Source organism: Anoplophora glabripennis, unplaced genomic scaffold, assembly GCF_000390285.2.
Source record: "Anoplophora glabripennis isolate ALB-LARVAE unplaced genomic scaffold, Agla_2.0 scaffold33, whole genome shotgun sequence".
Lineage (NCBI taxonomy): Eukaryota > Metazoa > Arthropoda > Insecta > Coleoptera > Cerambycidae > Anoplophora > Anoplophora glabripennis.
In genome coordinates this window covers 1-54,361 of record NW_019416463.1, presented here as the reverse complement: position 1 = coordinate 54,361, position 54,361 = coordinate 1, and the positions used below count along the sequence as shown (strand labels likewise).

The window sequence follows — 54,361 nt, the reverse complement described above, 5'->3', positions numbered from 1 at the left end:
TTGTACTTAAATTCTCAAGTTTTTACTAAATATATATATATATTCAGTTTAATCATTAAAACGTGAATTTCGTGGTATGCATTGATGAACACAAACTAATAAAACTTGATTACTATAATATAACTATTTATTAAAAGCAAACGAAAGTGGCATAATTCTTTAAACTCAAAATTCATGCAAAAATTATTTATTTTATTGATTTTTGATGACATATTCGTATTCCTCCCATTTTGCTATATCAAATTAACGAAAAAATCACTGTTAACATTACTCTTTTTCGTGATTGGTTCCAGAATTGAGGAAATAGAAAATTGAGTGTAAATAGAGTAAGCTTCAATTTTTTACGAATTCACTTGTTAATTCTTGAATATTTGAATGAAAGCTATGACCTTGCTATCCTTAAAAGATGGCAGTTTTTTAAAAATTGCTTTAAGACAGCACGTTTTCGGTTTTTTTTGTTTGGTTTTGTTTGTTTTTGGTTAATATCATACTAAATATTGAAACCGTTTCTCTAAATTTGAAATTACATATATTTCCTTCAATGAATTGCATTCTTTAGACTGCTTTGAATAAAGTTAAATGTATCTTTTTTCAAGTGCACTTTCTGTCACACCGTTATTAAAAATAATAATAATAAATAAAACATAAAACAATACAATCCTACAACCTTGACCGGTATTTCTAGTACATACACCTTGTTTTTGTTATTTTCTGGGAAGTAGTTTGGAAATCTTCCTAAATTACACGAATAATTACCATTGCTACGCTACTGGACGTATTTTATATAGAAACTTACCACCTCCCTCAGTTATTCCGGTTGCAAATTACTTCTGACAGTTGGAACACTTCTTTTCGCTTGGGATAAGGATATTTGAAAGTCATATACGACAACACTAACCATCTTGTCGGATCAAAATGTCATGTTCCCTTCGTCACTGTCGTAAAGCTTATTTTTTATCATAAGTATTGCTATACACATTCAGGTATCGTAATATAAAAGATAGAAAACAAGTATGTGTTAAAAAACATAAAGTTCTTTTCAATTATTTCTATTACCTTTATGCTACGCGTCCTAATTTTAACAAGTGTTTAATTTATGTAAAGTGTATTCATAGATTTAAGAGAATGACTAGCTGCATCAAGCTGCGATCGGTTTATAAAAGCACTGGATTATAATTAAAGAATTTATTTTTATTTAGGTAGGTATTGAGAGGAAGTTTTATATTGCCATGGGAATTTATACTTACATTAAATGAAGAGTGGAAATTAGAAAAGGTCGAAGTGTCAAAAATGAAATGTTAGAGATATGTAATCAAGAAAAACTGAATAAAAGTAAAAAATTGATTTAGCAAACGTTTATTATAGGCTATTGAATATATAAAGAAACAGGTTAAAAGGAACTATGACGTTCCAGCAATTTTATTGCATGAATCGTTACAAAGGGTCATTTTAGATGAAAAAACCGCGGAGTGCTATTAAATTAGAGGGTGGAAATTGGAAATAAGGGTGAAAATGTACCCCTTTCAGTTCTTTAATTGTAGCTCGAAAACGAAGCAAAATTTCCCTATAGTTCATAGGAAAAATTATTTAGAATTGAATTTCCCATGGAAATAGCTTATTTAAAAAATTTAAAAGGAACATTTTTTTGCAAAAAAAATCGTTAATAAACAATTTGAAAAAAGCAAAAAAAAATCGATTTTCTGATTTTTTTTTACTTTTTTGCCTTTAGTTTTTTTTGAGTAAAGATAGGTATAGGCTTGCTTGCTCCATAGAAAAAAAAGTAGATAAAATTTTCTTCAAAACAAGTATTTTTGGATGAAAATTGACTGATATACCTATGGCCGCTCAACCTTAGCCAATTTTTCGATTTCCGTCGCGTTTACCCTTATACGTTATAATTCTCATTTTTTGCAAAAAAGGAAGGAAATAAGACGTTCAAGGATTTCCTTCACATGACTTGTTCGAAGGGTCATTAAAAATGAAAAAACCGCGGAGTGCTATTAAATTAGAGAGTTGAAATTGAAGATAGTGGTGAAAATGCACTTTTGCAGTTATTTAAATATAGCACGAAAACGAAGCAAAATTTTGGTATAGTTCATAGGAAAAATTATTTAGAGAATTGAATTTCCCATGGAAATAGCTTATTTAAAAAATTTGAAAGGAAAATTTTATGCAAAAAATCGTTAATAAACAATTTTAAAGGAAGCAAAAAATAAGATTTTTTGCTTTTTTAAAATTTTTTAATAAAATAATTTAATAAAAACTTAAGTACAATAAAGTTTATTAATAATGTATATACAGTGTGTCCACGGATGGAGTTGACAAGAGGAGAAACGCTTTTGTTTTGACTTTATCGAAAAATATCACTGTTTATAAAAAATTTTGTCCCTCGAAAAAATTAGACTGTCATGCAAACATCTTAGATTAGATATACAGGGTGTTTTTGAGGTGGGAAGTATACATATAGAGGGATCGGGTCGGCAAGTAATTTTAGGTGGGGTCCGGATACTTTTGAAAATTTTTAACGAAGTCCACTAAAAAAACACATTCCTTACTAATTTTTTATTTTAATTTGCACTCACAAATTTAATCTATCTACTAACCATTAAGAACTCAAATCAATCTCACAATTGTAGTAGAAATGATCAGGGTGGCACTCAAACGTATTATTATCCATAGAAAACTGTTAAAAAAATTTAATTGCGTAATTTATACTTTCAAAAAATATTTGAGAGTCCATTATTTTACCTTCCGCGGTCCGGATCTGGACCGCGGTCTGCCAGTTGCCGACCCTTGATATAGAGTAAAAGTCAGAATTGAAATTTTTATTTTAAAATTTGTATTAGGACATTATTTGAAGTTATAAACATATTTGTGTTATAAAAATGTTGTGTAAAATAATAAATAATGGTACTTCTCTCTTGAGTATTTTTTTGGGTTTTTTTAATTTATGAGCATCCTGTATATCTAATCTGTTTGTAAGACAGTCTCATTTTTTCGGGGGGTAGAATTTTTTATAAAGAGTAACATTTTTCGATAAAGTCAAAAACAAAAGAGTTTCTCCACTTGTCAACTAAATCCGTGGACACACTGTATACACTTTATTAATAAACTTTATTGTACTTAAATTCTCAAGTTTTTACTAAATTTTTCTATTAAAAAAGTAAAAAAAATCAAAAAATCTTATTTTTTGCTTTCTTTAAAATTGTTTATTAACGATTTTTTGCATAAAATTTTCCTTTTACATTTTTTAAATAAGCCATTTCGATGAGAACTCTACAAAATTTTTCCTATGAACTATACCGAAATATTGCTTCGTTTTCGTGCTATATTTAAAAAACTTCAAAAGTGCATTTTCAACTTTATCATCAATTTCAACCCTCTAATTTAATAGCACCCCGCGTTTTTTTCATTTTTAATGACCCTTCGAACAAGTCATGTGATGAAAAGCCTTGAACGTCTTATTTCCTTCCTTTTTTGCAAAAAATGAGAATTATAACGCATAAGGGTAAACGCGACGAAAATCGAAAAAGTTCGAGCGGCCATATATCAGTCAATTTTCATCCAAAAATACTTTACAACCTCTTGTTTTGAAGGAAATTTTATCTCCTTTTTTTTTCTATGAAGTAGCGCCTGTACCTATCTTTACTCAAAAAAAACTACAGACAAAAAAGTAAAAAAAAATCAGAAAATCGAATTTTTTGCTTTTCCTCCCTATAAGCTGTCTGAGAGTCACTTTTCGCTAAAATTGATGGTTTTCCCTGCAAAGTGAAAAAACTGTTTTTATTTGTTTAAATAGAAAAGTTAGCTAATAAAAGTTTTTGACTCACGAGACGACAGATGTCTTGTATTATGTTCCTTTAGACAATTTTACAATAATCTAGCGGATAGGACTTTTTTCGAGTAAAAATTTAATTTGCTTGGTCTATAAGTACATGATTGTGTTTATGGAAAATGGAAAATATGCTTTTCAACAAAAATTATTAGCAAAGTAACTTCCTATTACTAAAATTTCACTTTGATAAGACACATTGCATGGGTTTTTTGCTGCGCTTTCTTCAATCTGAAGTAACTGCTTATAGTAATGGTGTTACGGATTATGTATTCGTAGATAAAGAATCATGCTTCGAGGAGACTTCTTTTTATTTTCCGATACTTTACTTTCTAGTGCCAGGTTTCATTATATCAGTCTGTCTAAGGCTAAGGTCAGCTAAAGCTTTCCCTTTCTTTAAAACAGTAACTTTCGCTTCTTCATGAACAACGGAAAATGAATTTTTTATCTTAAAGGGAATATTTTTCAGGTAGGTAATATCTTGTTTTTATGTTTTGTAAGCATTTCCGCTTGATTTTTAGCGCTTTTCTTTCTTACTGAATGAACTTCTCCTTATTCCTTGATTTTCTTCCATTTTATTGCATATCTATAAATCAATAAGACACAACAAAAATATGCAGCAAACACGTGCAGACATCTGACACTCAAATAAAATGTTAATTTTTCTATACCGTTGCAGCATTTCCATATTATTTTTGATCAATAGTTTTCGTAAATTGTAGAATTCTCGCTATATCAAAACAGAACCGATTGCCAGACGTAATTTATCGCTGATCCCGCGATTGTTATCTGTTTTCAGTAAAAATAAACGTTTTATCAGTGAAGCGTTGTGCCCGCTCGGTGTTTGGAAGCCCGGCCCTCCATATCGCTTACCGTTGATGAAAAATGCTGTTTGATTTAATTAAACTTACCTAGTTTGTAAATGTTTATTGGTTTTTGCGGTACCGGATACAATAAATATTGCTAATTGGAAAAGAGAAAAACGGTTTTTATGGATAAAGCAGTAATAAAGGTTGGTTAAGCGGAAATCAAATAAAATATTTGTTATTTAAAAATACACAACGTGGACATTTGAAAATGAAACACCTGCGTATTTTATAAATAATAATATTTGGACAATTTTTATTTAGAATATACAATAAAAGGAACTGTATTTTCAATCAGGGACAAACATTTTTCAGATCAAATTCTATTATAATGTTTTTATATCACCCCAAACGGAATAAAAAGAATCTTTATTTTTTTTAAAATGTTGTGAATTAAGTAATATTGTAAATACACTTATTTTTATTCCAATATATTTTTTTGAAACAGTGGAAAAAGTACTAAATATTTACACAATGTTAAACAAATGATGATACATTTGCACGAATAAGGTAGTACTTCAAACTAACCTAATTAAGTTCAGGTATGATTCGTATAAATTTAAATTACTTAATTGGTTATTATTTATATAGAATAATAAACAACTTTTTATAATTTAACCTTTAAATTATTTTTTTTTAAGTTTGAAAGTAGTTTAAACTAAATAAACGAAAAGTAAATCTTACATATTTCAAAACTATTTAAATTAAACTTCATGAATGGAAATATTAAATGAAGTATTACTACCACAAATGCACTGAAATAAATAAGAACATGTTTATTTTAATATTAATATGCCTTCATCAGTTACCAGCAAACTTATTAAAGGAAAACGAAGGTATTTAACTTTAAAAACTAGTTAATTTGATTTTAAGAATTTTTTTACCTTGTGTGTTGTTGCAACAGAGCGCAGGTCCAATGCCCACAAACAACTGAAGCAAACTCACACAAGCTTGTCCATATCTACGAAATGTAACTAAACGAAGAACAATTCAAGTTATATAATTATTAAATATATAGAGGAGTGAAGTGTTTCTGTTATCGTTTATATTCCCATTACATTATAATAAGTAGATACTTATAATGGTATTACTGTAATAATGCAAATGTATGGACATATTTTGTTTGATGTCAGTGATGTTGGACGAGGCCGAAAAACTAGAAAATTAATAAATGGAAAATTAGTAAAGTGGCGGTCCTGACCAATGTATTTTTAAATAACGCATCTACAAGCGCATACAATTAAAATAAAATGGGAACAGGTTTGCGAAAACTTTGCAGTAAATTAAATTTTTTGAATGACCATCACAATAATTATTAATAGTTGGCAATATAGGTACTTCGTATAAATTAATAGTAAACATTTAAAATTTGATAGTAAACGTAATTAGTTAACTATTAAATTACTATGTTAAATAATAAAAGAAGATATTCTTGAAATAAACAAGAAAGGCTTGTAAGAAATTACTGTATAGTAGTATTTAAAATATGTATTACAATATCTAAATATATGACGTTTACATAAAAGCTGAGCTTTTCAAGATTTTATACTTATTATCTTTAAAACTATATAATTTGCTAGTCTGTATTCAAACCTAGAATTAGTTTATTAGGACAAACGGAAATTTAATTTAATGCAAGCTAATATTTCTCTCAGTGCAACAAAACTCAGTTTCTACGATTTTTTCATAAAATTCCTCAATTTTTCTCGGTTTTACCGCTAAAGCAATAGTCACGTGACATATACTTTTAAAAAATTGCTAAAGGTGCAGATTCTCCAACATTTTCCTATTATGTGACAATCAATTTATAGCTACATACCTAACTAAAATAAGATGTATGATTTTCTCATCTACTAACGATTTAAAATCCAATTTAAAAAGGTAAATTTAATGAAAGTATATGAATGTTTAGATACAATACATGATACTTTACCAAATCTAATCTAAACTGACTTGCATAACTTGTTTTTTCTAAAATTCCGTGTATTATATTGCATACTCCCAACAAAAATTCACAAATACTCAGAGCTTAAGAATAAACAATGGCGTTCCAATCTATGCAATGACATTTTATAAGTACCAACCACCAATCTAATCCCGATATGAAATATAAAACTTTTTGGACTTGTAACATCTTATTTTTTTACATTATATCCTCCACAAAGCAATATATCTTTTATCACATTCTTAACGCTTTTGGTCCTCCTTATGCTTCCCGAATATATATGACTGAAATAGTAGTACAAACATATTTTATATAGTGACATCTACCCATACATTGCGATAGTTTGTTAGAAGAACTTGGATTTCCAATCTTAAAAGTGAGTGATTTAAATACCCTTTTCTTGCTGATGTATTTCGATGGGTTAAATATCCCTTCTACGCTCTTATATTCCAGTGGGTTAAATGCCCCTATATTATTTATGTATTTAAGTGGGTTAAATGTCCCGATATTATTTATGTATTTGGGTGGTTTAAATGTCCCGATAATATTTCTGTATTTGAGTAGGTTAAACGTCCCAATATTGTTGAACCGAGTTAAATGCACCGATACCATGGCAGTGGGTTAAATGTCCCGATATTGTTGAAATGGGTTAAATGTCTCGATACTGTTGAAGTGGGTTAAATGTCCCGATATTGTTAAAGTGGGTTAACTGTCCAGACATTATTTATGTATTTGAGTGGTTTAAATGTCCCGATAATACCTATTTATGTATTTGAGTAAGTTAAATATCCCGATATTGTTGAACTGAGTTAAATGCCCCTATGGAAGTGGATTAAATGTCCCAATATTGTTGAAATGGGTTAAATGTCCCGATATTGTTGAAGTGTCCAGATATTATTTATGTATCTGAGTGGTTTAAATGTCCCGATAATATTTATGTATTTCAGAAGGCTAAATGTTCCGATATTTTTGAACTGAGTTAAATGCCTCGATATTGTTGAAGTGGGTTAAATGTCCTGATATTGTTGAAGTGGGTTAAATGCCCCGATACTATGGAAGTGGGCTAAATGTCCCGATATTGTTGAAGTGGGTTAAATGTCCTGATACTGCTGAAGTGAGTTAAACGTCCAGATATTGTTGAAGTGGTATAACTGTCCCGATATTGTTGAGGTGGGCTAATGTCGCGATATTACTTTTAAATGCCCATGATGTATTCCGATAGTGTAAATGTCCCTTCTATGTATATAATATTTTAGTGAGTCTCAATACTATTACATTTTATTACAGTGGGTTAAAAGTCCCTTTGCTACTGATTTGCTTTCGTTAGGACCCTGGTTCCTGGCTCGTCCTAATGTTTATCACATGTTTTATTCTGCTCAGTAATGATTCGTCGTAGAGTAATTGTAATATTCTTTTATGTCTAAATAAAACTGTGGAAAAAATTCTACCATGTTTTTATTATTCTTACAAGCTTCCAAAAGGATGTCATCATGTGCCACTTTATTGATTTTGTGAGTATTTTATATTTATATAGAAGATTTTATTGAATTTCACTTACTGTTTTTTTAATATTATCGCGTACTAGGTGTTATATTTATGTTAAAATTAATTTGCTCTGCGCTACGTATGAAGGCAACCAAACATATTGCTGACAAAATTGAAGAACTTGTAAAAAATTCAAAGCACGGGGATTTTCGTAAGTGTCTCGGTGAAATTAAAGAAACAATATCCGCCGACTTACACGGAAAAATTGACACTTCAATAAAATCGCGCCTAAATTAAATTCAGGCGCCTAGAAAGTCGATACATCACAGGTATTTCCACTCCTGTGCGAACTTAAAGCTCTCTTCACTCCAATAACACCGAATTTTCTCATAAAGAAAAAAATGAAATTGGAAATGTTTCTGCCCCAACCGAGCAGAGGATATAATAATACACGAACGGTAATTTATTACAGAAAAAAATCTTTGAAGTAAATTAAATATGAAATATTTATTGTTATTGCCCTTATTTCTGGGTTCTGCGAAAGGAATTGACTCAGAGGAAAACCGACCTTTTCCTTTATACCCCCTTATTTATGGCGTGGTAGTTGTTATTTATTTCCATTCTATTATCTCTTAAAAACTCATACTTTAAAACTTATCTTCGTGTACTTCTGTTCGTTTTTATACCAAGCTAATTGACCCGTTTCTGAACGTCCATCCCAAAACTCCACATTTTCGACAAAAAAATGTTTCTTTTCTACCAGCTCACCGTTTCTAATTAGAATGTGACCAGGAAATGGATCTTTAAGAGCTATTTTTTTAATAAAAACGCTTAGAAGTATTCATTTTTCCAGCATTAAGAAATAGTCCCTATATAGAATAAGACAAAGTTGAAAATTAAAAAGTGTTTGATAGGGCATTGTAAAAGTATTGTTTATATTACACTGAGAAAAATTGTGGAAATTCATATAGGTTTTTTACATACATATTTGTAAGGGTATCTGTACACAAAATATGTAAATCAATCAACGTTCAAGTGTATATTTTCTTTTGCGCTGTATACTCACCTTTTACGTTGTACCTTTACATTTTAAAATGTGTTATTTCTAATCCTTTATGTGTTTTTACTTTAACTGATGTAAATATAGGAATAAAAGTGTGAATTTACATTATCTACATTGGCTCGATCAGTCAGAGTAATCATGTGATCACCCTGTGCGTTATTACGCGCACACGTAGAAAACTGTGCTAGTTATTAGGCATGTTTAGATTCATTTGTGGCCTAATTAAAGCACAGTGTTTTAACAACCTAAAAATAATGTTATAAATAAATTCTGAGGTAAGTAAATAATATGACTGTGTAAATTATATAAATCTCTCGGTATATATTCATTTAAAATTATTGGGGAGTATGAGGTACATCAATAATAACCATACTAAACTTTGCCTAACCTTTATAGGCAGACATTCGACTTATTATTTAAGACCTATTTAACTTAATGTTTTACTTACACTATATTTTGTTTTCAGTTTAGTGTTCTCAAGAATCGACCATTGCTCTAGAAATGGTTAAAAAATTTCACTCAAAATGCACCTGGACGCGAGAATTTAAATTAGAAGTCAATTTTATTGAAGAAAATGTATCTAATTTGTTTTAGATACGTAGGTACATATTGTTTATTAATCGTAGTTGAAAAAGTCTAAGATTAATTCAAGCTTTATACGATTATACTTACGGTGTAACCTTGGAAAATTATTTAGGTATGTAAAAAATTATATTTCTAAAAATATTACAAAACAATAATGCCTATATTTTTTTTTCTAAAAATTTTTATATAGTTTTCCTGTTCTTAGGGTTTTATCAATATACATAAATTGATAATGTAAATTTACATTTTACGAGAATTACGCAAAAAGTGCAAAATTACATGCTTGTAACTTTACTTGTACTTATACAGGGTGTATTTAAATGGAGGGGCACAAATGATACCAGAGATTCCTTGGGTGAAAATAAGTCGATTTAACCTAACATACCTATATCCCAAGTCGAATAATAAAAAAGATACAGGGTGTCAAAGTGAAAAATAAAAAATTGTTTTTCCTTAATAATTTCTATAATTTCAGTCAGAAATGTTTCAAATTTTCAACAGAGAGATTTTTTAATGATGAGAAAAATAATATAATAATGATTTTTGAGTGTCGAATACGAGGCGCCCTCTGCTGGCAACGTTATGCATTAAATACGTAGTAATTTTTTTGCCAACCCCCGTATATAGCTTTTAGTAACAAAATATGAAATATTGGACTTTTTTGAACAAAAAAGGTATACTTATTGAAAATGACTCAAGCCAACCGTTTAGGAGATATTTTTAACTTAATAAATTAGTGTTACGGATTTATACCTCCACGAATACCAAGGTATAAACAGACACTTTTGTTAGTAAATTCAGAACGCATTGCCTCACAGTAATTATTAGTTGTGTTCTGTATTTTAAAATTCGACCAAACGGGGGCGCAGAAATCAACTGAGACATTATTTTTCTTGTTTTAACTTTATTTTACTATTTTTGCGTACCTATTATTTTAGCGTGTGTGAATACACTTGTTGCATAATTTCTATTTAATTGTTTTTTCGGTGTCTTTATTAAAAAACACATTTTCTTGTGTATGTGAAATTATTTAAACTCTGAGTTAAAGAAATCTCATGAAATAACAGTTCAGCTGAAAAAATATTACAAAATACTTACCTATTTATTGTTAGTTTAATAATAATTATTAGAAAAAGAGCAAAACAACTAACACCAAGAGTCACTACTTAACAGTCAATACCTAGATAATTTAAGAGAAATATGTATTTGGCTGGCAATAAAAAATTTTTTAAATGATATTTTCGAAGTCATTTCCATTTTCCTGCAAGCATAGTCTAATTCTACGATTAAAATTACGGCGAACTCTTGAAAAAATATGTATGTCATTCTTTACTTCGCCAGCTGCTGCAAAAATTCTTTGACGAAGCGTCTCCACACTATCAATAGGGTTGGAATAAACAACATTTTTTAAGTGACCCCATAAAAAATAGTCCATGGGTGTGAGATCCGGTAATCGCGCAGGCAATTTGACTGGTGCATCGTTCCCTCGATCTATCGATCTCTCAAGAAAATTTAAATTTAAGCATTGTCTAACAGCTACTAACCATTGCCTAACAACTATGAGCAAGAGCTCCGTCACGTGCGTACCACATGTGTTCACGGATAGCTAGTAGCACATCTTCAAGCAATATTGAGAGTTGCTCATTTAAAAATCTCAAATATTCAGCTCCGCCGAGATGCCGAGGAAGAATAAACAGACCAATAAGATAATCTTCTAGGATTCCTGCCAATACATTTAAATTAAAATTATGTTGAAATTTGGATGTACAAACTTGGTGAGGATTTTTGTCAGACCATGAGTGAAAATGACGCTTAATCACCAAACAAAATACTGGATAAAATATTTCTGTTTTCCCTTGAAATGTTCATATACCATTGACAAAAATCTATCCTGTTAGGTAAATCCACAGCAGTCAATTCCTGCACAGGTAGATGGTAGGGGTATAAAAGATTATCATTTGCAATTTTCCAAGTCGTAGTATGTGAAACGTTATACTGTGTCGCCAATTTTCTGGTACTAGTTTCAGAATTCTGTTCTTGTAAATTGACAAGGACAACTTCTTCAAGTTCTACATCGTGAATAAGATGTCTTCTGCCAGTACCTTCAGGACGAGGTTGAATGTGTCCGTTTCCTGAAGTTTTTTTTTACCGACGCAAAAGTTTTTCTAGCAGGAACACGACGATTGAGACAACTGGCATGATAAAGTCGTACAGCAGCAGCACAGTTCTTGTAACATTTAAAAAATACTTGCAACATATCGACATACTCGTCATTAGTATACATAATTTGTTATTTTATTCAATTCCAAAACTATTTAATATCTAGGATGCAGGTAAATAGTGACTAAAATCAATTAACACTTTAAACTAATACTTCAAAATTGCAATTTACGAGTATTATCAACTGACATTTATCTACTCGATTTTTTAATTTATTTAAGCAACTCGAACCTTGGTATTCGTGGAGGTATAAATCCGTAACACTAATTTATGAAGTTAAAAATATCTCCTAAACGGTTGGCTTTAGCCATTTTCAATAAGTATACCTTTTTTGTTCAAAAAAGTCCAATATTTCATATTTTGTTACTAAAAGCTGTATACGGGGGTTGGCAAAAAAGTTACTACATATTCAATGCATAACGTTGCCTGCAGAGGGCGCCTCGTACTCGACACTCAAAAATCATTATTATATTATTTTTCCCATCATTAAAAAATCTCTCTGTTGAAAATTTGAAACATTTCTGACTAAAATTATAGAAATTATTAAGGAAAAACCATTTTTTATTTTTCACCTTGACACCCTGTATCTTTTTTATTATGCGACTTGGGATATAGGTATGTTAGGTTAAATCGACTTATTTTCACCCAAGGAATCTCTGGTAACATTTGTGCCCCTCCATTTAAATACACCTTGTATAACCAATGATCTAGTCTGTAATTTTACTTAAAATTTCTATGTGTAGAATTTAAAGAGTTAATATGCATTTTTCTCCATTATAGTTCCAGATTTAGAATAAATTTCATTATAGTCCTAGTACTATAATAGACTTCCAAAATATTACCAATATTCCATTTAGTGAGGGCAAATATCTGAAAGTTTGTAGGATATTTTCCAGTTTTCGAGGTTGAGAAAAACGATGATGATGGTTTCTTAGACTCAAACCCTTGCATACTACCTATGTATTGAATAATTCTAAATATTTCGAATTTTCACCCCCAAGAACGGCGGTGACAACATTTTTAAAATTATGGCGATGTTTCGCATGGTACTAGCTATGTCCTGTACAGATTTAGTTTCGCGCAACTCACTCGGTTTCAAAAATACAATACCTATGTACGTTTTCAGCCACGAAATTTGAATAATTCTAAATATTTCGAATTTTCACCCCCAAGAACGGCGGTGACAACATTTTTAAAATTATGGCGATGTTTCGCATGGTACTATTGTTAGATCGGACCTACGCCCCAGGGGTCGAAGCTACCCCTGCCCGCAATAGGAAAATATACAATAAATTAAAAAAAGAGGGCGGGGATCACGATGGTGCTAGCATTTTTCGTATTTAATATAAATACTCTAAAAATGCTAAAAATGCCACAGCTATCCTCGCAAGAAATTATATGATTTTAGGTGATTACACAAAAAATAGTAGATAACTTAAAAACTAGAAGAGATAGGTATAGGGAACCCTGATACCGTTCGAAAGAGAATAAAATTGAGTATCAGAATATAGAAAAACATACAGGGTGTTCCATTTAAAAAAACCGACTTATGAAGGTTTGAAGTTAACTAAACTTGGAATTAAATTTCTAACACCCTATATGCAATTAAGCCACTTTGAATGTATGGATGGGAAGCTTAGGGGTCTAGCTATCCCCCTTATAAATATTGTTGCTTCATCTTTTTTACTATAAAATACACATGCTTTGAAGCTAGTCACTGTTTCTCTCCATTTTTTGAAAAAAATTAAATATCTCGAAAACTGTTAATTTTGCAATAATATATAGGGTGTTCCATTTAAAATAAGCAAGTTGATGGCGACTTCCGGTGTAACCGGAAGTGGTACGTGGACGTTATTATTTTAGTTGAGAAGGGCATGCCCGAAAACCCGGTATCCCAAATTTTCAAAATTTAAATCGAAGTAGTCTCTGAAATAATTCTAATGGGCCGTCACCGTGAGACACCCTGTATTTGTAGCCGATTTGTGGCAAAATTTTGGGGTTTATGGAAAATAACCACAATCACGATGTCGTGGGCTACCACCGACTGGACTATGAAGTAGATACCAAAAGTACGGTTCATGCAATGCTTTTCGGAGATGCTATTTTTACCTGTTGCCCGTGTGTGTATTCGACCCCGGCTACGAGACATGTCGCCGCCGAGCTCAGCCTTTCCAGTCCGTGCGTCGTGAAGTCGTCGTCCACCATGGGCGTGTCGTCGTCCTCCTCATCCTCGATGCTGTTCGAGACGTCATTGTTTAATACCGAGACAGGCACTGCAACAAAAAGCACATTAAATAGTAATTAAGTTTTTTGCCTTTTCGTCGAATGCATTAGTGGAAAAAAACCTTTATTTCTTTATTTTCAATGAGACCTTAGCTCCTTAGCTTCGGCTACAGTATTTTGTACTCTAAGGAAATCGTCTAGTTTTTCAGACATTTTAAATGCAATAGATAGATATTATAAACGATAGTAAATAGCATCTTTTTAGGTTACTACAACCGTGCATGAATAATTAATTGTGGAGATTTCAAAAACATTTTGAAAATGGGATACATTTTTCGCACATATCCGTTGTCCTAAATGTAACAAATATTTCTATATAAAAATAGAACAAAATTTAATATACCATATATTTTTGTTTTTCCGTGTACGTAAAATGAAAATCGGTATTCTGATCTGAATCATGATTATTATTGTAAAAATCGAAAAAAATCGCCAAAAATGGGGTTAAAAAACATTACTTTTTAAGGAATTTTTTAGGGTCTTTAAATTAGGTATAGGACCTTCATATGACCTCAAAAAAACTTCATGTTATATAGAATCATCACACCAAATTTCATCAAAATTGATTTGAAAGATTTTGCTTAATAATTTTGCGATCCAAATTTTGAAAATTTTGCGAGCGAGAGGCTTTCAGTATTTTTTCTCCGTCTGTCCTTCTTTCGACAGTAGTAGTCTCGATCCCGAGGAATTGGGTTACGGAGGATTTCTCTAACCGCATTCCGTACTCGAGAAATATATACAATGTTGAGAACCTCTCGTTGGTCGGAATATTTCCATTTCTGTTTTTTTTATTAAAATCTTGGAATTCGAAAACTGGTGGTTAGAGAGAATGATGTTGTGGTTGCCTATAACTTACTTGAGACCTTCTCGATGGCACTTTTCACTTTAAGCTATCAACTGAGCGTCTTTGCACTGTTTTGTTTTTGAACATTGTTTTGTGCTCGACATTTTTTGTGTCCAATTTTAAATATGAAACATTTATTGGATATTATTTGTGTATAACATTAGTTTGGTTACACACAATAAACTATATACAATGTAACTATAATGAAAGCCAAGTGTCATGCACCGTGTACTGGCCAGCGACTTGATTGGTTAATGATCAACGGATATTCTGGGACCACGTTCAATAGTACCTTTTGATGATACCAGATTGTTTTTGTGGACTTTCAGTTGCTTTTGGTAGGGAAATACTCTGCCATTCCTGGAGCGACCTTGATCTGTTTCTTGAGGTAGGTCCGCTTTTGAGATCAGCTACCTCGCACCGTTGGTTGTAGTAGTGGTAGTGGTAGTGGTAGTGGTAGTGGTAGTCCTCTCCTCCAGACCACCCCTATTCCCATTTCATCCAAGTCCCATTTCACCGCTTGTAGCCATTTCGTCCGAGGTCTCCTCCCCGTTATACCTCCTGTCACTACTTCTCTCGTTGGTCTCTCTCCTTCCAGCCTTCCTTCGTGTCCCAGCCACCTCAATCTTTGTACTCTAGCCACGTTTGTTATTAATGGCCCCCCAGTTCCTCATTTGTTCCTCTCCGCCATACTTCTTCTTTCTTTCCTGCATATTTTTTTCTCAATTGTGTTTGGTAGTCGCAGAAAATTCAAAACCTCTGTGATTTTCTTAGCGATATGCAGTCATCTTTGGGCCTCCTCCTCCGTTAGACATTCCCCGAATACGGTATATTATTCAAGGATCCACAGTAACCCGGTTGTGGTAGTAACTACCATCACGCGAAGGGCAAGATAGAAAGGATGCGACAGTACATTACTTACATATATATGTGTAACATTAATCGTTATGTTGCAACTTCTACGCCTTTTCTTCGCAATATTTTCTAGTTTTTTCAACCAAGTACGCAAAAATGTAGTATATTACGATTATTAAAAAATGAGAATCGCCCGCTAATTGTTAGGAATTTACAGTAGACCGCTTAGCGTGGTCTAAAGCCCCGTGCCATTACCCATAAATCCCAGAACCATAAACCGAGAGATAAAGTTCCGCAGGAGTTTTCCAAGTGCATTCTGCGGGAGTTGGCCAGCCGCCAGGGCCTTCTTCAACCGCAGCGTACTTCTTAACCGGAGCCGTTTGTCATTTATTTCGAATGATGTTTTGCGAAGTCGGTAGGCGGCGACCGGAGATATACTTGACACACAAAATGTCGCGGCTAAACATACTCGATTGTTTCTGTGTCTAAGGGTCGTTGTTTTTGTTTGCGCGGAATATGAGGCACCGCGGGTGGCTGAGATATTGAACCGTTTTTAGTTTCAGCCATTTCCAAGTTGTCATGTTAGTGGGCTGACTCAAATTGCATTATTAAGTTTCCTACATTTCCCTAAGGAACATTCTCAATATTTTTATCTGCTCCCACTATAGTAAATAGACTATTAATACATTGATTTTAAGGAGGTAAGTGGATTTTACCGTAGAAGTGGAACTGCTATGGACAACGGGAGGTAAGTGAGGTAACTTATTTCTCTAGGGAAAAAAGCGATTTCGAGTTATAAATGGTTATAAATTTTATGAACAAATAAATAGAAATATTTGATGAACATTACATTTTATTAATTATTATAAATGAATATCTATAGTAATTGTACCGTTATTACATCTGGATAATTATTCCCCTCGCGTTTACTAATTGTCACATTTTTCTCAAAATGATTTAACCGCCCCATTTCAGTCACTGGAGGCTCAATATTATCTGACTGATTCATTAAAACAGCATGATGCGACGTACTACTATAACCTGGAGTTGAAGTGTCATGAAGAGAATCCTGTTAGCTATTTCATTTTTGTTATTTAAACCGTCAGCAACATAACATTCTTTAGCTGTGGCTGATTTCCACCCATCCCACCCACCATGTCTCCTGATTGCTAATACATCTACTCCTGTATTAGCCAGTGACGTTCCCGATGTTCTTCGGAATGAATGGCCTGTATATGTTCCAGGATGTTCTAGTTTCAAAAACTGTGCAATCTTATTAGGAATCATAGAAAGGGCATTCTTGCCGACTGGTTGGTTGTAACATCTACCTGCTTGAGAGCGCATAAAAAAGTGCGAAATTTCAGTTTTAATTTCCAATCTAATCTTGATATATTTCTTGAGAATTTCTAGGTGAGAAATAGAACTCAGATGAGAAGTAACTGTAAACGTACGTGACCTACCATTTTTAGAATCTGGAATTGTAACAACAATGTCATGTCAAAAATTTTAGAAATTGACGTTGTTCAAAGTAAGTTTGCATAACTCATCAGAACGGCATGCTCCTGCAATGACTTATTTTACATCTTGTTCACTAAATTCTTCATTGTCTTTGTTGATTTCAGTGTCCCCTACGTTATTTGAGAACACCCCATATCGTTTCATACCCGCCATATCATTTGGTAATAGAAGAATGCAATAAGTCCATAGGAATGAAACGGAGATGCGGATTCCACAATGAACACGACTCTGTTTATATGGGATGGGGCGGAATGCCCGGCATGGCATTTATCTCTACGTATATATCAAGCACTTACCTGCCCCAATGCCATTCAAGTACTTTTACAGAGGCATTCGCTTCATTCACAACAAATATTTCCATAATTATTACGAAAGTCCGTGTGTTGTGCTGTTGACACGCCACATAATCTACTGTAGTACGAGTGGGTGTCGAGAGGGTTGGAACTTTATCACTAGGTTAAATCAACGTGAAACGGGGGTAAATTGTCAAATTGATATGGTTTACATCTGCTGCTGCGATGTAGACGTAATTCTGAATGGTATATGGCAAAAAATCAGGACAATTAAGAGCGGTCTGTTGCAAACTTTTGCATGAGATCAACATTTGAATAGTTCATTACGAATTTTAAGATAAAATGACTAAGTATGGAGTGGAGTATTATTTATTTAAGGTACATTAGCGGTCCCTTCATACTATTAAATTCATATTGTTATCAAAATTCAATCAAGTTATATAAAATTATTACTATTTTATTATTATTTTAATAACACAGTCCCACAAAAAAATATCCTTATGTTTTCGAGATTGCCGAGTCCGAATTCGAGGTCCTTTTGACCTTGTCAGGTTAAGTTGATGGTCAATTCAAGGTCAAACCGAGGAAAATCCCATATGGTGAACGCAACCATGGTTATTATATGTTTTTGGGGTCACTGAGTCCGAATCCGAGGCCTGCTTGGCCCTGTTAAAAATGTTTTTCTAAAAAAATCTTGTCAAAAATGTTAAAATAGCTTGAAATAAAGTAAAAAATACAAATAAAGTAAAAAATACACGAGCTAATAATAGAATATATGTTTTTTGCAAAAAAATTAGTGAAACGATTGAAGCAATTATCGTTATGAGTCAATAGTAGAACCTACAGTTATCGATCCACAAGAGAGTTCATCTAAATATCCCGACACAGACTATACTATGTAATATTTTAATTTCTCTAAATTAGGATATGAAAAAATATGTATGTATCAAGGGAGTTATAATGTTATTTAAAGAGAACAGTAGATAATAAATATTTACTTACACTTACACAGATCACCAAATCCTACGTCACCGTAATCCTTAGAAAATGTTTCGAATATGTAATAAAAATGTACTTGTTTCATTATCAAAAAATAATTTCCACCTAGAATCCTATGTTTAACAGTTCATTTTAAACGAATTCTGATAAACTTTTTGCCATATCTTCAAAAACGAATCATGAATTTAATTGTTTACTCACAGCTGAAGAACAAAACTTAAAAGTTATACAAAATTAACACTTCAAATGATTGTTAAATCTGTAACAAGTTACGTCTCTAGTGCAGTTGTTAACAACACAAATACAGATTCCCGAGTTTTACTTTATTTGCTAATTATCGACATTATTAAAGTTCCCTGCTGCCTAGGAGCGAAAATCAAAACGGTACACTTTCAAAGTAATTTTAATAAAACATACATAATAATAAAACTTTCAAAGTGTTTGCTGAAAGATCGTTTGAAACGCTAGGGAAGAGAACGGGGTAAAAATAAACGATCTGAAAGAAATGCACATAAATTTATGAATAAATCCAGAATAGCTCCTCGTTTTTTTATTGGAATCTAGGAAAATGTACATAAAATAGTCGGAAGCTGTCTTATTCGATATGCGAGAGATTTGAATTACATTTTTATGGAAATTAAAACTTTTAATTAATTTCCTCAATTTAGGCAGAAAATAAGAACGATCATTAAAACGTAGTTTTATCGTTTTCAGTAAGTCTTTACTAATTGTATTTTGATAATTTGTAGCAGCTTTGTTTGTCGCATTAATGCTAATACTTACAAATGAGTTTGAGCATTTAAAATGTCCTTATAACATCCTTTTTTTAATTTATTATAAAGATATTAAGCTAATTCAATTCTAGTAAAATGTAGAAATAATAAGAACTTTGTATCATGGCTATTTTTCAAAAGTATATCTTTTGCATACTGAGATTTTTTATATAGAACAACATTGTTTCACGTCATTTGATAGGTTTCTTTAGGTAAAGATTTTTAGAATATTCTTGAATTAGCTTATTATCTTTATAACAAACTACAACTTTGTTTGTCTGAAATGAATGGGGCTAAAAGTTAAACAAAATATTTAGAAAATGATGACTTTATCATAGTATAATAATCGTGTTATTAGTTTACGGAGAGTATCATCAAAGTGCAGCCATAGCACACCAATTTGAAGCTAATTTCATCCTATATCGCGTAGGTGTGTCCATGTTCTTCCTAGGGCTTCAGAAATAGGACACCTACATAAAAATCATAGCAGACTTGCTGTAAGACCTAGGCACACAGAAAGTTACAAGTCGAAAAAAATATTTTATACTGTCGTTAAAGAAAATCCAACAATCAGTACCAGATATATTGCACACCAAATTGAGGAGCCTCATATTAAAGTGTGAGCTACTGTAATTGCAAATGAATTATACCAATATAACTCAGGGCCGTAGTCAAAAGGGGGCAGGGTGGGATCATGATTTTTGTCTGAAACCCTAGAAAAAATAAGTTTTATTTTTATTTATACAAATATGTGTTAAATAATTATTGCTGCCAATGCAAAGAAATATATTTTTTATGACTAGAAACTAAGTAGACTGAAATACTTGCTTTTAATGAGGAATATTTATGAATAAAATTAACTATACGGGGTGTTCTGAAAGTCCGTCAAGTAACTCCGGAAGGTGATTCTACGGATTAAAATAATAGCAGTATGTAATTAAAAAAATGTTCGAATTGTCAATTAATTGTTTGCAAGTTACAGCTTGTCAAAGTTCAATTTTTTTATTTTTCTATTTAAATAACTTATTTAATTCCAGTTCGATTAGTCTCTCATTTGGAACACCCACTAAGTAGGTAAAGCTCTACTGGACCAGTCAGAGAAATGTTTCATTATGCACCGCTAGAGCGCACTTTACCTTGAACTCAAAATTTGTTTTCATCATAACTTTTTTTCTCTTGCTATACATCACAGAAATTTAAACATTATTGAAAAGAGAGACAATGTCAGAAAAAATTATGTACTCTTTGTTCAAGCCGATAAATGTAACCGTTTACCAGGAAATCGTTATTAATGTGTTATTAAACATCAAATTTTTGAGAATTCTTTCTGTAATCAAGTTGTCATACTTCAAATAAATATCACTAGTAATTTTGGTGTTACGAATTGTAATAAAAGTTGTTTAAAGCAGGTATGAATTTGATTTCTCACCATAATATTTCGTTCGGCTCTGTTATAGAGTTGTGGAAAAATAAGCTGAGGATAATGAATTTACTAATAATATTTTATTTACTAACGAAGCTGGTTTTACAAGAGGTTTTACAGCATGGATGCAGAAAAAGTTATCAAAAATTTGATGTTTAGTAACACTTTAATAGCGAATAATAGCGATTTCCTACTAAACGGTTATATTTATCGTCTTGAATTAAGAGTACATAATTTTTTCTAATATTATTTCTCTTTTCAATAAAGTTTAAAGGGTCTAGCCGTACTGCCATGGCGAAACTGCCCCCAATAGAAACCTAGATTGTAACCGTTATATTGTAGAGGGCGCTAATAGTAGTTAATCGAATAGATATTAGCTCTATATCTTAGTTAATTTAGGAGCCAATTTGGGATGACTTTTTTCAGCGTATCTTAGTTAATTTCAAAGTTAAGAAAGTAAATCTAAATGGCAGTGTTATGGTACACTTTACAGTTTATTTTATAGCAGTTCCTATGGGCCAAGCCTAAATAAAAGTATTAAAAAAGGCAAATAAAAATTTTTGTAAATCGATTTCTATTAGATCTAATTGAAGAATTTGAAGAAAATATGTAATAATTGTCTATGTCTATGTCTATGTCTTTGTCTTTGTCTATGTCTTGTCGAAAGCCTACTTTTTATGAGCTGTCAAAACGGAATTTTTCCAAAGATTATTGAAATATAATGCAAATTAAAAGCGTCAACGTAAGGTGGTCTAGTCACCTTAAATTTTTTTGCACTTCTTGGATTTTAATGAAATTTAGCATGCTGTTAGGTAAGACATAGACAATTATTACATTTTTTTTTCAAAGTGGTAATTCAATTAGATCTGATAAAAATCGATTTACAAAATTTTTATTTGCCTTTTTTAATACTTTTATTTAGGCTTGGCCCATAGGAACTGCTATAAAATAAACTGTAAACTGTATTAACACTGCCATTTAGATTTAGTTTCTTAGGTTTGAAATTAATTAAAATATATCGCTTTGAAAAAAAGTCGTCTATTAACTAAGATATGGTGCAACTACTATTAGCACCCTCTATAATATAACAGAGTTTCCTGACGGACTTTCGCAACACCCTATATATTTTTTTACAAGGTTCGGCCCCATCTGCAAGGTGTTTATCAAACTCATTTACTCCTTTCTGAGAATTCGGTTTTCCTGAGGACTATTGGAGATAGTTGTCAGATACTACACTTACCTAAATACCTTATCTTAAAATAAATTTTATAATAGTAGCAATGATTTTTCACCAAATGAACAGATTTGTTAAAAATAACAAATAGAATTTAAATAAGATAGACGAAATGTATTTGTTTAGTAAAATTAGTTAAATCTGTAAGAAAAAATCATCTTCACTACATGAGGATTTGGTTAAGAGAAAAATGCAGCTATCAACCATATTTTCATGGAATTTTATAATTTACAGTCGGAAACTACTAAATATATTCGCTTGTCAAAAGCTGCAATTTTGACAATGTCACGCAAACGTAGTATTGTCAAAATTTCTGGTATCCGTAATTTGTTATCATATTTATCAAACGCTTCATCCTGCATATCGTCCTGAAAATATGGGAAGGAAGTAATACCGTACCTAATAATACTAGTTGGACAGTCCTTACTGGTTAGTATGTCCCACGTTCCAAATTGTGTAGGGTTATATACTGAATCGTTTTCAGGACAGTCCAATGTTGAAATAAATGATTTGATAAAATGAATTTTTTCAAATTGAAGTTTATTAACAAACCGGATAAAGAAAGGGAGATTTTAAAGGACCAATTACCAAGATCCCAAGGTATGCCAAATTCGAGTTATATTTGAATTAAATTCTTCAAGATGATGAAAGTACCGTACATAGCAAAAATCCTGTCCCGAAGTCAAATTAAAGCTTCCCTGCAGTACTGCCGGTAATTAAACGAGTGTTTTTTTTATGAATTTTAGAAAATCATAATATAATAGGAAACTCAAACATGCAGTCGAGGCATTCTTCATCATCTGGTGTTTTAATGGTTGGACCCAATTTTAGGGTTGGGAAGAAGATAGGCAGCGGCAATTTTGGGGAGCTAAGACTCGGCAAAAACTTGTACAATAACGAGCACGTGGCTATAAAGCTGGAACCGCTCAAGTCTAAGGCACCACAGTTGCATTTGGAGTATAGATTTTACAAAGTGCTTGGACAACAGGAAGGTAGTACCCATCCCATCCATTTTTAATTTAATACTGACAATAAAGTATCTGTGTAAGTAGGTGTTTGCAAAAAAAATATGTTCTCCACTGGATCCTAGGACTAAAATTGAGGGGGATAGTTCACACAAAAATTTATTGATAAACGTTTCGTTTCCAAAAGACTTGAAAATCTGATAGACCCGTCGTTGTAAAAGTGGGCGAGGCTTCAGAAAAAGTAGTGGAGGGGGTAAAATGTGGAGGATAGTGGTTTGGAACTCTCTAACATACTGTAGGTATTCAATATCCCTGTTTTACCATCAAATCTTAAAACACTGGAATCTCATTAAAAAATCATAAGTTATATGTACTTTTTAAAAACATCCTGTATAAAATTTATTTCCATTTATACAGGGTGATTCATTAACAATGGGAAAATCGAAAGCTGAAGATACTACACGTGGAATGGTGGCCATTGGCGCAAACATGCCTTTTCCGAAAGTTGATAGTTTCGGAAATACAGGGTGCTGAAAATTAAAATTTTAAATCGTTTTTTGCGCTTATTCAGAAAATATGTAGGTTAGGAACTTGAAAATTTGTGAAACTATGTTTTTTAGGCGACGAATAAGATGCGTGCTGTATTTCAGCATTGCTCATAGAGGGCGTCACATACGACCAATTTTACCGAAAATTTAGTTAATAACTTTTTGCCCTGTATGTCTAACATCAAACTTGATACAAAACCTGAAAGAGCAATCATTTTTCCATTAATTGTGTATTCTTGTTGCATTTCGCTATCTCGATCCGTTTTCGAGAAAAATCGATTTAACGAACACTATGTTTTGATAATACGATAAATTAAAAGCGAAACAAACCAAGTGTTTCTTCGTGTTATTACAACAATTAACAATAAAACAAATGAAATTCGTAATAACAATTTAAAGTCAGTGTTCGAAGAATCCACCGTTGACATTTACACACTTTACACAACGTTTTCTGAGAGATCTTCGAGTTTGAAACAACATATTGGGATTGCGTTTGACTTCGTTGGCAGCGATTTGTATTCTTTGCCACAACTCTTCACACGAACCAATAGATTCTTCCAAATAGAAAAATGAAGAGGATTGAAGTCCGGACTTCTGGGTGGCCAAGTAAAAATGCTTCCACGGCTTGAAGAAGTTCCACTTTATTTAAGAAGAGACATGTGGTTCATGCACGACGGAGCTCCACCGCATTTTTCTTGGCCAGTGCGTGCATATTTAGATGCAGTTTTTCCAAATCGCTGGATTGGCCATGTAAGCATTTTTGCTTGGCCATCCAGAAGTCCGGACTTCAATCCTCTTGATTTTTCTATTTGGTCTCGAATGAAAGATATAGTTTACAAAGAATCTATTGGCTCGTGTGAAGAGTTGTGGCAAAGAATACAAATCGCTGCCAACGAAGTCAGACGCAATCCCAATATGTTGTTTCAAACTCGAAGATCTCTCAGAAAACGTGTAAAGTGTATCAGTGTCAACGGTGGATTCTTCGAACAATTACTTTAAATCATAATTACGTATTTTATTTGTTTTATTGTTAATTGTTGTAATAACACGAAGAAACACTTGGTTTGTTTCGCTTTTAATTTCTCATATTATCAAAACATAGTGTTCGTTAAATCGATTTTTCTCGGAAACGGATCGAGATACCGAAATGAAACAAGAGTACACAATTAATGGAAAAATGATAGCTCTTTCAGGTTTGGAATCAAGTTTCATGTTAAATATACAGGGTAAAAAGTTATTAACTAAATTTTCGGTAAAATTGGTCATAAGTGACGCCCTCTATGAGCAATGCTGAAATTACAACACGCATCTTATTCGTCGCTTAAAAAAATATAGTTTCACAAATTTTCAAGTTCCTAACCTACATATTTTCAGAATAATCGCAAAAAAACGATTTAAAATTTTAACTTTCAACACCCTGTATTTCCGAAACTATCAACTTTCGAATAAGGCATGTTTGCGTCAATGGTCACCATTTCACGTGTAGTATCTTCAGCTTTCGACTATCCCATTGTTATTGAATCACCCTGTATCTATTTTTTTTTAACTCACCACTCCATATTTTGGAAATGAAGCATGTATTGACAAACTTTTATAAATACTACCCCTACTAATGTTCATCATCGAATATAATGATTAAATTTGACCCTTCCTTTTGCAAACACCCTGTGTACAAACATGGTGTCCCTAAATTGTCTCTTGATATTTTCATGCCGAATTGTACTGTAAAATAAGACTACCCTTTTATATCAACTTTTTTCAGAAAATTGACAGAAAAAAGGAATGGTTGTTTATTGCGATATCTGGAAAGTTTTTCGAGATATCTTATTCATATTTTAAACGTCGAAGAACTGGACGTTAAATTAAAATAAATAATTTTTTCATGTAACCAAACTGTAAAAACTACTGACAAATACATATTGATCTCTAGTTAGATATTACTAGAGCTCGGGACTCGGTCGTATGATCATAGCCGTCGTGTCGGCGTTTCTCTATAGCGCACCGTACGAAACCGATAATAACAGCAGTTATTGGCTTCACGTTTGCTTTGTGTATACCTTTTTTTAATATTCTAATAATGTCGAACGCGCTAATAAAGTACGCAAATGTATTTATTTTTATTTATACCTACCTGTTTATTTATTTGTTTACGACGAACACGCCTATGACTAGCCGAAGAAAACCCCGAGCTTTAGATATTACAGTAGAATTTCAAAAAAATATTCAAAATAGAATTACATTGCGATAAGATAAATGAAGTGCTTGTTTTATAGATTTAAAATATTCAATATATCAATATGTTTTTGTAATTGATGTAATTTAATTTTACAAATACACCCCCGTATGAATTTATCAAAAACGGTTAAATTTATCAAAATTAAAAAAGAATACCATATTCCTCGATAACCCATAGATATACAGGGTGCTCTACAACTCCAAACACAAATAATAATTATTGTTATAGCAACGATCATATTTATTTATTTTCTAAAATGTTTGTAACTTCTAAACAAAAGCGAATTGGACCTATGTTCATATAAGAAAAAATGTTTGAAATTAACCCAGACGCCATCTGTCAAAGTTTGTCATAGAGCTTGTAGAACACTCTGTATATGTGTAAAAACTATGTAAAAATAAAATAGTCCGGAATGAAAAACTGTTCTTAAGCTGAGATGCTTTAAGTTTAAGTTTGAAATATGATTAAGATATTTATAAAAACTTTTAAGATATCGCTAAAAACATAATATCTACCATATTCTTTTATAGGGATAAATCACTTTTATTGTCCATTTTCAAAAGAAAATACCTCTATTTTTATTTCCTTTCTGAAAATATATAATTTAAAACAACTCTTTCGGACATGTCGTACTCAACTATCAAGTAACGCGAACAACAAATAAAGTTAAATGAACAACGAGGTGACATAATATAACGCGATAGCTGTCAGTACTATCACTGTGGCAAACAAACCACTGCTGCACTAGTGTGTACACTATTTATACACTAGTGTACTAGTATATAAAGTTACATATTTCACGTACTGAGTGTTATTATTATTTCATACACGATGATAAAAATAATAAACTTTAATAATTTATAAATGTTATTTAGGTTTTTCTTGTATTTTTCCAGATTTAAATTACTTTCCAGATTGAAACACACAGTACAGGATTTACATAGTGTAGTAGTTATTTTTACATAGTGTAGCACTAGATAACAGCTTCGGCTGCCCATTGAAGTAGATGTATGCAGTGTTTTTGCTTCCCGTTGCAGGAAGGTGCTGTTGTTTCAGCCACTCCAAAAACAAAGATTTGCATTTGAAGCTGCCCAGTTTAATGGCTGGCAGTTATCTCGGACACGACGGCTATTTGTCCATCGGTATACCCAAACTTGAGGGCGACTTTGTTCCTCTTTCTGAGCTTTGCATAGACAAGTAGGGTAGCTAAATTAACGTATATAGTACAGCAAAAACAGTAAGTAAATTAAATATACCGCGCAACAGTCGCCTCAAAGAATTTTTAGGTACTAATCGGGAAATTAAACAAAAGAGAAAAATAATTGAAAACCGCAATTCCATGAATGAAAAGTTCTTTTTCCAATTTCGATTTACTTCAAAATTCACGCAAAATTTTGCTCTATTTATTCCAGTTACTGAAGCATTTTGACTACCAATTTTTTCGGATGGAATGGATTGACGAGAAATTTGAATTGTAGCTAGGGAATAGCCCAAGAAACAAAAGTTATATAATGCCGATGTGTGCTTTTACCCTTCTGGAGGATGTTTTTTTTAATTAAAAATAACTTCACGATTCGATAGAGGGGCGAATTCTAACCCTTTGAGGACCGAATTATGGATATAAATTAAAAATACAAACTGCTTTGGAAATTTTATTTTAAAATAGTACAAAAAGCTGACAAAAGCCAAGAAACATAAATTTTTGCATTCAAAATTTTCAAAAAATGGTGGTCTACCGTGAGAACCACTGAGCCTTTTTCTATTTCCTTTTCAAAATCAAGATTCGTGATGCAACTTGAAGCAATTTCGTTCTTTCTGTAGACATAGTGGTACATTACAAGACTGGCAAATAATATTTGTGCGGTGCACATTTTTTTTTGTGCTGCAGTAGTGACACCTTTTAGTTGCGAAATCCGGCATGTGAGCATTTTGGTCATATCGTTTTTCTGGTAAAACCGAGATTTTATAGTTGTTTGGAGGCTTGCTACATGCAGGTTTGCCCCTTTTTGGAGTTTTTGCTTTAGCACCAATCAGTCCAGTGGCCACAGAGGTTCTAAATTGCTTCAATGTTACACAGGCCCCTTCAGATTTTGACTTGAAAATAATATAGGAATTTACAACACATAAGTCCAAAAAATAAAAAAATATTCTGTGCCACCATTTCTTACTTTTACGATCTATTTCATAAAGTGATTTGAGCATGTCCGCTTTATCAACCCCTCCCATGTATCGGTTGTAATTTTTTTATAATTTGTGGACATGGAATTTCCACTATTTCAATTCTATTATCAACCTTCTGTTTTCTTCTTACTAATTCTACTATAGATGGATCACGAAAATTAGACCCCATCAATACGCTACGATTATCCTTCCACTTCATACAAACTACTCCATTCTTCAGTATACTGTAATCAATATCTCCTTTATGCATATCCTTGTCCGCTGCTAGTTTTGGAATATATTTCCTGTTCTGGCGCATGGTTCCACATCCATAAATATGTTCTTCTTGAAGATGGATCAATAGAGGTATGGAATTAAAAAAGTTGTCAAAATATATTTTGTGGTTTTTATTCACAAGGTCTCTCGTCAAATCCATCACCACACGTTCTCCCAGATACTTTTCTGTAAGATCACCTTTTTTCCCCGTGTAAATTTGGAACTGGTCAATAAATCCTGTAGTACTATCTGCAATTACCCAAACTTTGTACCCCCTTTTTACTGGTTTCTTAGGCATATACTGCTTGATACTCACGCGACCCTTAAATTTAATCATAGATTCATCTATTGACTGATGTTCTCCTGGAGCCCAAGACTGTTTGAAAGTTTCAGATAAAGTTTCCAACATAGGCTGGATTTTATACAACTTATTGCAGCCTGGTTCACCTTTTTTGGGCTGCACTGAATTATCGTTAACATGAAGGTTTCCTAGAATCCAGCTAAAACGAACTCGCGGCATCACTGAACTTATATAGTTATCTCTAATCTCAGGTAAAGAAGACCAGTAGTCTTTGTAACTGGGAAGCAGCTTCAATCCCATCATAATATTTATACCAATAAAAGCCTTAATTTCTTCTTTAGTGGTCGGTAAGTATGTTTTGTTGGATTGCGTGGCATAGAGGTCTGTTTGAAATACTAAGTGTTCAAACAAATTGTCTGTAAATAGCTGTGTAAATATTTCTAGCGGTGTTTCACACTCAGAAATAGGTCCATATTCCTCTGCAAAATGTGGAACAGCAGCAGGGGCAAAATTACGCCGCCAAATGATTTTCTCTCTTACATCTGGTATAAAACTTATCAAAGGAATATTTTCTTCATCCAGAATTCCTTCATCAAAAACTTCAATATTATTATTAGAAGAACTACTTTCATTGCTTTCAAAGGATGACTCTTCTTTATCATGTACTACCTCATTCTGTTCTGGAATTTCCTCATTAGGGTTAGTTAGTGTTAGGACACTTTGTTCTTCGTCAACATCAGATACATAGTCGCTGGCGTTTGATTCGACATCAGAAGGAATTTCCGCAACTAGAGTATTGAATTCGTCACTACTGAGATTCTCAAGACTATCAAAATCCTATTTGCTCCTTGTAATAAATTATCGCAATTTGTCTGTAAATAAAAGCTGTGCAAAAAAACTGGTTTTGCTTCTTATAAAAAACATATTTTGTCATGAAAAACATGGACAAACATTCATTTGAACTTGTAAGGAATAGTGGTCCCTGCAAGAACCCCCAAATAATGACGTAAAATTGAGGTTATTTTTCTACAAGAATGCTGAATATGACATGTTTACTCAACTATTATTACTATTACCAATCATTTAAAACACTTACCTCCCATATTAACCCTGATATTTCCGAATTATCTATTAGTAAACACATTAGCAACAAGCACGCACTGTGTCATGTACTTCACTACCACACTCTGCACACTGATCATGTTCCTCCTGTGAACTATTTTTTTTACAACAGATGGCGTGTCGGTATACATAGTCTGGTGGTCACTTAGAGCTACCAGTGAGTCATAAAAATCCATGAAAAGGTGGTATCGATATAGAACCACCGGTCCACAAAGGGCTAAGCAAAAAATGTTCTATAAGAATTTTTTGTACAGTCAATACTTTTTGAGTCATTTGCGCCTAAACATGTTCGTTTTTAGCCCAAAAAATGCATATTTTTGAGCCATATTTCGCGAATATCTCAAAAACTACAAGTTTTATCAAAAAAAATGGTCATAAGCAAAAATGAAGGTAATTAAATAGTAAAGAGATTGCTTTTTTTTATTTTTGTAGATGGTATAGAACCCGAGTTATGACTCCCAGAAATTGAAGTCAATTTCGAAGATAGCTATAATCGAAACGTTCAACGTCCTGTAGCGGGAAAATTAAAGGTTTTTCGGGGAAAACTTATATTACACCTATTAAAGTTCTTGGAAAGGACTTTCAATTGAGTAGCGTTAGAAGTCGTTAGCATGAAAACTAATGAAGTTACAATCAAAATAAAATTTTGGCTTGATTTTTGAGAAAAAACAAATCGGTATTAAAATTAATGACTTGACGGAAAAAAAATAAACGTATTCCTTCGGCAATTTACTTTATTTATGTATTAACAGTAGATTCTGGGAAACGATTTTAGAAGCCTAAATAAAAAAAAAATTCATTTACTTTTGAATAAAATTTTTATTTCAAAATATTTCTAACAAGGTTATAAAAAAATGATAGAAACTGTAAGTTTTTTCTAACTGAACAATTTGCCTTTTTTAAATTTTTGTAGGACATTTGACTGAGTTATGACTGTTAGAAGCTCAAAACTAAGCTCCAAGACTGCCTATCCTAAGCCCTTTTAGCTTACAAATCTAAAAAACGAAGGGCTCAAAAAACTGCAAATCACAGAACTTAAAGTGCTTTAGATTCCCTACAAAATGGTTTTTTGAGTAAATTTATAACTTTAAAATTACAAAAGTTCTGGTAAAAAAATGAATCGCATTTTTCGGTAAAATTTTCGGTGCGGGTAAATTATCATCATCATTATTTATTTTGGAGCACTTGTGAACTGATTTGAGGAAGTATTTTAATAATATACATACACACGTATCCATTTACAATATATATAAGTTTTTTTTTATTTGATATTAATTTAATAAAAAAATATTAAGAATAAATTCAATAAAATTAAAAAAAAATAATTATAATATCATCATACTCACATATAATTTTTAGGAAATTTTTCTATAAGGGGTAGGGTTTTTTATGAGTGATAGGTCTTCCATAAGGGTTTTTTGGGTGGCTGAAAAGTTGCAATATATCATAGATCATTATTTGAAAACTAATAAAAAGTTTATAATTCAACATATGAATACCATTAAAACATCTCAAGCTTTCAATAATATTTTATTTTATTATAAGGGGTGGTTTTTAAGGGTTGCAACTTTGTAATGAGCTTTCTAATGAATAACAAAAGCAATATAATACATTGTGAATGCACCAAAAGAATATTGTAAACTAATTAAAACTTTTTTTATATTTTTTTGGCCATAGAAAGTTAGTTTTTAAGGATTTTTAAGGGTTGAAAAGTAATTATATTTCAAAAATTATATTAAAAAACATAAAAGAACTTTTATCCAACAAATTTGACATGAATTGAATCTTTAAAATACGTAAATCTGTGATTTTCGCATTTTTTTTCGTACCCCTAAATAGAAAAAAGCACATATCTATACAATATAACTTTTGAAGTGGGGGGTCAGATGAGCTTGTATGCAAATTTTCAGGAAAATACATGCTATCCGGAAAAATTGGGAGCTTTTACTTTATTTTCGTCTTCAGTGATTGGACTAATTTGTCCGGTACAGTGTTGTCAACGAAAAAAAAGACAAGGCAGCGTGACAGCTGACAGTTCAGGGTCATTAAAAATGGAGCGCTACACGAAAGAACAACCCGTTTTCATTGTTGAGCAATACTTTAAAATTATTGTCATATTTTTATATTACTAAATGCATTTTCCGTTGTATAGCATTTACTTGGCTATTTACGAGTATATATTGCCACATTTTTATTCCAAATCATTTCCTTTAATATGAAAGCAGAACACAGATTTTTCAACTGCCCATCTCACTGTAAAATTGAAATTGGTAATAAAGTAGGTAATTGCGAAATGACCTTTATCTACTCTTTACACTGTTTATATTTTATTATATACGGTTGACAATTTTTAAAATATCAAAAGATAAATTTTCTGCGACTATTAAAGTATGTCATCCTAGAAGTAAAGTATGATTTTATAAACTTTATTTACTAGTTCTTAAATTTATTTTTCAATATACGGTGATTCGTAAATGAATTAGAACCGTAAAAATTGAGCTAGCTGCTAGATGACATTAAACTTAATATGTTCCCAGTCTCTGAAAATGTACTAAGTAGAAAAAAATGTTGCTTTACATTTCCTAAACCGTCTCTACACACAAACTCTTCCCCTACTTTACGTGCCTTGGATAACTTAGATTTCACTCCAAATTCATTTATTTATTTCTAATAGAAATAGCTAAAACGTAAAAGTTCATAATTTTCCTCTCCATTGCCACCCGCATACTTGAGGAATGTCCGAATTACTTCTATTCGTCGGAGAAAGATCCAACCTTCGCAACGACACCAAAATCACTTCGATCGGACCACCCCTGCGCGCAGAGGTCGCGGTGGAACTTTTATTACACTTTATAGTTTGCATAAATAACTAAACTAAGCATAACCAAACAAAGTAAAAAAAAGTAAAAAGGAACATTTTCCTGACGTTTTATCATCGGTAATTTATTTTCCAGGGATTGCCAAAGTGTACCACCTGGGCACCTGCGGAGGAAGGTACAACGCCATGGTGATGGAGTTGCTAGGACCTAGTCTAGAGGATTTATTTTGTCTGTGCAGTCGTCGTTTTCGTCTGAAAACCGTGCTGATGATAGCTGACCAGCTGATCACCAGAATAGAATACGTTCACAGCAAGAGACTCATCTTCAGAGATATAAAACCTGAAAACTTCCTCATCGGACGGTCTAGGACCAAAAAGGACAAGATCATCTACATAGTCGATTTCGGTTTGGCCAAGGAATATATAGATCCAGACACTGGAAAACATATTCCATACAAGTAAATCGTTTTTTTATATTTTTTTTCTATCTTGTAGTAATGAAGAGGCATGCCTGTATTCAAAGTATTTTAAATGGGACGCTCGGTATATTTATTTAAAATAAGGGATAATATGATAAGAACACTGAATAATAATGACAAACAAAAACAACATATTATAGTATACGAATACGAGATAGAAAATATTTCATTACTGTCGAGGTATTATAACAAAACCTCGAGTTCCCATCGAGAATAGTGTACTATTTTATTTTCCACCACGAATTTCTGAACAACATTTAAAATGTGTTTCAATATAATTATTATTATGCAAAAAATGAATGTATTCCGCACTGACCGAAATTTCATTGTAAAAACGCGACACATTTTGGAGCAAAAACTACTCTGTTGGCGTACTTTGGCGAGATGTCCAAAGACAAAAAACATCCACGCTCTGAGCTACCTACAGCATGGTAAGGACCATGATAGACCACGATAAGGATATTTCGAAATATGCAAAGCTGACGATGTTTTTGAAGTGACAAAATGCAGGCTTCAAATCGAAGAAATCGAGTGTGTTTTCAAGACAAAATGTTGATGATTTTTGTCCAAAGCGCCTGAGAAATTTCTGTCTATCAAAGTAAGCAGAATTTTGTCTTATTTTTTACGTGCAAAATAATATCACAAGACTTTTTGATTGTCAAAAATATAAGAAGTATTTACTGATATTTTTATTGTTATAGGTTGCACTTATTATTGCAGTTTCTGGTGCATGTAGAAGTGACTCCTGAAAATGAAGGTCATGACATGAATATTCTAGATGAGAAGATTGTGATCGAAATTCCGGATACCAAAACTCATAGAAATAGATATTTTATGATTATAGAGCAACATTGGGTGAATATGGTTCAAAAATATGTTGATTAGCGTAAATCTGTGGAAAACCAAAGATTTTTTATGCAGTAGAGACATGACAAGCTATGCAATCAAGTTTTAGGGTATAATTCAATAGCAGCTTTTCCTAAAAAATTAGTTTCCTTTTTGAAATTCGGAAAATAGCCATTTACTGTGCATGCCTTTAGATGTACTGCAATGTTTTGCAATTGAAGCGGCTAGGCGAATGTAAACGCAATGCTGTGGCAAAGAGGTACGTCGAGTCATCACTAGCTAGTGAAAACGAGACAGCCAATTTGTTATCGTTGTCTGCATCTGCTGATACATCTACACTTACTGGTTCCACATCCAATGAAGTACTTTTGCAGTACATAAGAATTTCCCGGCAGCATCAAGAAGGGCTTAAAATTTCGATTAGTGCCTATAATAATACCAATTTCGTCATATTTCGTGGACAATATTCTCTAATTTTTTGAAAATAATCTTCCCGAAGTGCAACTATACGTCGTGATTCCATAATTACCATACGATTGTCAAGCTTTTTATGTTTAAAACCGCATTGTAATAAAACATATCGTAAAGTATACAGGGTGATTCAGAACTTATCCAAAAAAAATTCTGGATGTACAGGGAACCCTTACAAATACAATTTTGTAAAGAAAAAATCAAAAAGAACAGTTCGAAAATGATTTAAAAATACACTTCTGCACGGCACTGGAAACTGGTCCACTGTAAAACCTGTGTGATAAAAACGGACAAAAACTTTCGCAAGGAAAGAAATATGTAAATAGAATTTTATCGCACCTATTTTATATCGGCAAATTAAACTGCTTTTGCCTTTATTAATTAATAAAATTAATTTGTGTTTTTAAATAATAAAATCATTTAACATATCCGATGTTGCAACAATTGTTCAAAATTTTATCCACCAATGTGTAAACACATTTGGGTCCGTTGTACTCAGTTTCTACGAACTAACACAAATGTTGTGTTGTTTCACCATAACACTAATGCTTCACCATAAATTAAAACGATATCCATCAACTCCGAGTACACGCAAACCATTTTTGACAGTAACTACCCATTTTTGGCACTAACTGCTAAAAACCTATTGTAAACACCACATATAACAGATAAATATCGCAACGACGATTTCAGAATCCAAATTCAGTATTCGGAGTCGCTGAGGCCACTAGGCGAATGACGCTAGAGACTACAGTTGTCCAGCTATGTAGTGGTTGAATGTACTATAACTTCAATATTTTTTTCTCGGAAACTATAAGGATTTTACAAAAATTTTATTTACGATATTGATTCCATTTCTCATGCTGCATCTATTCCCAAATTTTTTTGAATAAGTTGTGAATCACCCTGTATAAAGATTTATAATTATTATCAGGATAATCGCTTAATTTATCTCGAATCATGTTTAAAGTAGGAACTTTATTTTCTTTATACATATTATAAATTGTGCGTCGTATTGCATCTCTGGTAAAATCGTCAATATTCTTTAATTTTGTCGTCTCCTTTAATTACGCGATAAATTGTTGTTTTTGATATTTTAGATAATTCGCTAATCCGTTTCCTAATTTCTTTATCACATTGTTCACTATTTTCTCTTTTCAAACATTCATATTTAAAATAATACGTTGACTTTTACGTAAATCTTTGGTTTTAAACACTAAGTCTGTTTCGACGCTTTCGACAAAAACCGGATCGACTATTTATGGATTTTCCTGGGTTATTTCGTTATATTTCGGGTCTCCAGAAAGCTAAGCTAAATTACTAGATAATTATATATAATATTTATTTTAATAACTATTATCTTTTACTGGTTACGATAAGAACAAATAATAATATTAACTAATAATTAATAATACGTATTATACCAACAATAAATATACCACGCCAAGCACCGCCCTTCACTGCACTAGCAAGCCAAGTGAACCGCGTTCGGTACCAAATTAATTATAGAAAACCATGCAAAAAATTATTTACGACCTAATGGACCAGTACAGATTTGCTTTGACGACTAGCGCGCCGCTGTCGATTCTACATCAGGCGGACTGGTCTACCAACACCGGACTCGCCCAATGACTATTCAAGTATAAATTACGAGATACATCATGGCTAAAGCATAGGAAGAAATTTCAAGAGAAGTGCAGACGGTCCTGTGCATTAAGATTTCCAGATTCCAATTGATATCGTAACAACTATAGGGCTACGCCTTGTCTATTAAAGCAGCCAAGGCATTAAATCTGTTTTACTGTCAAGTTAAACACATAATTTTTTCGCAAATCAATTTTATAGTCTACAGTACAGGCTCCCCCTGGATAGTTTATTACCATATATTTATAACTCGTGAGGAGCTTCGTTTTGACGAGTCTACCACACTTTTCCTCTGCAACTTTTCTCGATTCCTCCGCTTTTCCACTGGGAAAAGTTAAAAAACATGGCAATTTTCCGGGGTCTTGAAAAGTCAAGACCACATCTTTTTTTTTAGCATAAGTTACTGGATATTTTGTTGCAAATGGCGATTTAAATTTGTCCGACAGAAATTCTTCCGACATTGACGTGTCTACCGGTCAAAACATGCCAAAATGGCAGGTTATTGAAAATCGATTACCACATAGGTCTTTTTAGTAAAAATTAATTGTAAATAATTAATTCAGTCAAAAAGAATTGTTGTCCGACAAATTTCAAGCCGCGTTTTTTTCAGTCCGACAGCTGGAAATCGGAATTTTCACGGGGTATATTAGCAAACAAAGCTATTTATAATGTGACACTTTAGTGACTAACTGCTGTAAAAATTACGCCTTCAATGTCGATCGGCGAAAAATTTTGTTTTCAGATTGTTAAAAAAATTACGAAACGCAACTTCTGCTGTAATATTAAAACCTTATTTTATAAACCATGAATAAAACCACTTTTTAATTCGATAATTAAGCTTTTGCTGCATTAAGTGCAACAAATTGTAACAAATTGCTTATCCATTTTTAGTAAACACTAAAGAGCGCTGATTATTCTGTTGCCGCCAACGCCAGAAAAACTTTCCCCTTTGCCTTGTGGCACCGACTGTCGCTTAATCTGAAATAGTTGGATAGTTCCCGAAGGAAGAAAAGCCTCCGCCAAAGTTGGAGATCGCCCGATAAAGTGTCAGCGTTCAAGTTTGCACCGCCACAGCTACAAATGTCTGCGCTGCATGACACATAGTTTAATAATCACTGCACGCGATATGAATCTCGGAATTTCTTAATTAAATCCCGTCGTTTTGCCTGGGGGATTTATTTATTCGGGTGTTCTTAACTTTAAATGCAAATTTCTTACGCTCCCGCTGATCCCGTTAGGTTAGATATTCCTGTCGAGTTTAGCGCTCTACTTTTCACATAATTTATTTTTCGCCGGGCGATAGATTCCGGGTTTTTTCGATAGGAAATCGGAAGGAGGAAAAGAAAGGGGTCCGGCTGCGCGTAAATCCGGAAGTTTTGAGTTTTGGTGGAGTCCCAAGGGTAATGCTCTTAATAACATATATCAGAAGTTCAACTTCAAGTAATATTAGTAAATTAACTGCGGAAAACGATACCTTATATCAATAAATTATGAAATTGTTTCAGAAACATGTTTTATTCGATGTAGAGGAAGTACCTAACAGTAATATTTACACAGACTTTAACAAGTAACTCTGGTCAAATTAATAAGAGTTGATACATTTTTCCTAACACAATTCCAAATAGACCAGGGTCGATAATTTTTGAAACCAAAAAAAATTATAGTAGGATGAAACCCATTGGAAAAGAAAGAGAATATAACAGAAATGAAAGGAAAAATAATTTACGGGCGATCTGAGGTCGGGAAGGGGTAGGGGGTGAGTTTTTAAGGGTAAAAAACGGTTTCCCTTGATTTCCAGAAAAACTACAAGTCTTATGGAAAAAAGTTAAATGGCAAAGTTGTAGGTAATAAAAAGATCTACAACTTTTGTATTTACACTTTTTTCACATAACCTCAAAATTTATGTGAAAAATTCAAATAACCAAGTTTTTGGTTTTTTATTTTTCTTTTACAAAAAATTTTTTTTTCACGAAATTTGGTGAAAACTTACCTATTTATGTCCCAAACACGCTGTAATATTTTGATTTGAAATATTTATTTTTTCACTTTATTTTTAATTAATATCGAAAAAGCACCCTAATTTTCAATCGAAAATTCTCACGTCAATATATCTGCTTTTTTAAAAACGTCGGTGGGCTTTTTCTTCGTTGAAATCTCTACTTTCTGATGGTGTAAAAAATTTATACATTACTATGGTAAGTTTTCTCAGGAAATGCAAAGAAACGAAAAAAACTAGAATCCGAAAATTTTTTTCTAATCATTATGTACAATTTTGAGCTATTTATTAAAATTTACACTTTAATTACTCGAAAAACGTAAGATTCCATGTTACATTGATAAACAAAAAAATTACAAGTCGAAATATACTATTATAATTAACAACCAAATAAGTTAATAAAGTTAAAGTTAAGTTAAGTTAATAAGACATCTACAATATTTTGAGAAAGTTGTAGAATCTTCTTTAAATTATATACGTAGATGCCTATTTATTGCTATTTTAAGATAACTTATATACCTGAGTGACCTACGGATATAATATTGGAGACAAAGACGGTGATTGTCTTGAAGATTTCGAAGATCTACTAGAATCGGGAAGGTTTGTCGAATCTCACGATGAAGAAATGGCATCAAAGAGACAAAAACTAATGGATATGTAACCTGAGGGGTTATTTCTTTAATTATCTACCTTTAATTAATTATCTATTCAATTCTCGAAAGAATGACTACTTAATTCTCGAAAGGGGGTTTATTTAGTTATCGTTATACTTTAATTAACACGTGGGAACTTAGAAATGTTGTATGTTCAGAAAATTATTTCCAAGCACTTACCCTTTCATTGCTTACGTGGGATGTAACCCAGTGGCTGACTAAACAGGGTAGCACTGAACTTGGAGAAACAAAGGAAACACAAAACTTCCAGGAAGGGTTTTATTAACAATAAACAAAACAAACAAAATAAAAACACAACGGCTCGACGACATTATTAATTAATTGATTCAATCGCGACATCGCACCGAGATTCAGGGAATACGCGCTCTATACAAAATTTAGAAAAACTATCAAAATTAATTAATTAGCCCGAGACTTTAAAGTTAATAATTAGTCTGCTCAATGTGAAACTTAAGAACGAACTGATTTTTTCGAGATCTTTCCTAAATTCCCCAATTGGCTTTGACCACGCCCATTTCGTGGGTCCGGAAGTTTCTGTCCTTGTCTTATTGGCGGGGACCTGAATATCGGGACGCTTGTATATAACTATATTAGGTTAATAATTACCTAATTGACTTGACCATTTATAACAATAATTATATCACTTACTAGTAAGCCTAACCTTCCCCTATGACTCCGCGTAGCAATTACAGGACGGATTAGTCGATCTCATTTAATTTACTCTTATAGCTAGGAAAAATCCGTCAAAAAACCTAGCTGCTTAGGTATACTTTCCTTTCGAATTACTATCAATTTTACAATACAATTTAATTCTAATTTGGAATCTTCTTGCTCTTCTTGTGGTTTCGCGCGTTCTTAAATATCGATTTTTTCCTCATACTAGACGCTTAACACATGGCTCCGACAGTTTAAGTAAACTCGTTAAAAATATTGGCAAATTTCTCCGAAGGACGATCTTGGCGACCTACTCGAAACCCATCAACCCTCCGATAATTTGTGACGACTGAAATATCTTACTTTCCGTTCCGGGAACTAATAAATAAATGACCGCACGTTCCGGCTTTTGTTACATGTAAGTGATTAGAATTCAAGATAAGATATTTATAAATAACAAGATTAATGTTTTTAAAAATTTTATAATGAATAACGTAAGCATTATAAAGTATCTACATTCAATAGTACGATTTACATGTATATTTATATATTATGAGATTTTCTATGACATAAACGTAATTAGAATTTAATAAATCAACTTTTTTAGTGAAAAAAATAGCAGCAGTCACATTTTTTAGATAAAATGCCCTTTAAATCATATCTTTAATATTTAGAACAACTATTTTTGCATGTTTTTTGCAATCTTTATGTTTTATGGATTTGTAATTTTTTTGCTTATCAATGTAACATGGAATATTACGTTTTTCGAGTAATTAAATTGTAAATTTTAATAAATAGCTCAAAATTGTACATAATGATTAGAAAAAAATTTTCGGATTCTAGTTTTTTTCGTTCTTTGCATTTCCTGATAAAACTTCCCATAGTAATGTATTTTTTTTACACCATCAGAAAGTAGAGATTTCAACGAAGAAAAAGCCCACCGACGTTTTTAAACAAGCAGATATTTTGACGTGAGAATTTTCGATTGAAAATTAGGGTACTTCTTCGATATTAAGTAAAAATAAGGTGAAAAAATAAATATTTCAAATCAAAATAATTACAGCGTGTTTGGGACATAAATAGGTAAGTTTTCACCAAATTTCGTGAAAAAAAAATTTGTTTGTAAAAGATAAAAATAAAAAACCAAAAACTTGGTTATTTGAATTTTTCACATAAATTTTGAGGTTATGTGAAAAAAGTGTAAATACAAAAGTTGTAGATCTTTTTATTACCTACAACTTTGCCATTTAACTTTTTTCCATAAGACTTGTAGTTTTTCCGGAAATCAAGATAAACCGTTTTTTACCCTTAAAAACTCACCCCCTTCCCCTTCCCGACCTCAGATCGCCCGTAAATTATTTTTCTTTTCATTTCTGTTACATTCTCTTCCTTTTCCAATGGGTTTCATCCTACTATAATTTTTTTTCACTTTTTACCATTTTTGAAGGCTTAAGCACTGGTCTAAAAGGTACTGCGCGATATGAATAATGGAATGGAATTACTGAAGGACGGACTTGCAGTTGCCTCATGGCACGTATGATAAATGAGAATAAAATTTGCCCAGGTGAGTCGAAATTACTGAACTCATTCCATATTTACTACGAAAAGCTTCGGTTGTATATTAAATTAGTCGTTACCTTTATTTCAGAAAGTGTAATTTGAAAACTTCAATTGTATTTCGAAATAGAGTTGAGTCAAATTAGGTTTTAATTAACATTTAAAAATAAAATATACAGTGTGTCCCAGAATATGTGAGATATACAGGAGACGTTAAAATAACATGACAAGTTCCTATAAAAATTTTACCTAGAGATATAGAGACACAGATACAGGCCCCTAAACGGCGCCCCTGAAAATCAATTTTTTTTAATAACTTTTAAAATACTTTGTGTAACTTAATTATTTTTATGAAAAAATAAATGTAAATAAAAGTGGCACATTTTTAGATAAGAACAGAAATAATGCAAATTTCGTCGGTTAAACAAAAATTGTTTTTTTCTAGAAAAGACAGTTCATTTTATCGTTATCAACCAAGGGTGCTTTTTTTAGTTTAAGATTCAAGCTATCTAAAAAATATTATTTTTGTGCCTTTATCGTAAAAGGTGTAAAAAAATTGACATTATTGTGCTACAGCTAGTCGGTTCTTGGCAAACCAAATAAGCCAAATTGTTTGCATGGTTCAATTTTTAAGGGGTGTTATCCATCGTATTAAACAGTAATTAATTGGAAGAAACATTTGTAATATTTACGATGAAAAATAAGAAATGGAATGAAAAACAAAGAAATAAGAGACAGAGAAACCAAGTCATAAGTGATAATTAATCCAGGCGGTCATCTATTTTGTTGCACAGAAAAATCCCAGATATTATGTAGAATAAGAATCCAAGTTTGCCTATTCCAAAAAACCATTGCTAAATTCAGGGGAACAACAAACATACAAAAAGAACGAAAAATTTCCCGTTTTTCGACATGTTTATCCCTGTAACATTGAAAGTAAGTCCTAAATAAAAAAAGTCATTCTTTATTTTTTGTTCATTTGACGATTTTCTATAAAGTTGCAACAACTACGAATCAAAAAAGTTAAATTTTGCATTAACAATGGGCGAAAAATAGTAGAAAATCATATGTACAGGGTGATTCACTATATTTTGACCCCCTTTAACTTTTTTGTCTTAAGAGTTATAAAAAAATGTGGAATACAAAAGTTGCACGATTTTTTATGAAGTTTTCGAAAATGGTAATAGAAAAACAAATTAAGTTCAATCAAAATAGCCGCGGATGTTAACTTTGTTAATTTAAATGGAATACCCTGTATATTTTTACATATTTGGATAGAACGATCCTTGTCGAACATAATCATATAGGGTTTGTTGGGTCCATCTCTAACAATAAACGAGATAATATTAAAAAACGAAAAGATGTTTTTTTATTAAGAAAATAAGACACGTCTTGTAATTGTTAGACCTCTTTCAGGCATTTCTGCCTTTTTTCCAATTACGTAAGGATTTAGATTTAGTTGTAATATATTTTGACATAGCGAGCATTGATATAATCCAAACTGCGTGTTGGTATTTTCACTAAATCTCACTAATTAGACAGTGTGAAGCCAATTACTCATGGATCATGGATAATGTTATATGGTAGGTCGTGACAGTGATAGGTAGTAATGTCATGATAACATTGTTATTGTTTGACAGTTCGTATTATTATTTAATTAAAATGGGTTACACAGAAATATAAAATTGAAATATTATTAGGAATTAAAATAAAGTATGGAGAATATCTTAACTACTCTATCTTAATTCCTATAATATTTAAATTTTCTATATCAATGTTCGATATGTCAAAATATATTACAAATAAATCTAAATCCTTACGTAATTGCAAAAAACGCAGAAATGCCTGAAAGACGTCCGACAATTAAAAAATATCTTATTTTCTTAATAAAAAACCTTCTTTTCGTTTTTTAAAATTACCTCGCTTATTGTTAGAGATTGACCCAACAAACCATATATGACTGTGCTCGGCAGGGAACGTTCTATCCAAATATGTAAAAATATACAGAGTGTTCCATTTAAATTAACGAAGTTAACATCCGCGGCCATTTTGTTTGAACTTCATTTGTTTTTCTACTATCAATTTCGAAAACTTCATAAAAAATCGTATTTTTTTACTATATCGTATGCAGATTGAAATTGCCTTTCATGCCATATAAGCACTGTTAGAGTTGCCCTTACTATTTTTAGGGATATTTGCAATTTTCTATTTTTTGACACTTTTTCTCGTATCAGACCTGTTGCCAAATTGGCATTGACCAGCGACACTCCAAAACAATTAAAATAACTTGACATTTGTCGTTTAAATTATACTTGAGGATTACTTTAATTTGTTTGTTATTTATGGAAAAAAACAGCAGATTCTTTACATGTTCTTGAAATTACTTTGTCACATTTTCCATAAATAACAAACAAATTAAAATAATCCTCATTAGTATCCGTTAAACAATGCCCAGGCATTTTTATTTAAATTTTCGGCAAAAACTATTCAGGCACAACAATAATTTGACAACTAACTTGACAAATGTCATGTTATTTCAATTGTTTTTGGAGTGTTACTGGTCATGGCCAATTTGATAGCAGGTCTGGATACGAGAACAACCTATCCAAAAAATAGAAAATTGCAAATATATCTTAAAGTAGTAACGGCAACCCCAACAATGCTTATATGGTTAGAAAGGAAATTTCAATCTACATATGACAGAGTAAAATATAGGATGTTTCATTTAAGTTAACAAAGTTATAGCTGTTTGAATTATCAAAATGTAACAGCAAAAATGAAACATCTAGTATTAAATGTTTTAATTTGTTGGTATACCATAATGTTGTGTTATCTATGCCCTTTACAGGTACCCAAAAATCCACTTGATAGCCGCTTCTAGCATTTCCACAGAGACTTGCATCTGTCAAATTTTTTTCTTAAAAAATTAATATCTCAAAATCTATAACTCCTAGGTATAGGGAATATTTAATAAAGTGACCCCCAAATTTCACGTAGAATCGGAAAATCCAAAAATATATTAGGTGTCCCATTTAAAATAACGAAGTTGGTGTAACCGGAAGTACTAGAGAGTTGGATTTGACCTTCATCGTAAGTTACAAGGGCAAACTAGGGGTAACTTAAAATCAAATGGAATAGATTATTTTTTTATGCCAGCCATCTATAAAGCCCTAAATTTTATGTCGGAATCTGGTACCAAAGATATTTTCCATTATGTCCTTGCAGGTGATTTGAAAGTCAAACTCATTTTTCACAAAAAATAATGGATACGAAGGTTAGAGAATTTAATAGACGTATTCAAAACTGTTAAAATATGTAAATAATTACAATTTGATAATAGTGTTATTCTGGAGACAGATATCTAATCAGCTGTTAGGTTAAATCCAAGGTCACCATCTATTTTTTTCAAGTTCAAATCTGTTTGACCTACAAATGACATGTAAGGACTTACAAGTTATAAAAAATCGGGTGGTCCATGTACTATTTTCAAGTTGACTAGATTTGACCTTGAAACTTAAAACCAAGGGCAANAAACTTCATAAAAAATCGTATTTTTTTACTATATCGTATGCAGATTGAAATTGCCTTTCATGCCATATAAGCACTGTTAGAGTTGCCCTTACTATTTTTAGGGATATTTGCAATTTTCTATTTTTTGACACTTTTTCTCGTATCAGACCTGTTGCCAAATTGGCCATGACCAGCGACACTCCAAAACAATTAAAATAACTTGACATTTGTCGTTTAAATTATACTTGAGGATTACTTTAATTTGTTTGTTATTTATGGAAAAAAACAGCAGATTCTTTACATGTTCTTGAAATTACTTTGTCACATTTTCCATAAATAACAAACAAATTAAAATAATCCTCATTAGTATCCTTTAAACAATGCCCAGGCATTTTTATTTAAATTTTCGGCAAAAACTATTCAGGCACAACAATAATTTGACAACTAACTTGACAAATGTCATGTTATTTCAATTGTTTTTGGAGTGTTACTGGTCATGGCCAATTTGATAGCAGGTCTGGATACGAGAACAACCTATCCAAAAAATAGAAAATTGCAAATATATCTTAAAGTAGTAACGGCAACCCCAACAATGCTTATATGGTTAGAAAGGAAATTTCAATCTACATATGACAGAGTAAAATATAGGATGTTTCATTTAAGTTAACAAAGTTATAGCTGTTTGAATTATCAAAATGTAACAGCAAAAATGAAACATCTAGTATTAAATGTTTTAATTTGTTGGTATACCATAATGTTGTGTTATCTATGCCCTTTACAGGTACCCAAAAATCCACTTGATAGCCGCTTCTAGCATTTCCACAGAGACTTGCATCTGTCAAATTTTTTTCTTAAAAAATTAATATCTCAAAATCTATAACTCCTAGGTATAGGGAATATTTAATAAAGTGACCCCCAAATTTTACGTAGAATCGGAAAATCCAAAAATATATAGGGTGTCCCATTTAAAATAACGACGTTGGTATAACCGGAAGTACTAGAGAGTTCTAGATATTTTAGTTGTGTTCGCTAGGGACATTGCCATGTTCCAAATTTTCAAATTTTTAGCAGTAGTGTACAAATTTGTGTATTTTAAATGACAAAATAGATGGCGAGCTAGGATTTGACCTTCATCGTAAGTTACAAGGGCAAACTAAGGGCAACTTAATATCAAATGGAATAGATTATTTTTTTATGCCAGCCATCTATAAAGCACTAAATTTTATGTCGGAATCTGGGACCAAAGATATTTTCCATTATGTCCTTGCAGGTGATTTGAAGGTCAAACTCAATTTTCACAAAAAGTAATGGATATGAAGGTAAGAGAATTTAATAGACGTATTCAAAAACTGTTAAAATATATAAATAATTACAATTTGATATTAGTGTTATTCTTGAGACAGATATCTGATCAGCTGTTAGGTTATATCCAAGGTCACCATCTATTTTTTTCAAGTTCAAATCTGTTTGACCTCCAAATGACATGTAAGGAGAACATTTTCGGGCGTAAAATTTGGCACTATACTAATTTGTTATAAAAAATTGGGTGGTCCATGTAATATTTTGAAGTTGACTAGATTTGACCTTGAAACTTAAAACCAAGGTCAAGCCCAAGGTCACTAGCATATTGGATTCTTAATATCCTACAGCTTTTATCTGAAACTTTCTTGATAGCACTCAAGAATCGTGCCTTTTTGTGACACCCGTATGTAAACAACGTTTCTACTTATTACATTTTTTTTTCTAGAGAACACAAGTCTCTGACTGGTACCGCCCGGTACATGAGCATCAACACCCATCTTGGACGTGAACAGTCTCGTCGAGACGACCTTGAAGCGATGGGGCATATGTTCATGTATTTCCTGAGGGGTTCTCTGCCTTGGCAGGGTCTCAAAGCAGATACTTTGAAGGTAAATGTATGACTTAAGATTACTTGTAGATTATATGATAGACACTGGAAGCCTTTGTTATCAAAAGCAATTTCATAGAGGGTACATCAAAGCCGTGCTCTTTATTTAAAGAATGAAAATTGGAACGGCCGACTTTAAAACTTATCTATTTAGGGTAATAATTTTCTATGCACAAAATTTATGAGTGTAGCGAGGCTACAATTTTGATTGTCAATATTTTATGTCAGAAAGGGTGCTTAAAGGTCGAATACGAATATGTATTTCCATTGTATTTTTGTTACAATTAGCAAATATATGGGCGAAGGCGAGGGAGGAATTTTATCGTTTTTGCGGGTATTTTATTAAAGTTAATATAAATTCATTGCGAGCGATATAAAATGAATTCAGCGTTGTTGTTTATTAACGTGAATATCAGGGCATTTAACTTCTGACCTGGATAAAGGAGTAATCCCCCTCAAAATTTTTAATTGATATTTATGAAGCAGCAAGAGAATTTCTTTATTAATATCTTTCCCTAGCTTGTTCTGTAGGATCCTACAAGGTGTATTTAACAACTGTAACAGAAGATCAATTAAGAACAAGTAAATTTATTATTTTTCCATCTTCGTTAGACAAAAACAAAGATTTATATGCCTTTCTTTTTTATTAATATACCGCCGGTTGTTCGAAATGTGTGTTGATATCATTTTAAAAACAATTAAAATGATATTTAGCAATAACATGGAAAATATAAAGGGTTTTCCAATTAGGGCGGGTCGATGTTGACAGTCTATGGCGGCTATGTTTTTTTTTCGGCATCTGTCAAATATGTTGCTTATTATTCAGTCACTGATGCCAAATCATCATGTCAAGTTACAATATTCAACAGCACGTCCAAATGATAAAATTTTATTATCAAAATGAGCGTTCGTTAGTGCAAACGTTGCACGCGTTGCGCCCATTTTACGAGAAACGCGGTGGCCTTTCAAAGTTAACTCTTCAACGTTTGGTGGCCAAATTCGAGACGTCCGGTTCGGTAAACAATCAATCAACACCCGTACGTCAAAGGAACGCCAGATCGGCCGAGAACATCGCCGCTGTCCGTGAAAGTGTGCAGAAGAACCCGATGCAGTCTATTCCTCACCGTGCACAAGAACTCGGACTTTCGCGGACTTCAACTTGGCGAATTTTGCGTCGGGACTTTGGGCCTGCACTTGTACAAGATCCAACTGACCCAGGAGTTACAAGTTAATGACCATAGACAACGCCGTTTGTTCGCTGACTGGGCTTCGGAACGTTTGGAAGAGGACTCCAATTTTGTCCGAAAAATCATCTTTAGCGACAAGACGCACTTTGGCTATGTTAACAAGCAAATTTGCCGTACATGGGACGACGCCAACCCACACGAGGTTCACCAGGTGGCAATGCATCCACAAAAAGTTACTGTTTGGTGCGGATTTTGGGCCGGCGGCATCAATGGTCCGTTCTTCTTCGAAAACGACGTTGATGAGGCCATCACCGTCAACAGCGAGCGCTACAGATCAATGATCACCAATTTCTTTGGGCCCAAATTGAACGATATGGACGTGGACGACATGTGGTTCCAACAGGACGGCGCTACGTGCCTCACAGCGACTGTTTCAATGGGTATTCTGCATGAACGATTTGAGGGTATGGTTATCTTTCGCAGAGGTAACGTGAATTGGCCACCAAGATCGTGCGATTTGACCATGCTTGATTCTTTCTTGTGGAGTTTTCTGAAGTACCAGGTCTACGCCAATAAGCCACAATCGACCGATGCCCACAAAATCAACATAACTCAGGCCATAGGTCAAATTCAGCCGGATCTATGCGGCAGTCATTTAAAATTAAACCACTTGGATCCGTGCTACCATGGGGAGCTGCGGCGGACATTTGAACGATGTCATATTCCATACATAATGGCATACATAGACCTTTCAAATAAAAAAATAATTTCGTTGATATCTCACACACAACTTGTTTTATTCCATATCAACATCGACCCGCCCTTATTGAAAAACCCTTTACTACGCAAAATTTGAGGCGGGATATTAAAAAAAAGTCCATTTGGAATTGCAGTAAAATGTTTAAAAATTAACCGATTTCATTACAACCTGCGTCAGGTTGTAGGGAAGTTCCATCAATATCCATCAGTTACAACTGTCTGTATCAATATGATAGATAGTTCTTATACAGGGTGAGAAAGAAAAGAAAATTTTGTAGAATTTCACGTTAGGTCAGGGGCTTTTTAATCATCCTGTATATATGAGTTTTTTTAATTTTATAACTTATACGCAGCTTGCCAGTTTTTTTGCTCACAGTCATGTATGGCAAGTGACATTTTTTATTAGTAATCAGTGGTAGCGAATAATTCAAAAGAAAACACTTATTTTTATTTGTCGACGTTTCGTCAATATGTGTATGTATTGCAACATTCTCAGGACAACTAGTAACTGAATCTAAATATCTCTCAAAACGGGCTGAAAACATCAAATGTTTTACTCGTCGGCATTCCTCCCAAAATAACGAGTTGTATTCGAAAATAATTCATCTTAATACCACTCCAAACAATAACAGAACCAGAATGAACATGTTTTGCCATTCTTCGTCTTTATATTTTTCTCCACGTGCATCGCCGCCTTCGTCATTCTCGAATTCTGTTGCTGTAGGAGTACAAAAAACATCTTCATTTGTTTGTAGGTGAACAGTGATCTCAGAATTTAACAATTTTGATGATCCAAACCGAATTTGAGATGTTCTCTCGTCTATTTTTGATGTCTACCTGAGACCTGCCTTGTTAAATATTACTGACGATACTTGTGTGTATATGTTCAAAAGAAATTCTCATCGAATCATAACGATACTTATGAGTTTTTCCCTTAAGAATTTTCTCACTATAATTCTATCTTCAACTTCTGTAGTCATTCTTCTCTTTTCATCATGACCATAGTCAAAAGAATTAGTTCCGTGACCACTTAACTGATCTATTGCTTTGACTGGTTGATTCATTGACTAACTGGGTAGTTTTTTATTTTAAAAATTATTTTAGAACTACTTTACAGGGTGCTGACCAAGTATGTTGATACATTTTATGGGATGATTCTTTGAGTGGTTTTAAACCAAAAGGTTAGGGCTATTCGTCTGTAGAATCATCAGACATGGACCTGTCTTGAGCGTATTCGCCCTCGACATTATGCCAGTAGAATTGAATAGCAGTAAAATTAAAATGTACATACTTTGTAGGTTATATCTCACCCACACCCGAAAGTACTTTGCTTTTCATCTCTTCTTTGACATTAAATTCATTTTAGGAACGGTACCAGAAGATAGGTGAAACCAAGAGAACGACTCCCATCGAAGCGTTGTGCGAGGGTCATCCTGAAGAATTGGCGACCTATTTAAAATATGTTCGTAAGCTAGATTTCACTGAAACGCCCGATTATGAATATCTCAGGAAACTGTTTAAGGACTTGTACGTCAAGAAAGGGTATGCCGAGGACGGAATATTTGACTGGACAGGTAAAAACGTCAATTAATTTACAATTATTTGAAACAACTTATCAGCCTTTATTATTTTAATACAGGGTGTCCGGAAAGGTCATGTCAAAGATGAAGGATTATACAGGAGGTCAAAATAGTTGTAGTACTTCATAAAAAAAATTCTTATCTGGTTTCGTTGTGGAGTTATTCACTTTCAAAGATGGAAGTTTAAAAAACAACTTCCAATTATAACTTCTAAGTCATTATCATGACAACAATGAAATTTGGGCAATTAACTCATGGTAATATTCATTTCCAAATTTAAACTGATATTCACTGATTTCCTGGATTATACAGGAGCAGACGAAATAGTCCACTTAAATTTACATATCTTTGACAGCGTTTCCAAATTTGGCATTTTTCATTCATAGTTCGATTCCTCTGTCACTTTGCTTAAAAAAAGGTATACCAGTCGATATCTTATACCGTTTTTGAGAAAACCGAATTTTATTAACAACGTACATGTCATACATCATAAATGCGATAACATTTTTGCAAAAATCTTGGTTTATTTGGAAATTGAGAAGACTGTCAACAAGTATGTATAATTAGCAGTTAGATATTTGTCATAAATCATTTTGGCACCATCTGTTCGTTCAATATCATGGAAGATTTTAACTTTGAAGAATTTTCAGATATTCATCTAATATACGAACTTGCAGAATGTAATGCTTCTGAAGCTGTTTAGAATTTATGCCAACCGCTTTCCAAATAGAATTTGCATATTTGAAATGACGAAAACCCCCATGCTATTATTCAGACAAAACACCAACAAAAATTTATCATTAATGTATGGTTGGGAATAATTGGAAAGTACTTAGTGGGACCACATATCATTGATGACATTTTAAATGGGGATAATTTCCTATATTTACTTCAAGAACACCTTAACCCGTTATTGGAAGACGTCCCTTTAAATATTTGAAATAGTATATGGCTTATGCCCACCCCATTTTAGCAGGGCAGTAAGGGCTTATTTAAATACCACATTTCCCGATCAATGGATCAGTCGAGGTAGTCCTTTTCCGTGGCTGCCTGGGTCTCCGGATCTTAATGCTCTCGATTTTTTCTTTGAGGCCATCTTAATAGTCTTGTTTTTTAATCTCCTATAAATACTAGGGAACAATTATTAAATCGCATAATTACATACGCAGAAACACATGTTATTTCGAGTACAGCAAAACGGATTGAGCAATTTCAGAAAATACAAGTTCGATGCTGTTAATAAAATTCGATTTTTTCAAAAACGGTACAAGATATCGACTGATATACGGTATATCTTTTTTTTGACAAAATGAAAGAGGAATCGGACTATGGAAGAAAAATGTCAAATTTGGCAACGCTGTCAAAGATGTATAAATTTAAATGAATAATTTTGTTAGCTCCTGTATAATCCTAGCATATTGATATCAGTTTAAACTTGAAAATGAACATTACCATGAGTTACTTTAATTGCCCAAATTTCATTGTTTTCATGGTAACGACTTAGAAAGTTATAATTGAAATTTGTTTTTCAAACTTCTTTCTTTAAAGGCGAATAACTCCACAACGAAGCCCGATAGGAAATGTTTATAAAGTACTATAATACATATATTTTGACCTTCCCTCTATACCCCTTCATTTTTAACATGACCTTTCCGGACACGCTGTATATGTCGTTGTTTAATATCCGTTGTAGTGACATTAGTGTTACCTACCATAAAATATTGCCAATATACTTTTAAATTAGTTTATTATGCCTATAATTACTAAACAATAAAATGCATCTGGTTGAAAATGTCAGCTGTGAAAACTGATTATATTAATTTCAGCATGCGATTATTTTATAATCATTTTAGTAGATAATTGCTTTTTTGATTTATATAGCTAAACACGTTTTCCATATAATAGGTGATTTATAAAGTATGTATGTAAATTATTAGCTCACATAAAATAAAAAAGTAGGTTTTAGAATTATATTGGTCATGTTCATATATAATGTTCATACAGCATAGGGCTGATTGTCAAATTTATTAAATTGTCCTTTTGAACATTAAATTTTTAAAAATATCTGCAAATTTGGAACCTACTTATATGAAAATAAACTTCCACTGACTTTTTACTTGACACATTTTTCACTAATTAAGTTCCTGTAGTCATAATACAGGGTGTATTCAAATAAGGAGCGCCATCCAACAACCACCAAATTTACATGTAAGAAGAAAGGATATACATATTTTCAAAACTGTTTATAATTCATATGTGCTTGCTTCATTTGTTAATTACAAAACTGTGTCACAATTGAATTCTCTGATTTACATTTACTACACAATACATAAGACAAGGTTTTAGGTAATATCAATTTACAGCAAAAGGGTTTTCTAGAGTACTTTTTATTAATTTTAATTAATTGAGTGAATAATTCAACAAAACCATGATAATTTTGGCTAATGGAGCAGAGAATATTTTAGAAGAGATTCCAGTCATCATAATAGCATGTCACTGGAGTTGAACTGAATTTTATATACCTTGACTATGTCAAATTTGAAGACATATGGTTTAGCAGTTACAAAAAAATAATCTGAATTCATATACTCTATCCTCAAGATTATGTATCTTGGAGCATTTGTGCTCTTTCATTTAAACACGCATAGAAATATATTTTAATAGAAAATTTATGTTAATAAGCATTTATCTTCTTTTTTTTTAGATCGCGTATCCTGGATCAACACCGATGAAAGAAGAGAGTCTTTTAAAGCTGAAACCAAACTAAAATAAGTATTATTAATAATACATTAGCTTGTTTCTTAGGAATTTTCAAGGCGTGATGTGTAATGTACTGTTAAATTTGTTAAATTACTTAAATACATTTTGACATTTTTAACAAATGTGTTGTCTAGTTTTGTCCATGTTACTGTCACTATCTTATAAAAAAAACATCTGTCTCTTGGCTTACAGGAAAACAAGTTGGTTGTAACAAAAATACATCTTGGAGCTTAAATTACTTGAAGTATTTTCTTGTAAAAAAAAATATTCATAAATATTTGTCTAATCTAAATTTGAGAGTGAATTTGCTAAATTTAAAAAATATATAATTCCGTAAAAGTAAGGTCGTGGTTCATGCTTTTATACCAAGTATTATTTCTTTAATTTTTTTCTCATTAAAAACTCTCTTTTTGTATAAACAAAATCAAACAGATTATGCCTTCTTTGTAATACAGTTCTGCAATTTAGCTTTACTTTTTGTATTATCCGAAAAACGTAACCCGGCAGAAAAAAATGTATTTGTTCTTTAACATTGAATTGTGTTTCAGATTTTTATTTTTCGCCTCCTGGTATAAAATTCGGCATGCTTTTCTATTGTAAATTCTAAATTGAAAACCATCTGCTAATAACAGAAAAATTTAACTTTTTATATAACTCAACAGAGTATTTTATATCGATCACGTTTTATTCGTTAAATATGTTCATTGCAAAATAAATATAGTCCAATATCGTTCCCGGTACAACCTAGTCGCCGCGAGCGCATTTTCTCCGGCTGCACCATACACCAACACCATATCGACACGTTCGGAAATAGTAAATGCATTGTTTTCTCGGTTCATTGTAAAACTAGTTCGTGCACAATCTAAAAAATTAAGCAAAGTAAGAAATAAGAATCTCGCTTTTAATGTAGTCGGCATGCTATTCTTATGTTTTTACTTCTTTATAAAAATTACACTGTCACTCGTGGAATTACAAAATAAAAACTTTTATCTGGAATCTTTCACTTTTTAACAGTGATGGGTCGATGGACGATGCTTAATATTTGCCTGCACAAATTGTTTGACAATGTAACCTAACCTTCTTTTAGTATTACTAGTAGATTATAACGACTTAAATTAAAAAGGCGGTTTTCCACTAAACGGACAAAACAAAAACAAAACACAAACTTGTGTCGAATAAAACAGAACTGTAATTTTTTGCAAAATTTTTGAAGACTGGCGTGTTTTGCGATAGTTGGAGTTTTGTTTTTCGGGTCCCGCTCGAAAGCGGTCACATCAAAAGGTTTCGACGTGTTTTGAAACTCAAGTCTGTTTAGTGGAAACGGTCGTGTTGTATTTTCTATTTAAGTGATCCAACCCAATATCTATGTTGGTGTTTTCTTCTTCCCAAAAACAATATTTTAAGCATTAATGAATTATTGCTATTAAAAAATATATTTGTGTACGGTTAAGGTACCTTGGCTAGTATACAAACTAACTAACTAACCAAGTAAATACTTCAACCGTACATATGTATTGTCTCCTTCTTGGGCCTTCGGGGAATCCGAAGGAGTCCTGGGTTGCCATTATATATATATATTTTTTTTTTCTTGAAGAAAAAAAAAATGTTTGGGTTGTCGGAATGATAGGTGTAAAATTAAATATTTATATGTGTTAAATGACCAAAAGCGTTGCGAGACTATGTTAAAAAAA

General features: G+C 32.4%; 1 protein-coding gene across 1 annotated transcript; it reads left to right on the top strand.

The window, feature by feature from the left end:
• Positions 1-22,993: 22,993 nt before the first annotated feature.
• LOC108908561 (casein kinase I-like) lies at positions 22,994-52,682 on the top strand. The gene is made up of 5 exons (XM_023454611.1): positions 22,994-23,210; positions 32,781-33,102; positions 46,223-46,385; positions 49,697-49,904; positions 52,615-52,682. The coding sequence occupies exons 1-5, from the start codon at positions 22,994-22,996 to the stop codon at positions 52,680-52,682; spliced, it is 978 nt and encodes a 325-aa protein (XP_023310379.1).
• The last annotated feature ends 1,679 nt before the right edge of the window (positions 52,683-54,361 follow it).

What these genes read in the sequence shown, in the direction of transcription:
- LOC108908561 (XM_023454611.1), top strand. Translation starts at nt 22,994, where the DNA reads ATGCAGTCGAGGCATTCTTCATCATCTGGTGTTTTAATGGTTGGACCC. An exon ending in AGTGCTTGGACAACAGGAAG is followed by an intron (nt 23,211 to 32,780) that starts GTAGTACCCATC and finishes TTTATTTTCCAG; the next exon opens with GGATTGCCAAAGTGTACCAC. An exon ending in CGGAATATTTGACTGGACAG is followed by an intron (nt 49,905 to 52,614) that starts GTAAAAACGTCA and finishes CTTTTTTTTTAG; the next exon opens with ATCGCGTATCCTGGATCAAC.